Raw genomic sequence first — 72,089 nt, 5'->3', positions numbered from 1 at the left:
TAGTCAAAGGAAAAACATTTGAAATAGGGGGAGGAATTTCAAAACTTAAAAAATGAGAAAATGATTCTGGCAATCGTATTCCTACACCTTTGACTATTTGCAAAAGATTTTGAAACAATTTTTCCAAAAAGATTTGCAAAAACAAACAAGTGGTGCAAATGTGGTCCAAAATATTAAATAAAAGAAAAGCAATCCATTCATTCTTAGTCATATGTTTAAAGTCTTTCAATTGGTTTAATTCTAAGTAACCTATGCATGTCTATCTAAATTGCAAACTAGTTACATTTCTACACTTCATATTTGCTTTGGTTAGTGTTGGCATCAATCACCAAAAAGGGGGAGATTGAAAGGGAAATAGGGTTGACCTTTTCCTATAAATTGATTTTGGTGGTTGATGAACAACACAAACCATATGGACTAACTAGTTTGGCTAGATGCGATTTATCTCAGGTGCATAAGGTTGAACACAAACCAAGAAAGTATTCAGTTAGGGGACATAATTTATTTGGAGCAAAAAGGACTTGAGTGTGCTGATTTTTGGCGCACCGGACACTGTCTCGTGTGCCAGGCCCGCCAACCTCTGAACCAGCCACTCTCGGGAATTCCAGGGCAGCCTCCGCTATAATTCACTGGACTATCCGGTGTGCCACCGGACTGTCCGGTGGGCCAGTGGAGCAACGGCTAACTGGTACCGACGGTCGACTGTAAAAGCATTCTGCGGTGAACAATGCCTCAACAGAAGTCAGAGAGCAGAAGTCAGAGGGCACTGGACTGTCCGGTGCAGCTAGAAGACAAACGTCTCCAACGGTCAATTGCTCCGAACCCTAACGGTTGCGCTGACGTGGCGCGCACCGGACAGTGCATAGTGGCTGTCTGGTGGTGCACCGGACTGTCCGGTGCGCCCATCGCCAGCAGCCCTTGCCAATGGCTACAAAGTGGTTGGAGGCTATAAATACCCTCAAACACCACATTCATTGGCACCCAAGCATTCTAAACATCTATTGCAAGAACAAAAGACTTCACTCCTAGACACATTCAATAGATCAAATCCTCTCCAAGCCTCCAAATCAACTCAATTCCATTAGGGACTTGAGAGAGGGTGTTTTGTGTTCTTTTGTTGCTCTTGTCGCTTGGATTGCCTTCTTCCTTTCTCATTTATTTTCTCAAGTGATTTGTAAATCTAAGCAAGAGACACCAAGTGTGTGGTGGTCCTTGCGGGGTCTAAGTGACCCGTGTGATTAAGGGAAGGCTCACTCGGTCTAAGTGACCGTTTGAGAGAGAGGGAAAGGGTTGAAATAGACCTGGCCTTTGTGGCCTCCTCAACGGGGATTAGGTTCTTTGGAATCGAACCTCGGTAAAACAAATCATCGTGTCTACTTACTTTGATTCTCACTTGATTTGTTTGCATTCTTTCCTCTCTCTAACGTTTCCTTGCTAGTATTAATTTGAGTTGGCTCTCATATGTCATCTGCATCCTTTGAGCAACTCTTAGCAAGAGAAACAATCTTTCGAACTTGAATTTAATTCTAACGCTAACCCCGGCCTTAGTGTGTGCTTAAGTTTATAAATTTCAGGTTTCACCTATTCACCCCCCCTCTAGGTGACTTTCAATTGGTATCAGAGCCAGTGCTTCATTAAGAGTCTAACCAACTCGAAGTGATGTCTAGAGATCATGCCAAGAGGGAGATCATGAACGGCGAAAAGCCCATGGGCTCGGGGAGGACTCTCTCAAGGGAGTCCGACAACAAGTACAAGGAGGAATCCTCTTCCTCCATCAAATCACATAGGAGGGGTGACAAGAAGATGAAGAAGGTGGTCTACTACGAGACTGACTCTTCGTCACCCTCCACATCCAGCACCGAGTCGTCCACTACTTCTAAGCGCCATGAGCACAAGAAGTATAGTAAGATGCCCCTACGCTATCTCCGTATTTCCTAGCGCACTCCATTACTTTCCGTACCCCTAGGCAAACCACCATATTTTGATGGTGAAGATTATTGCATGTGGAGTGATAAAATGAGGCATCATCTAACCTCACTTCACGATAGTATTTGGGATATTGTTGAGTTTGGAGTGCAGGCACCAAAAGTGGGGGACGAGGACTACGACTCGGACGAGGCTGCCCAAATTAGGCACTTCAACTCACAAGCAATTTCTATACTCCTCGCCTCTTTATGTCGAGAGGAATATAATAAGGTGCAAGGGTTGAAGAACGCCAAAGAAATTTGGGACGTCCTCAAAACTGCGCACGAAGGGGACGAGGTGACCAAGATCACCTAGCGCGAAATGATCGAGGGAGAGCCCGGTCGATCCGTCCTCAACAAAGGGGAAGAGTCGCAAGCTATGTACAACCGACTCAAGACGATGGTCAACCAAGTGCGCAACCTCGGGAGCACAAAATGGGATGACCATGAAATGGTCAAGGTTATTCTTAGATCCCTCGTATTTCGTAATCCTACTCAAGTTCAATTAATACGTGGGGATCCTAGATATAAATAGATGTCTCCCAACGAGGTAATTGGCAAGTTTGTGAGCTTTGAACTTATGATTAAAGACTCCAAACACATTGTCAAATTGGAGCAAGGCGCCACCTCCACACCCGAGGTGCGACCCGTTGCATTCAAGGCAAAGGAAGAAAAGAAGGAGGAGTCTACACCAAGTAGGCTTCCAATCGACGCCTCCAAGCTCGACAACGAGGAGATGACGCTCATCATCAAGAGCTTCTGCCAAATCCTCAAGCAAAGGAGGGGGAAGGACTACAAGCCCCGCTCCAAAAGGGTGTGCTACCGATGTGGTAAGTCCGGTCATTTCATTGCTAAATGTCCATATACAAGTGAAAGTGACAAGGATGACGACAAGAAGGGGAAGAAGAAAATGGAGAAGAAATAGTACTACAAGAAGAAGGGAGGCGAGGCGCACATGGGATGGGACTGGGACTCCGACGAGAGCTCCACCAACTCCTCCTCCGACGAGGACGCCGCCATCATCGCCGTCAACAAAGGACTTCTCTTCCCCAACGTCGGCCACAAATGTCTCATGACAAAGGACGACAAGAAGAACAAGGTACATTCTAGAAGTACCCCCAAATATACTACATCTAGTGATGAGGGTAGTTCTAGCTATAATGAAGATGATTTAATTTCTCTCTTTGCTAACCTTAACATGGAACAAAAGAAAAAATTAAATGAATTAATTGAAACCATTAACGAGAAGGATGATCTCTTAGAATGCCAAGAGGACTTGCTCGTTAAGAAAAATAAAAAGTTTGTTAAGTTGAAAAATGCTTATGCTCTAGAAGTAGAAAAATGTGAAAATTTGTCTAAGGAGCTTAGCATGTGCCATGATTCAATCTCAAGTCTTAGAACTGAAAATGATAATTTAGTTTCTAAGATTGAAAAATTGAAGGATTGCAATGATTCAATTTCCTGTCTTAGAGATGAGAATATTAGATTAAATGCTAAGATAGAAGAATTGAATGTCTGCAAACCATCTACATCTACTATTGATCATGTTACTATTTGTACTAGATGTAGGGATGTTAATATTGAAGCTATGGATGATCACATTGCCATGATTAAACAACAAAATGATCACATAGCTAAATTAACTGCTAAAATAGCCGAGCATGAGCTAGAAAATGAAAATTTTAAATTTGCTAGAAGCATGCTCTACAATGGGAGATGCCCTGACATTAAGGATGGCATTAGGTTCCAACAAGGGAACCAAAGCAATGTCAAGCTTAATGCCCCTAAGAAATTGTCTAATTTTGTTAAGGGTAAGGCTCCCATGGTTCAGGATAGTGAAGGCTATATTGTATATCCTGCAAACTATCCTGAACATGAAATTGGGAGAATTCATGTTAGGCCTCATTATGTTTCTCATCATGCATTTATGTATAAAAATGAGGCTTCTAGTTCTAGGCATTCCACTCATGTTAAAATGCCTAAGAAGAAAACTCCTAATGCATCAAACGAGCATAACATTTCATTTAAGACTTTTGATGCTTACTATGTTCTAACTAACAAATCAGGCAAAGTAGTTGACAAATATGTTGGGGGCAAACACAAGAGTTCAAAGACTTGTGTTTGGGTACCCAAGGTACTTGTTTCTAATGTGAAAGGACCCAAGACCGTTTGGGTACCTAAGAACAAGGCCTAAACTTGTTTTGTAGGTTTATGCATCCAATGGTTCAAGTTGGATAATTGATAGCGGGTGCACAAACCACATGACAGGAGAGAAAAGGATGTTCTCCTCATATGAGAAAAATGAAGATCCCCAAAGAGCTATCACATTCGGGGATGGAAATCAAGATTTGGTCAAAGGTTTGGGTAAAATAGCTATATCTGCTGACCATTCTATTTCTAATGTTTTTCTTGTAGATTCCTTAGATTACAACTTGCTTTATGTTTCTCAATTATGCAAAATGGTCTACAATTGTCTTTTTACTGATATAGGTGTTACTATCTTTAGAAGAAGTGATAATTCAATAGCTTTTAAGGGAGTGCTAGATGGTCAGCTATACTTAGTTGATTTTAATGATAACCAAGCTGAACTAGACACTTGCTTAATTGCTAAGACTAACATGGGTTGGCTCTGGCATCGTCGACTTGCCCATGTTGGAATGAAGAATCTTCACAAGCTTCTAAAGGGAGAGCACATTTTAGGACTAAAAAATGTTCATTTTGAGAAAGACATGATTTGTAGTGCATGTCAAACAGGAAAGCAGGTTGGAATTCATCATCCACACAAGAACATCATGACGTCTTACAGGCCACTTGAGCTCCTCCATATGGATTTATTCGGCCCGATTGCTTACATAAGCATCGGCGGGAGTAAGTACTGTCTAGTTATTGTGGATGATTATTTTCACTTCACTTGGGTGTTCTTTTTGCAGGAAAAATCACAAACCCAAGAGACTTTAAAGAGATTCTTAAGACGAGCTCAAAATGAGTTCGGATTGAGAATCAAAAAGATTAGAAGCGACAATGGGACGGAGTTCAAGAATTCACAAATTGAAGGTTTTCTTGAGTAAGAGGGCATCAAGCATGAGTTTTCTTCTCCCTACACACCTCAACAAAATGGTGTAGTGGAAAGGAAGAATAGAACTCTACTGGACATGACAATAACCATGCTTGATGAGTATAAGACACCGGACCGGTTTTGGGCAGAGGCGATTAACACCGCTTGCTACTCCATCAACCGGTTATATCTCCACCGAATCCTCAAGAAGACATCATATGAACTCCTCACTGGTAAAAAGCCCAATGCTTCATATTTTAGAGTCTTTGGGAGCAAATGTTTTATTCTTATTAAAAGAGGTATAAGCTCTAAATTTGCTCCTAAAGCAGTAGAAGGTTTTTTACTAGGTTATGACTCAAACACAAGGGCATATAGAGTCTTCAACAAGCCCACTGGATTAGTTGAAGTTTCTTGTGACATTGTGTTTGATGAGACTAATGGCTCCCAAGTGGAGCAAGTTGATCTTGATGAATTAGATGATGAAGAGGCTCCATGCGTCGCACTAAGGAACATGTCCATTGGGGATGTGTGTCCTAAGGAATCCGAAGAGTTTCTACAAGCACAAGATCAAATGTCATCTTTCATGCAAGCATCTCCACCAACTCAAGATGAGGACCAGGCTCAAGATGATGAAGATGAAGATCAAGAGGATGAGTCACCTCAAGAGGAGGACATTGATCAAGGGGGAGATGAAGATAATGAGGATAAGAAAGATGATCAAGAAATTAGGGATCAAAGACCGCCACACCCAAGAGTCCATCAAGCAATTCAAAGAGATCACCCCGTCAACTCCATTCTTGGTGATATTCACAAGCGGGTAACCACTAGATCTCGAGTTGCACATTTTTGTGAACATTACTCTTTTGTGTCTTCTATTGAGCCATACAAGATAGAGGATGAATTAAGAGATCCGGACTGGGTGGTGGCAATGCAAGAGGAGCTCAACAACTTCACGAGGAATGAGGTATGTCATTTAGTACCACGTCCTAATCAAAATGTTGTAGGTACCAAGTGGGTATTCCGCAACAAGCAAGATGATCATGGTGTGGTGACAAGGAACAAATCCCGACTTGTGGCAAAGGGATATTCACAAGTCAAAGGTTTGGATTTCGATGAAACCTATGCACCCGTAGCTAGTCTTGAGTCAATTCGTATATTACTAGCCTATGCTACTTACCATGGCTTGAAGCTTTATCAAATGGACGTGAAGAGTGCCTTCCGCAATGGACCTATCAAGGAAGAGGTCTATGATGAGCAACCTTCTGGCTTTGAAGATAGTGAGTACCCTAACCATGTCTATAAGCTCTCAAAGGCTCTTTATAGGCTCAAGCAAGCCCCAAGAGCATGGTATTAATGCCTAAGAGACTTTATTATCACTAATGGCTTCAAAGTCGGAAAGGTCGATCCTACTCTCTTCACTAAAACCATTGCAAAAGACTTGTTTATATGCCAAATTTATGTTGATGATATTATATTTGGGTCTACTAACAAGTCCACTTGTGAAGAGTTTAGTAGGATCATGATACAGAAATTCGAGATGTCAATGATGGGGGAGTTGAAGTATTTCCTTGGATTTCAAATCAAGCAACTCCAAGAGGGCATATTCATCACACAAACTAAGTACATTCAAGGCATACTTAAGAAGTTTGGAATGAAGAATGGCAAACCCATCAAGACACCCATGGGAACCAATGGGCATCTCGACCTCGACACGGGAGGTAAGTCCATGGATCAAAAGGTATACCGGTCGATGATAGGATCTTTACTCTACTTATGTGTATCTCGACCGGGTATTATGCTTTCTATATGCATGTGTGCAAGGTTCTAGGCAAATCCTAAGGAAGTTCACCTTAGGGCCGTGAAGAGGATCATGAGGTATTTAGTTTACACTCCTAAGTTTGGGCTTTGGTACTCCAAGGGATCTACCTTTGATTTAATTGGGTATTCCGATGCCGATTATGCAAAATGTAAAATTGATAGAAAGAGCACATCAGGGACTTGTCAATTTCCACAGCCGAAGCCAAGTACATTGCCGCAGGCCATTGTTATGCGCAATTGCTTTGGATGAGGCAAACCCTTAGGGACTATGGCTACAAATTGAGGAAAGTCCCTATCCTATGTGATAATGAGAGTGCAATCCGCATGGCGGATAATCCCGTTGAACACAGCCACACTAAACACATAGACATCTGGTATCACTTTCTGAGAGATCACCAACAAAAGGGGATATCGAAATTGCTTATGTGAGCACCCACAACCAATTAGTCGATATCTTTACCAAGCCACTAGATGAGAAAACCTTTAGCAAACTTAGAAATGAGCTAAATATACTTGATTCTCGGAATTTTGATTGAAACATTGCACACATAGCTCATGTATATACCTTTGATCATGTCTCTTTCATCTGGTACAAATGCATATTTCTTATTCTTCTTGTGCTAAGGCTAAGACTAATGTGCTTTCAAGTGCATCTATACAATTAGTCTTAGATTTAAAGGGAAATGGAGTTTTTCGACAAAGACAAGGCTTCCACTCCAACTCTAACGGTATCATTTACCCTTTGTCGTTACTCCTACAACTCTCAATTGGTATATTCCTTCACTCATATTCATTTTACCATTTGGGAGAAAGTTTCAAAAGGGCTCTCAAGTTCTCCGTTTTTGGCGATTAATGCCAAAGGGGAGAAAGGATTAGCCCAAAGCAAAAGGACCGCACCACCATTTCAAAAAAGTTCACAAATGTTTATTTCAATTGGGATTTGAGTTAGCCTCGAAATGAATTTTTCATTGGTGAAATTTCAATTGGTATCATTGGTGAATTTTCAATTGGTATGTAAAAATAAGATATCAATTGGTATCTCATCTAGTATTTCAAAATTGTTTTCAAATTGGTATCTACTTCAAAACCCTCTTGAAAGATAAGGGGAGAATTCATTCAGGGGGAGCTTTTATTTAGTCAAAGGAAAAACATTTGAAATAGGGAAAGGAATTTCAAATCTTAAAAAAATGCTTCTGGTAATCGTATTCCTATACCTTTGACTATTTGCAAAAGATTTTGAAACGAGTTTTCCAAAAAGATTTGCAAAAACAAACAAGTGGTGCAAATGTGGTCCAAAATATTAAATAAAAGAAAAGCAATCCATTCATTCTTAGTCATATGTTTAAAGTCTTTCAATTGGTTTAATTCTAAGTAACCTATGCACGTCTATCTCAATTGCAAACTAGTTACATTTCTACACTTTATATTTGCTTTGGTTATTGTTGGCATCAATCACCAAAAAGGGGGGAGATTGAAAGGGAAATAGGGTTGACCTTTTCCTATAAATTTATTTTGGTGGTTGACGACCAACACAAACCATATGGACTAACTAGTTTGGCTAGATGTGATTTATCTCAGGTGCATAAGGTTGAACACAAACCAAGAAAGTATTCAGTTAGGGGACACAATTTATTTGGAGCAAAAAGGACTTGAGTGTGCTTATTTTTGGCGCACCAGACAGTGTCTGGTGCGCCAGGCTCGCCAACCTCTGAACCAGCCACTCTCGGGAATTCCAGGGCAGCCTCCGCTATAATTCACTGGATTGTCCGGTGGGCCAGCTGAGCAACGGCTATCTGGCACCAATGGTCGACTGCAAAAGTGTTGTGTGGTGAATAGTGCCTCAACAGAAGTCAGCGCAGAAGTCAGAGGGCACCGGACTGTCCGGTGTGGCACTGGACTGTCCGGTGCAACTAGAAGACAAACCCTAACGGTTGCGCTGACGTGGCGTGCACCGGACAGTGCACAATGGCTGTCCGGTGGCGCACCGGACTATCTGGTGCGCCCATCGCCAGCAGCCCTTGCCAATGGCTACAAAGTGGTTGGAGGCTATAAAGACCCCCCCCCCCATCACCACATTCATTGGCACCCAAGCATTCTGAACATCTCACTTATTGCAAGAGCAAAAGACTTCACTCCTAGACACATTTGTAGCACCCCAAAATCCATTTTTGGGAAAGTTAGTAAAATCCTCTACAAGCTTTGAATTGGAATACCTTTTAATCATAATTTACTTCTAAAGTTATATCTCCTAAAAGATCAAATGAGAAGTATCCCAATATGATTTTGGTTATTCCTTCATAAAAAACATATAAAATAAGTATTCTCTGAAAGGATTTTTATAAACTATTTCTTAATGTACTTTTTTCTGATCTTGTATGCATGAAGGCATATTTAAAAGACTTTGCGTAAATAGGATAATAGATAAAATAATTAATCAAATAATATTTGCATTTCATGCTGCCATTTTTTTAATGATGCATTTGAGTCAAAGTTGTAACCTCATTTTAAATTCGAATTCAAAATTTAAACATGAATTAAGTTTAGAATCTGAGAATAAGAGAAAATAAGAAAGAAAATAAAAACAGAATTAAACAAAAAGAAGACCTCTACCACTATTGGGCCCAAAATCCCTCGGCCCACTCAACCATGCTCCCCTGTGCAGCCTAGCTATCCGCTGTCGCGCCTGCACTCGGCCTCATGGTGTCTCACACGCGACACACTTACATGTGGGCCCCATCTGTCAGGACCATCTCCTCCGCGTGAACGCAACAGAACTGGGCGCAATCTCAGCGACTCCGCACCGGAATCTGCGGGGATGTTTCGGCCTCCATCGGAGATATAAAAGTCTGGGCCTCGCCCCTTGAATCCCATGGCACGACCATGGTCCCGTGCGGGTGGAGCGAACCAAGAGAAGGGAGAGAAGGCCGAGAGTGAGAGAGAGAGACAAACTCACCGCGTGCCTCACGTGCGTTGGGGGTCTGGCAGGTTGGCCATGTCGCATGGATTGTGCGCGTGGTTGGCAGTGGGGGGAAACTTGGGGGCACCGGTCGAATTTCTCGCCGCCGTCCTGGCGGACACCGTCGAGGCCGTGGTGCTCCGTGTTACAAATCCTAGTGAGAACCTCCTGGTGCCGTGGATCGGGTCTTCTCCGCCGTGGACGATTCGAGCCCAGGCCATCGGTCCGGCCTCTGGATGAGACCTGGGGAGGTTCGCTGGTGCCCGGTGAAGCTTTGCGTGGCATCAGTGAGTCGGATGTGTCCGGGGCACTGCTTCAAATTGCTCATCGGAGAAATTGAATTCTTTCCGGGATCCGCCTCACGCCGCGGGCTGGGCTTCGTCCCTAAATTCGGTAAGTAGCCCACTCGAATCGTCCGCCCTAACCTATGCATCACGTAACACCGCTTGAATTGAAGCTTTTTGCACGTAAACAACGAATGGCAAACACCGGCAATGGCACGCCGCCGCGGGAGCTCTGCTCCACGGCGCCTTCCGGCGTTCAAGTGGGAAGGAGACTAGAATCGCGCGCCAGCCGTTGATCTGGTCGCGGACCACTAGGATTAGACGACGGATACCGCTTCGGGCGATGGGACCTGTATCGTTGGATCGATTGCGGAGGGCACAGATTAGATCTAGGCGTGACGCTTCAGGCCGTCGATCGTTGATCCGATGGCTCGCATAACAAACTGGTTCGATCTAACTGGGAACCTAATCCTGACCGTAGATCATGATCTAACGGCTAAGATTGAAGCATATCCCTTCGGCCATGGATAATTGCTAAAGAGCCCGTGCAGTTTTTCTTATTCAACCCGCCATCCCGTGCAATTATAAGACCATTACCGTTTAGTCCGGGAATTTATGCAGAACCCCCTGGGCTTTGTTAAAATTGTGTCTGCAGTCCAGAAGTCTAAGGAAATTCAGAATTTATTTTAGAAAATGATTTTTAATACAAAAACAATACTAGAAACTTGTATAATTCATATATAATTCATTTTAACTCCAAATTAGATCATTCTAGTTGCAATAATTTTATTTTAATATTGTCTATGAACTAGTAACACTGTTTAGCCATGAAACTTGAAGTAAAATTGTTCATTTGAATTAATCTGTTTTGGGTGCTTAATAACTTCAGAAATTCATAACTCGGTAACCGTAGCTCCGAATTTAGTAATTCTTGTTCCTACTATCTCGTAGCAGCGCGTAGAATATTATTATGCAGTTTGTTCTTATGTTTGGTGTAATGTTAATTTTGCCTATATCATGTTTGTTTGTATTGCTACGACTAGCGTGAGGTCACGAATTACCTGAAGATCATCCTGGTACCTGGAATCTCAAGTCTCAGGCGAGTTGTGCCCTTGATCACTTCTTTTTACCCAGTCATGTTCTGATTAATCATAATGATCTGTATAGGTTAATTTTGATGGGACCCAATAGGTTACCCCAGTTTGACTATCTTTATACCTTGATTACCACTGGACTTTTTGGGTAGTACTTGCTATTGCTTTATGTGGTTTTGGGTATGGAGATACACTATTCATGATTACACTTTTTTATCTGTTTATTATTTACTGTTCATGATAAGATCATTATGTTAATTGGAACATGGAGAACCACCCGGGAAAACAGTGCTACCACAAGGGTTTATGGACGCCCTTGGCTGATTAACTAGGAAAGCTAGTGGATGATTACCTTACCCGAAAGGGGCAAGAGCAGTAGGGGAGTGGTCAGTGTAGGGAGGTCCTTGGTTGATTTTGCTGCGATGGCGGTCAGTCGAGGGACTCCTGCACTGGAGCTTCCTATAAACTGTAGCGGGTTTTCTGAAGCTAGTGGAAGTTTGTAAAGGCCTCGTAGTGTTACCCTGCCTCGCCTCCTCGGTAGAGGTGTATGGGATTGGCCGTCTCTTGGCAGATGGGTAACATGACTTGTGGGTAAAGATGTGCAACCTCTGCAGAGTGTAAAACTGGTATACTAGCCGTGCTCACGGTCATGAGCAGCTCGGACACTCACATGATTAAATTATGGAACTTAAACTCAATTTGTCATATGCATTGCATCGCAGGTGATGTTGTTACTTCTGTTCTACTACTTAATTGGGCTGGTATTTACTTATACTTAGTAAATGCTAATAAAATTTTGACCAACTTTAAAAGCAATGCTCAGCTCTAACCATCCTCTTTGGTAAGCCTTACACTTCACATGAGCTCCCATCTTTGGCGAGTTTATGCACAATATTCCCCATAACTTGTTGAGCGATGAACGTATGTGAGCTCACTCTTGCTGTCTCACACCCCCCACAAGTCAAGAACAGGTACCACAGGATGAGGCGCGTGGAGGATGCTACGACGAGTTCGTGAGAGGTCTAGGTCGTCGTCTCCCAGTCAACTTTGGGTTGCTGGACCGTTGTCTCCATATAATGTAATTATTTATTTATTTTGTACAAAACTCCTATTATGTAGTAAAGATGTGACATTCGATCCTGTGCCATGATTCATCATATGTGTGAGACTTGGTCCCAGCACACCTGGTGATTATGTTCGCGCCCGGGTCTTAGTGCCCCGAAACCCGGGTGTGACAGACACATTTAATAGATCAAATCCTCTCCAAGCCTCCAAATCAACTCAATTCCATTAGGGACTTGAGAGAGGGTGTTTTGTGTTATTTTGTTGCTCTTGTCGCTTGGATTGCCTTCTTCCTTTCTCATTTCTTTTCTCAAGTGATTTGTAAAGCTAAGCAAGAGACACCAAGTGTGTGGTGGTCCTTGCGGGGTCTAAGTGACCCATGTGATTAAGGGAAAGCTCACGCGGTCTAAGTGACCGTTTGAGAGAGAGGGAAAGGGTTGAAATAGACCCGGCCTTTGTGGCCTCCTCAACGGGGATTAGATTCTTTGGAATCGAACCTCGGTAAAACAAATCATCGTGTCTACTCGCTTTAATTCTCGCTTGATTTGTTTGCACTCTTTCCTCTCTCTAACGTTTCCTTGCTAGTATTAATTTGAGTTGGCTCCCATACGTCATCCGCATCCTTTGAGCAACTCTTAGCAAGAGAAACAATCTTTCGGACTTGAATTTAATTCTAACACTAACCCCGGCCCTAGTGTGTGCTTAAGTTTATAAATTTCAGGTTTTGCCTATTCACCCCCCTCTAGGCGACTTTCAGTTTTTGTTCTCCTTCACTTGTTCTCTCTTTGCTCTTGTGTGTCTATCATGAAAGGTTCTAGGAAAGAGGACATCATGCAAGACACTCTCCTTGCACTAAGGGCATCATACAACACTTCATGTGAAAAGTGAAATTGCATAAAGAGGGCATTGATGGAGATCTTTAGATGATGAATGAAAAGCTTGGGCAATTAGAGCAATCACAAATTTCCATGAATGCCAAGCTTGGGGCATTAGAGGAGCCCATTGGTCATCTCAGTGGCTTCCTCTAGGCAGTGTCTCCGACTGTTCTAGCTGAGAGACTTCCTTCATCCATGGCTTCCTCTAGGCAGGCCCTTCTTGTCATCCTACCGCCTAGTGCTAGATATGATGACTTTAGAGCATGCAATGCTAGTAGATGTGGTTTCTCAAGTGGTTCCAACTCCAGTAGTACTTTTAGAGAGCACCAGTCCTACTGCTGATCTAACTCTAGTTGCTCATGTTCAATCCCGAATAGATAGTGACACTGATACACACCCTACATCTTGGAGTTCAAGCTGAATTCACACACCACCGCTACCAACACATCCATGTCTTCCCCATGAACTGAGCCTTAGGTTTTCCGTTAGTTTTCAATACTTGATGCCAAAAGGGGAGATGCATTATGTGAGTTAGGGTGAGTAGGGGGGTTTAAGGGAGAGGGGAGTCTGTATGATACTTTTAGCTATTGTAGTTTGTTTGTATGGTATTTGGCTCTCATGACTTGACTTTCATATGCTTTTATACTCTTAAGTTATGTGATATCCATGCTTTGAGACATTTGGCTTTCTATGATCTTTCGATGCTCAAATTCATTTGTCTTTGTCTCTTTTAAATAATCTGTTCAGATAAAGTCTAACTGCAAGGGAAATAGGCTTACACCTTTTCCTATATGAATTTTGGTGGTTGAATTGCCCAACACAAATTAATTGGACTAACTAGTTTGCTCTAGATTATGAGTTCTACATGTGCCAAAGGTTCACAACAAACCAATAAAAAGACCAAGAAAGGGTTCAAATAAAAAGAGCAAAAGACTACCGAAGTGTGCCCTGGTCTGGCGCACCGGACTGTCCGGTGTGCCACCGGAAAGTGTCCGGTGCACCAGGGAACCCAACTCTGAACTTGACACCTTCGGGAATTCTGGGAGCCGCTCCTCTATAATTCACCGGACTGTCCGGTGTGCCAGTGGAGTAACGGCTACACAGCGCCAACGGTCTACTGCAACGGAACAGTAAAAGTGAACAGTGTGCGCCTGCTCGCGCAGAAGTCAGAGCAACGCCAGAAGGCGCACTGGACAGTGAATAGTGACTGTCCGGTGCCCACATGTCAGAAGCTCCAACGGTCAGAACCCAACGGCCTGGTGACGTGGCTGGGCGCACCGGACTGTCCGGTGCGCCATACGACAGCAGCCTCCACCAACGGTTCTTTTGGTGGTTGGGGCTATAAATACCCCCCCCAACCACCACACTTCAATGTATCCAAGTTTTCATCCATCAAACCTCGTACAAGAGCTATACACTTCATTCAAAGACACAACCAAAGAGATCAAATCCTCTCCCAAGTCCGGAATCACTCCAAAGTAATTAGTGACTAGAGAGAGAGACATTTGTGTTCATTTGAGCTCTTGCGCTTGGACTGCTTTTCTTCTTCCTTCTTTCTTGTGTTCAACTCACTTGTAATCAAAACAAGAGACACCAAGTTGTGGTGGTCCTTGTAGTGGACTTAGTGTCCCATTTGAATGAGGAGAAAGGCTCACTCGGTCTAAGTGACCGTATGAGAGAGGGAAAGGGTTGAAAGATACTCGGTCTTTGTGACCACCTCAATGGGGAGTAGGTTTGCAAGAATCAAACCTCGGTAAAACAAATCACTGTGTCATCCGCTCTTATTCGTTTGTGATTTGTTTTCGCCCTCTCTTTCAGACTCGCATTTAATTCTAACGCTAACCCGACTTGTAGTGTGTGCTTAAGTTTGTGAAATTCAGATTTGCCTATTCACCCCCCTCCCTCTAGGCGACTTTCAATTGGTATCGGAGCCCGGTACTTCATTAGAGCCTAACCGCTCGAAGTGATGTCGGGAGCATCCGCCATGAGGGAGATCGGGGCCAACGACAAGTCCGCAAGCTCGGGGAGAACACACTCACGAGAGCCCACCCACAAGCACAAGGAGGAATCCTCTTCCTCCATCAAGTCCCAACGGAAGGGTGACAAGAAGAAGAAGATGAAGAAGGTGGTCTACTACGAGACCGACTCTCCGTCAGCCTCCACCTCCGGCTCTGAATCGACATCCGCCACTTCTAAGCGCCATGAGCGCAAGAAGTATAGTAAGATGCCCCTTCGCTATCCTCGTATTTCAAAACGCACTCCATTACTTTCCGTCCCATTAGGCAAACCACCTATGTTTGATGGTGAAGATTATTCTATGTAGAGTGATAAAATGAGGCATCACCTAACCTCACTCCACAAAAGCATATGGGATATTGTTGAGTATGGAGCGCAGGTACCAAAGGAAGGGGACAAGGATTATGATTTGGAGGAGGTCGAACAAATCCAACACTTCAACTCCCAAGCCACTACTATACTCCTTGCCTCTCTAAGTCGAGAGGAGTATAATAAGGTGCAAGGGTTGAAGAGTGCAAAGGAGATTTGGGACGTGCTCAAGACCACGCACGAAGGAGACGAGGTGACAAAGATCACCAAGAGGGAGACGATCAAGGGGGAGCTCGGTCGATTCATGCTTCACCAAGGGGAGGAGCCACAAGCGATGTACAACCGGCTCAAGACCTTGGTGAACCAAGTACGCAACCTCGGGAGCACCAAATGGGATGACCATGAGATGGTCAAGGTTATTCTTAGATCACTCGTTTTTATTAACCCTACACAAGTTCAATTAATTCGTGGTGATCCAAGGTATAAACTAATGTCTCCCGAGGAAGTGATAGGAAAATTTGTGAGCTTTGAATTGATGATCAAAGGCTCCAAGAAAATCATCGAGCAAGGCCCCACCTCAACACCCGAGGTGCAACCCGTCGCATTCAAGGCAACGGAAGAAGAAAAGAAGGATTCTACACCAAGTAGGATCCCCATCGACGCCTCCAAGCTCGACAATGAGGAGATGGCGCTCATCATCAAGAGCTTTCGCCAAATCCTCAAGCAAAGGAGGGGGAAGGACTACAAGCCCCGCTCCAAGAAGGTTTGCTACAAATGTGGTAAGCCCGGTCACTTTATAGCAAAATGTCCTATTTCTAGTGACAGGGGCAATGACAAGAGGGGAAAGAAGAAGGAAAAGAAGAGATACTACAAGAAGAAGGGCGGCGATACCAAAGAGATCAAATCCTCTCCGACGAGAGCTCCACCGACTTCTCCTCTGACGAGGACACCGCAAACATCGCCGTCACCAAAGGCCTTCTCTTCCCTAACGTCGGTCACAAGTGCCTCATGGCAAAAGACGACAAGAAGAAGAAGGTAAAATCAAGATCCTCCACTAAATACGCAACTTCTAGTGATGAGGATAATTCTAGTGATGATGAGGACGACTTGCTTACTCTTTTTGCCAATCTTAACATGCAACAAAAAGAAAAATTAAATGAACTAATTAGTGCCATTCATGAGAAGGATGAAGTCTTGGATAGCCAAGAGGACTTCCTTATTAAGGAAAACAAAAAGCATGTTAAGGTTAAAAATGCTTATGCTCTAGAGGTAGAAAAATGTGAAAAATTAACTAGTGAGCTAAGCACTTGCCATGACACTATTTCTAGCCTTAGAAATGAAAATGCCAAATTGATTGCTAAGGTTGAGAAATCAAATGTTTGTGATGATTCAATTGTTGATCTTAGAAATGATAATGCTAATTTGATTGCTAAGATTGACGAATTGAATGCATCCCTCTCTAGCCTTAAAATTGAGAATGAAAAATTAATTGTTAAGGCTAAAGATTTAAATGTTTGCAATGCTTCTATTTCCAATCTTACAGATGAGAATGCTATTTTACATGCTAAGATTGTTGAATTAAATACTTGCAAACCCTCTACATCTACCGTTGAGCATGTTACTATTTGCACTAGATGTAGAGACATTAATGTTGATGCTATTCATGATCACCTAGCTTTAATTAAACAACAAAATGATCACATAGCTCAGCTTAGTACCAAAATTAATGAGCATGACTTAGAAAATGAAAATTTTAAATTTGCTAGAAGCATGCTCTATAGTGAGAGACGCCCTGGCATTAAGGATGGCATTGGCTTCCAACAAGGAGGCAATGTCAAACTCAATGCCCCTAAGAAATTGTCCAACTTTGTTAAGGGCAAGGCTCTCATGGTTCAGGATAACGAGGGTTACATTTTATACCCTGCTGGTTATCCCGAACACAAAATTAGGAGAATTCACTCTAGGAAGTCTCACTCTGGGCCTAATCATGCTTTTATGTATAAGAGTGAGACATCTAGTTCTAGGCAATCAACCCATGCTAAATTACCTAGGAAGAAAACTCCTATTGCATCAAGTGAACCCAACATTTCATTTAAGACTTTTGATGCATCATATGTTTTAACTAACAAATCAGGCAAAGTAGTTGCCAAATATGTTGGGGCTAAACACAAGGGATCAAAGACTTGTGTTTGGGTACCCAAGTTACTTGTTTCTAATGTGAAAGAACCCAAGACTGTTTGGGTACCTAAGAACAAGGCCTAAATTTGTTTTGTAGGTTTATGCATCTGGGGGCTTAAGTTGGATCATCGATAGCGGGTGCACAAACCACATGACAGGGGAGAAAAGGATGTTCTCCTCCTATGAGAAAAAACAAGATCCCCAACGAGCTATCATATTCGGGGATGGAAATCAAGGTTTGGTCAAAGGACTTGGTAAAATTGCTATATCACCAGACCACTCTATTTCCAATGTTTTTCTTGTAAATTCTTTAGATTACAACTTGCTTTCTGTTTCTCAATTATGTAAAATGGGTTACAACTGTATTTTTACGGATATATGTGTTACTGTCTTTAGAAGAAGTGATGATTCAGTAGCATTTAAGGGAGTGTTAGAGGGTCAGCTATACTTAGTTGATTTTAATAGAGCTGGACTCGACACTTGCTTAATTGCTAAGACTAACATGGGTTGGCTCTAGCATCGCCGACTAGCCCACGTTGGGATGAAGAATGTTCATAAGCTTCTTAAGGGAGAGCACATTTTGGGACTAACCAATGTTCATTTTGAGAAAGACAGGGTTTGTAGCGCATGTCAAGCAGGGAAGCAAGTTGGTGTTTATCATCAACACAAGAACATCATGACGACTGACAGGCTGCTTGAGCTACTCCACATGGACCTATTCGACCCGATCGCTTACATAAGCATCGGCGGGAGTAAGTACTGTCTAGTTATTGTGGATGATTATTCTCGCTTCACTTGGGTATTCTTTTTACAGGAAAAATCTCAAACCCAAGAGACCTTAAAGGGATTCTTGAGACGGGCTCAAAATGAGTTTGGCTTAAGGATCAAGAAAATTAGAAGCGACAACGGGACAGAGTTCAAGAACTCACAAATAGAAGGCTTTCTTGAGGAGGAGGGAATCAAGCATGAGTTCTCTTCTCCCTACACACCACAACAAAATGGTGTAGTGGAGAGGAAGAATAGAACTCTATTGGACATGGCGAGGACCATGCTTGATGAGTACAAGACTTCGGATCAGTTTTGGGCCGAGGCGGTCAACACCGCTTGCTACGCCATCAACCGGTTATATCTTCACTGAATCCTTAAGAAGACATCTTATGAACTCCTCACCGGTAAAAAGCCCAATGTTTCATATTTTAGAGTCTTCGGTAGCAAATGCTTTATTCTTGTTAAAAGAGGTAGAAAATCTAAATTTGCTCCTAAGGCTGTAGAAGGCTTTTTACTTGGTTATGATTCAAACACAAGGGCATATAGAGTCTTTAACAAGTCCACTGGACTAGTTGAAGTTTCTTGTGACATTGTGTTTGATGAGACTAACGGCTCTCAAGTAGAGCAAGTTGATCTTAATGAGCTAGATGATGAAGAGGCTCCGTGCATCGCGCTAAGGAACATGTCCATTGGGGATGTGTGTCCTAAGGAATCCGAAGAGCCTCCACAAGCACAAGATCAACCATCTTCCTCCATACAAGCATCTCCACCAACCCAAGATGATGATCAAGCTCAAGAGGATGAAAATGAAGATCAAGAAGATGAGCCACCTCAAGAGGAGGACAATGATCAAAGGGGAGATGCCAATACTCAAGACAAGGAAGATGATGAGCGTCCAAGACCGCCACACCCAAGAGTCCATCAAGCGATTCAAAGAGATCACCCCGTGAACACCATCCTCGGCGATATTCATAAGGGGGTAACCACTCGATCTCGAGTCGCTCACTTTTGTGAACATTACTCTTTTGTTTCCTCTATTGAGCCACACAGGGTAGAGGAAGCACTTCAAGATTCGGATTGGGTGTTGGCAATGCAAGAGGAGCTCAACAACTTCACGAGGAATGAGGTATGGCATTTAGTTCCACGTCCTAACCAAAATGTTGTAGGAACCAAGTGGGTCTTCCGCAACAAGCAAGATGAGCATGGTGTGGTGACAAGGAACAAAGCCCGACTTGTGGCCAAGGGATATTCACAAGTCGAAGGTTTGGATTTCGGTGAAACCTATGCACCCGTAGCTAGGCTTGAGTCAATTCGCATTTTACTTGCCTATGCTACTTACCATGGCTTCAAACTTTATCAAATTGACGTGAAGAGTGCCTTCCTCAATGGACCAATCAAGGAGGAGGTCTATGTTGAGCAACCTCCCGGCTTTGAAGATAGTGAGTACCCTAACCATGTGTATAAACTCTTTATGGCGCTTTATGGGCCCAAGCAAGCTCCAAGAGCATGATATGAATGCCTAAGAGATTTTCTTATCTCTAATGGCTTCAAAGTCGGAAAAGCCGATCCTACTCTATTCACTAAAATTATTGCAAGTTTGTATGCCAAATTTATGTTGATGATATCATATTTGGGTCTACTAACAAATCCACTTGTGAAGAATTTAGTAGGATCATGATTCAAAAATTCGAGATGTCTATGATGGGGAGTTGAAGTATTTCTTAGGATTTCAAGTGAAGCAACTCCAAGAGGGCACCTTCATCAGCCAAATGAAGTACATTCAAGACATACTCACCAAGTTTGGGATGAAGGATGCCAAGCCCATCAAGACACCCATGGGAACTAATGGGCATCTCGACCTCGACACGGGAGGTAAATTCGTAGATCAAAAGGTATACCGGTCGATGATAGGTTCTTTACTCTACTTATGTGCTTCACGACCGTATATTATGCTCTCCGTATGCATGTGTGCAAGATTCCAAGCCGATCCTAAGGAAGTTCACCTTAGGGCCGTGAAACGAATCTTGAGATATTTAGTTTATACTCCTAAGTTTGGCCTTTGGTACCCCAAGGGATTCACTTTTGATTTAATTGGTTATTCCGATGTTGATTGGGCAGGGTGTAAGATTGATAGAAAGGGCACATCAGGGACTTGCCAGTTCTTGGGAAGATCCCTGGTGTCTTGGGCTTCTAAGAAACAAAATTATGTGGCTCTTTCTATCGCCGAAGCCGAGTATATTGCCGCAGGCCATTGTTGCGTGCAATTGCTTTGGATGAGGCAAACCCTTAGGGACTATGGTTACAAATTGACCAAAGTCCCCCTTCTATGTGATAATGAGAGTGCAATCCGCATGGCGGATAATCCCATTGAGCACAGCCGCACTAAACACATAGTCATTCGATATCACTTTTTGAGGGATCACCAACAACGGGGAGATATCGAGATTGCTTATATTAACACCAAAGAACAATTAGCCGATATCTTTACCAAGCCATTAGATGAGAAAACATTTACCAAACTCAGGCATGAGCTAAATATTCTTGATTCTAGGAATTTTGATTGATGTTTTGCACACATAGCTCACTTATATACATTTGATCATCTATCTTTCATGTGCTATGACTAATGTGTTTTCAAGTGCATTTCATGCTAAGTCATAGATTGAAAGGGAAATGGAGTCTTCGGCGAAGACAAAGGCTTCCACTCCACTCCATCGAAATATTCATCCTTCGCCGTCACTCCGCACCACTCTCCAATTTGGTATAATCTTCACTCATACATTATTTACCAAAGGGGGAGAAAGTGTACTAGGGCTTATATTTCACTCACAAGTATCTGTTTTTGGTGATTCATGCCAAAGGGGGAGAAAGTATTAGCCCAAAGCAAAAGGACCGCACCACCACCAATTTCAAAAATGTAGTCTTTCAAATTTGGGTTAAGAAAAGATTTTTCAATTGGTATCTTATTTTTTATATAATTTCAAATTGGTATACCCTCTTCAAAATTAATATCTAAAACCCTCTTGAACACTAAGAGGAGGATTTCATTAAGGGGGAGTTTTGTTTAGTCAAAGGAAAAGCATTTGAAACAGGGGGAGAAAATTTCAAATCTTGAAAATGCTTCCCAAAATCTTCTTCATATACCTTTGACTATTTGCAAAAGAATTTGAAAAAGAATTTCCAAAACATTGCAAAACAAAACAAGTGGTGCAAGCGTGGTCCAAAATTTTAAATAAGAAGAAAGCCATCCATGCATATGTAGTAAAAATAATTATTGGTTTCATTCCAAGCAACCTTTGCACTTACCTTATGCAAACTAGTTCAATTTTGTACTTTTATATTTGCTTTGGTTTGTGTTGGCATCAATCACCAAAAAGGGGGAGATTGAAAGGGAAATAGGCTTACACCTTTTCCTATATAAATTTTAGTGGTTAAATTGCCCAACACAAATTAATTGGACTAACTAGTTTGCTCTAGATTATGAGTTCTACAGGTGCCAAAGGTTCACAACAAACCAATAAAAAGACCAAGAAAGGGTTCAAATAAAAAAGAGCAAAAGACTACCGAAGTGTGCCCTAGTCTGGCGCACCGGACTGTCCGGTGTGCCACCGGACAGTGTCCGGTGCACCAGGGAACCTAACTCCAAACTTGCCACCTTCGGGAATTCTGGGAGCCGCTCCACTATAATTCACCGGACTGTCTGGTGTAGCACCAGACTGTCCGGTGTGCCAGCGGAGTAACGGCTACACAGCGCCAACGGTCGACTGCAACGGAACAGTAAAAGTGAACAGTGTGCGCATGCGCGCGCAGAAGTCAGAGCAGCGCCAGAAGGCGCACCAGACAGTGAATAGTGACTATCCGGTGCACCACCGGACTGTCCGGTGCCCACATGTTAGAAGCTCCAACGGTCAGAACCCAACGGCCTGGTGACGTGGCTGGCGCACCGGACAGTGTTCGGTGGCGCACCGGACTGTCCGGTGCGCCATACGACAGCAGCCTCCACCGACGGTTCTTTTGGTGGTTGGGGCTATAAATACCCCCCAACCACCACACTTCAATGCATCCAAGTTTTCAGCCATCAAACCTCATACAAGAGCTATAGACTTCATTCAAAGACACAACCAAAGAGATCAAATCTTCTCCCAAGTCCGGAATCACTCCAAAGAATTTAGTGACTAGAGAGAGAGACATTTGTGTTCATTTGAGCTCTTGCGCTTGGATTGCTTTTCTTCTTCCTTCTTTCTTGTGTTCAACTCACTTGTAATCAAAACAAGAGACACCAAGTTGTGGTGGTCCTTGTAGTGGACTTAGTGTCCCATTTGATTGAGGAGAAAGGCTCACTCGGTCTAAGTGACCGTTTGAGAGAGGGAAAGAGTTGAAAGAGACCCGGTCTTTGTGACCACCTCAACGGGAGTAGGTTTGCAAAAACCGAACCTCGGTAAAACAAATCACCGTGTCATCCGCTCTTATTCGTTTGTGATTTGTTTTCGCCCTCTCTTTCGGACTCGCATTTAATTCTAACGCTAACCCGGCTTGTAGTGTGTGCTTAAGTTTGTAAAAATCAGATTTGCCTATTCACCCCCCCCCCCCCTCTAGGGGAATTTCACTAACACATTTTTCATTTCATACTTTTATAACACAAACTTGAAGTGTCTTAATACACTTATCATTTATGCTTTGTTACACTAAAGGTCAATGCTTTGATATACTTGATGCATAAACACTCTAACATATATGTTAATTGTTAAATGTGTATTTTGCATTTTAAACACTTGTGCTTGCTACTAAATATTAGGCCTGGGCACTTTTAAGCCGAAACCGAATTACCGAACCGAAAATTTGAAAACCGCACCGAAGTTTCGGTTTTTCGGGGTTCGGTGTCGGGTTCGGTTTTAATTCCTGAGAACTTCGGTTCTCGGTGTCGGCCTCGGTTTTAGGCTTACACCGAACCAAAAACACCGAACCGAAACATCAGCGTCATGCGTCCCACTCCCACCATTCTACCGTAATCGGCCCATATGCCATAGCCCATAGCCCACTTCTCCGTGCGACTGAGAACTTCTCTGCGCCAACTCGGTAGTCGCCTAGTCGGCAAGACGCCAAGACCAGACGCTCAACGACGCGACCCTCCTTCAGTTCCAACTTCCAACCCTAATCCATTCGACTTCGACAGACCGGCGGCGGCAATGATGGGTAGATATGGATTAGGATCAACAATAGCTGTGTACAACACCCTTTTCTCTATCAGGAACCAGGTCATTGATACATCGTCGAAATCGAATGGATTAGGGTTGGAAGTCTACCCAACAACTCAATTTCCCTCAGCTCCAGGTCATTGATACATCGTCGAAATCTACCCATCATTGCTCTGTCGAGATGCTCATTATTTTTGTCATCGTCCTGATAAATGAGATTGAAATCTCCCCAACAGGCCAAGACCCAAAGCAGACACTTCGGATGCTACGAAACTCTTGCAGAAACAAACATTTTTTAGCATCAGATTAGGGGCCATAGACGCCAGTAAGCCACCAAGGAGAGATGATAGCGCTATCAAACTGAACTGACACAGAAAATTTGTCAATTCTAGAGCTAAGCATCCTATAAAGGTTACCTCTCCAGGCCAAAAGAATTCTGCCACGAGTTCTATCGGCCGGAAGCACAATAGTCAATAAAATCAGTGAATTCACAACCCAACATTGATAACACCATTCTGTGAGAGATCGCTTCTTTTTTTAGTTTCTTGAAGACAAAACTAAAGCCACATGATGTTCAATCTTAATGTTTGTATGCTAGTTTATGACCACGGTAGCTTTCCATTATAGTATTGATATGGGCCAGATACATACATGAGTTTAAACAGCTTGTCTGCACATCTTCTCTAAACTTTATTAGCTTACGAATGAATACCTCTGGTTCCTGATAGAGAAAAGGGTGTTGTACACAGCTATTGTTGATCCTAGCAGATAGAGATGTAAATGGTATAGATATTATTTATCCATATTCGAATTCAATTCGTTTAAAAGGATTGAGATTTGATCCATATTTAGTTTATATATTGTAGTCATATGCTAAAAGTTGGATATTTAAGATGTTGATATTCATTTAAATCTTATCTGACACAAGTCAATAATATCTGTGTCTAATCCAAATCCGGAGAGAAAATATAAAAACAAATATGGTACTAGCAATATCCGTGTGTAATTGATACACCCATACTTGTAGGAATAACTGCTTTCATAAACTATCACGTTATCATTCACTTTGGGCATTCTCTAGAACTGAATTTAACCATTAGTTTCTATTGCACCCACTAGAGCACCATGCCCTTTTGATAGGGGATACCTAGGGCTAGGGGACGAACGCGGACCCAATCACCAAGGCACACGATGCAAATTCAAAATACTTGGCATGGTATGTTACATGAAGAATCTGACGTAGCATCCTAGCATCTTGAAGTTTTTTTAGAGGGTTGGCATCTTGAAGGCTGGAGCCAACAGCTAAGTGCTAAAATCTTACAACACAGCACAAGTTATGCCTATTCGGCATGCAGACCTATTGGGTATGTTCGGTGCCACAACATGTCCTGTAGTCTAGACGTAGTACTCCCTCCGTTCACAATATATCATTTCACAGTATATGACGATGTTGACTTTTTTCAAAGCTTTGTCCACTCGTTTTACTCAAAATATTCATTTGAAAATATAAATTTTTAAGTTGTGTTTAAACAATCTTAAATGATAAAACAAATCAAAACAAAATAAATAATAACCTATGATATTTTTTGAATGAGACGAGTGATCAAAGTCTTGAAAAAAACAACGGCGCCATATATTAAGTATTATATGCAAAAACAAAAAAATATCTATTTAATCGATGTCTCACACTCAAGCCCCCTCCCTTTAATTAGATTTTAAACCTTGTGGGTATTTCAATGAATGCCCAATCTTACATATTAATATAAATTATATCTTTAAAGTGGATGAAAATGACATAACCATGACTGTCAACTTTTATAAAAAAACAACAACTAAAAAGACTAGTAGTATAAAAAGATCAACATATAGCATAGTAAATCTCTTTTTACTTACAATTTAAATTATTAATTTTGCAATTAAACTATTTATATTGTAGTTTCAGTTTATTATTGGAATTTAGAACTTGTTATGTTAATTAGAGTCTTCGTACCAAATTTTAATTATAAAATTTACAATTATTTTTCAAATAAACAAACAATTTTGTTAACTTGTACTCATTTAACTAACCTGGTGTTTAGTTCCCGTGACTAAAGTTTAGATCGTGTAACATCAAAGATTTGAATTTGTATTACGAGTATTAAATACAGCATGGTTACACAGTTAAAGACTAAACGACGAGACAAATTTTAAGCCTGTTAATCCATAATTTACAAATATTTATTGTAGCATTATATCATTGAATCATGGACTAATTAGACTAGTTCTTATATATATATATAATTAGCTTGGCAATTAGACTATACTCTATCCGTTCCAATTTATAATTCGTCCGTCTTCAATTTATAATTCGTCCATCTTTTTTAATCTAAGTTTGACAGACCTTTCTTATTAAAAAATCACAATTATTATAAACTTTTAATGTAGTATTATTTAGCGTATAATATTCTTTAGTTTTGGCTTTAAATTTTTTAGTTTTTCGCAAAAAAATTGAATAAAACGAGCAAATCAAACTTAGTCCAAAAAAGTCAAACAAATTATAGATTAGAACGAAGAGAGTATTTAATATCTTTAAGTAGTATTTAAACATCTAATGTGACGAGACTAAAATTTAGACTCAGCCAACCAAACACATGATGAACCATAGATCCGTCACTGTACTGTACCCATGCCTAACCAGTCAGCCACGACGATAACTAGAGAAGTCTAGAACAGTAACGTGTGGTTAGCAACACAAATTTTTAACCCTACACATCTCAACGAAACCCCAAAAGCACATTGTCAGTCTGAAAACTGAATGCATGCTATGTGAGATGCTGGTCCTTATAAGCAACTAGAATTTAAGTGACGTACGAAGTGGCAACTTACAACGACGGATTATATAGAACTTAACCAACAATACTCACTACGAAGAAAAATAATAAAATGGCAAATCTCAAAGCATGAAAAACCAACACTACGACGTACTAAATAGAGTATTTTTTCCTAAACCAGTTAACCAGAGCATGAAAAACAATATAGGAGGGTCCAACACAGGTTCTCAGAATCTCAGATCACTAAAATTGTAACCACATCATAAGCTACTCCCAGTCCGGGTGTGGTGTAAATGTTGAGATCCAATCAATAATAACTAAGATCAGCTCACGAACACCATCACAGCAGGTTGATAACAGATTGAGAAAGCTAAAAAATATCAAATGAGTCGTAGCCAGGTAAATCAAGATGAGAGCAAAACAAAACTCGTTGCATTATCTGGTAAGTGAAACAACAATACAACCTTCGCTGTTCAAGAGTTTCAATGAAAATGCCACCACTTGGCATATCAGTTTTAAGCAGTAGAATAGCAATAACCTAAGGATGGTACATCAGGCATAGCAGTTGCAACAGATACAAGGCAAGCAAGAAAGGCATCTCAAACTTCCCCAGCATCTGAAAGGCATCTCAAACTTCCCAGCATCTCTAAACAAGGGTAGCTAGCCAACATAAACTACACCTATTGTGCCTCCTCTGTATCTCGGCTCTTCTTCTTCTTCTCTTTTTTCTTCTCACTCTTCTCGGTGCCTGTGCCATCTCCAATCTGAGCACTCTCTGGTTTTGCAGCATCACTTGCTTCCTTGCTCTTCTTTTTCTTCTTTTTCTTCTCACTCCCCTTCTCGTCACCTGTAGCAACCTCCTCCTTGCCCTCAACGACCTCAGCTGGCTCTGACTCGCCCTTGTCTTTCTTTTTCTTCTTCTTCTTCTCACTCTTCTCCCCTTCCACTGCTTCAGTGGCTTCCTCAACTTTGATCTTCTTCGCAGGAACAGAAGCATCAGTATCCTCAGCATCATCCTTCTGCCTCTTTTTTTTCTTCTCCTTGACCTCTTCAGTCACAGCTGTGTCCGGCTCCACCTTCACCTTCTCTGGCTCAGGAGCAGCTGCAATGCTGGCAATTGAAACATCACCACCAGTGGGAAGCACCACATTCCGAAGCCACTCAGTTGGTGTCTTCTCATTTGGCTTCCCATGCTTGTCAAGTAGACCCTCAGCAACCAGTTTTTTCTTCTTGAGTGCCACCGGGCCAAGTCCCCATTTCCTTGGGTATGTATCTCTGTCCATCACTACCCTCTTGATCTTTGAAACTGCACCATGGTCACAGGTCGCCATCACAGCAGTAGTCATTTCAGCTATACCAATCGCGATAGCCTCCCCTTTCGTCGTCATGAGAACCACTTCCTCCCCGGTCTCAATATCATTCTCAAATCGGAGTAACCCAGGAATCATAAGCTTAGCACCATAGCAGATAGCATTTACAGCGGAGTCCTTCACAACAAGCCTCTTGTAGCTAGTAAGCAGTACCTCTAGTGGCATCACGACACGCCTCAAGTATGACTCATCCTTGTAGTTGTCGAGAGACCACATCGCGTCCATCACATCGTGCATGGTGACCATGTTGTCCTGCTCCCCTAGGATCCCCGACCTGACACGGCGCAGTTCCTGCATATGCGCACCAACACCAAGGAGCAGCCCAAGGTGCACACACAGAGTCCGGACATAGGTACCTGCCTCGCATGAGATCCAGAACACGGCAAGGTGGCGCTCGGGATCGTGCTCCAGCAGCTTGCTCTCGTAGATTGTCCGCACCCTGAGCTGGCGCTTGACTGCGGAGATAAGCGGCGGGCGCTGGAACACCGCGCCAGTGAGCGCCTCAAGCGCGCGGGCCACTCGCGCGGTGTCCGGCACGGCGGCGTGGAAGCGGGCGACGCAGACGTACTCCTTGCCAGCGCCCTGCTGCGACTTGACAAGGCGCGTTGCGCGGTCGATGCAGACGATGAGGTTGCCGGTCACCTTGGGGTCGAGCGTGCCGCTGTGACCGGTCTTCTCGACGCGGAGGATGCGCTTGATCCAGGCGACCACCTCGTGGGAGGACGGGTTCGACGGCTTGTCGAGGTTGATGATGCCGTAACGGAGATGCTCGGCGAGGGGACGCTTGAGCGGCGAGTGGCCGGAGGGTAGCGGGGTGTAGTGGCCGGTGCGGACGTTAAGGCGGTCGTAGTTTTTGAGGAGGAGCGGCCAGGTGGAGGTGTCGAGGGACGGAACAAGGGACTGCGGCTTGATGAGGTAGCCATCAGTCTTCTCCTCGGCCTCAGCGAGCGACGGTGGGTCGGCGGCAGCAGCGGAGGGGTCGTCCTTCGATCTGTGCTTCTTTTTCTTCGATTTGGCTTGCTCAGAGGCGGGGGACGCGATGGCCGGCGTTGTGGATGACATGGCGGCGGGTGGTCGGGGTGGGTAGTTTCTAGGGTTTTCGCGGCGAAGGGAAATGGGGCAGCGGCGGCGTGGCGGCAACGGAGAAAAGGGTTTTAACGGGAAGGGTTTAGGGTTTAGTGGTGGGAGAATGGGCCATTGTGGCTTAGGCTATGGGCTTTTTTTGAAAGATTGGGCTATGGGCTTTGGCGGGACCGGGCCGGTTTCGATGATATAAGTGGGTCAAGAAGCAGATTTCGCATAATATTGGGTCACTTTCCAACCATGCAAGCGGCAGTAGTGGGCCAAAGAAGACTCAGGTAGGAAAAGTGTATTGATATACATCTTTAATCTTTTCTCTTCTCTACTAGCCCAGCTAGGGATGCCTTCATTTCAAGAATTGCACCTTTAATTTTTCAGCTTCGTTGTAAAACAACTTCAACAGATTGGTAAGACAGAATTAAAAAGTGTTTGACTTGCATATAGACTCCACCTCCTATAATACAATTAATTTGTGTGAGTTTCCTTAATTACCCTTGATGGTTAGCGAACGGAGAAAGAGACATGAATCAGTAGGTCATGTAACCAATGTCATGGTGGGTAATTTTTGTGCAACTTTACTAGGAGGTATGAAAAAAAAATTGAAGCACCCTTTGAGGAGCTTCAAAATTTTCATGAAACTAGCCTTTAGTTTCAGTTTTTTTAAGCTAGAGATCATGGAGCTGTTTGGATAGAAGAAGCTAAAATAAACTTGAAATTCTTGAAGTGAAGCTCTCCTAAACAGGACCTATATAAAGCACTAGTTTTAACGGTCATTCCATATCACACTTCCCACTTAATACAAAAAATAAAGTAGAATTATGCATAAATGGGAGTTTAAACCAAGGTGTTGGCAATGTTTTTGTGTCTTATTATGCACAAAAATAAAGTAAAATTATCCACCTATCCACTTGAACACACATATTTTTGTGTCTTATTAAAAAAAGTCTACTCTTATGATATATAGAAGCTATGACAATACACAGGCAATTGACTAGTTAGTATGTAACCAATACATAGAGAAAGATGTGGAAGCATTTTAAAAAATTATATTGTTTTTTAAAACAACAGTTCCACTCCACCTCTCCCTGAATGTTTTTAAAAAGATCCTCCCACCTCCATTCATACATCTTAGTTGTACAGGTTGCACAAATAGGTATTGTTGGGGCCTATATCGCTGAAGGTACTTTGATTAGTTATGTCACATGATTGCCTTAAGGGTACAAGAAAAAGCTTTGACAAAGATCATTTGTATGCCGAAGATCACTTGTCTAACATCTGACCTCGTCGGTTAACAAATGTATTTAAGGAATGTTCTCACTGACGGATGAAGCTAAACTTCGACAGAAAGCAGCATACAAAAGCACTTAGTCTATACACAAGCAATAAAGACAATGATCGAAGGTGATGACTTCGGCCTCATGACGAAAGGAGGAAGTGGCTCATTGACGAAGACTGGAACTTGTGGAGCCAAAGCTGAAGAAATGTACATTACTGCCCTAGTATCATTTGTAAGTGGACTAATGCAAAAATGGGTGGACATTATTGTAAATCCGTACAAAGTCGATTCGTCTCCCCTATAAATAGATGAACAGTATCCTGCATAAAGTACCTTTTGCTAGATGTTATAGCTTTATATCGCTTAGCCTTCGAAACTCCGTGCTATTTTGTGTCTAGAAGCTGAAGGTATGACTGTGAACTTATATCATATGAAGAGAAAAGAAATAAAATGCTAAGGCATATAAGATGAATTTTCATATCTTATTTTATTGTATGATGTGTATTGCATTTTATTACACTTCACTTTCGTCCTTGAATAGTTACTCCGAAGGGGTAACAATTCAAAGACAAAGGTTTCTGCTTTTTAACTTTGTGTTGCCTTGTTTTTTATTTCATATAACAATTGAAAACAAGTGATCAACAGGTATGGTTACACATGATACATTTCCATACATGAAACTCTAACTTTCTATCTATAAATAGAAGAGCCTTCTATCATGTGTTGTAGTAAAAAATAGTAAAGACTAGAACTAAAGAATAACTCATTCTTCTCATCTCTATCTCGCTATACTTTATTTACTTTAGTTAAAGACTCTTTGGACTACACTCGGTAACAAATGGTTATTAATATATTGTCAGCATGAAGCTACACTCAAGGAGATCTAGTATAAAAAGATTACTCTAAGAACTTCTATATTTTATGAATTATAATTTTCTTAAATATATTGTTTACATTTCCTTAAAAAATGAAAGGGAATTAGGCTTACACCTAGTTCCTAAATAATTTTGGTGGTTGAATTGCCCAACACAAATAACTGGAGTAACTAGTTTGCTCTAGTGTATAAGTTATACAGGTACCAAAGGTTCACACTCAGCCAATAAAAAGACCAAGTATTGGGTTCGACAAAAGAGCAAAGGGACAACCGAAGGCACCTCTGGTCTGGCGCACCGGACATGTCCGGTGCACCAGAGGACTCCAAACTTAAACTCGTCACCTTCGGGAAATTCCAGAGGCAACTCCGCTATAATTCACTGGACATGTCCGGTGTACACCGGACTGTCCGGTGTAACAGCGGGGCAACGGCTACTTCAGGCGCCAACGGCTACCTGCGACGCAATAAATGCGCGCCAGCGCGCGCAGTGGTCAGGCACGCCCATGCTGGCGCACCGGACAGTCTACAGTACGTGTCCGGTGCGCCACCGGACATCCAGGCGGGCCCAGAAGTCAGCGCTCCAACGGTCGGAACCCAACGGCTTTGGTGACGTGGCTGGCGCACCGGACTGTCTGGTGCACACCGGACTGTCCGGTGCACCATACGACAGCCAGCCTGCACCAAACGGCTAGTTTGGTGGTTGGGGCTATAAATACCCCCAACCACCCCACATTCAAGTCATCCAAGTTTTCCACCTTCCAACCACTATACAAGAGCTAGCATTCATTGCAAAGCACGCCAAAAGAGATCAAATCCTCTCCCAACTCCACACAAACCCTTAGTGACTAGAGAGAGTGATTTGTAGTGTTCATTTGAGCTCTTGCGCTTGGATCGCTTCTTTTCTTTGGCATTCTTTCTTGTGATCAAACACTCACTTGTAATTGAGGCAAGAGACACCAATTATGTGGTGGTCCTTGCGGGAAGTTTGATTCCCAAGTGATTTGAGAAGAGAAGCTCACTCGGTCCGAGGGACCGTTTGAGAGAGGGAAGGGTTGAAAAAGATCCGGCCTTTGTGGCCTCCTCAACGGGGAGTAGGTTTGCGAGAACCGAACCTCGGTAAAACAAATCCTTGTGTCACACTCCTTATTTGCTTGAGATTTATTTTGCACCCTCTCTCGCGGACTTGGTTTTATTTCTAACGCTAACCCGGCTTGTAGTTGTGTTTATATTTGTAAATTTCAGTTTCGCCCTATTCACCCCCCCTCTAGGCGACTATCAATTGGTATCAGAGCCCGGTGCTTCATTAGAGCCTAACCGCTCGAAGTGATGTCGGGAGATCACACCAAGAGGGAGATGGAGACCGGCGACAAGCCCACTACGAGCCAAGGGAGCACTTCATCGGAAGAGTCCCGCACCAAGAGGAAGGAGAAGAAGAAGGACTCCTCCAAACGGAAGGAGAAAAGATCTTCTTCTTCACACCACAAGGAGAAGAAGGAGAAATCTTCTTCTCACAAGTCACATCGGAAAGGCGACAAGCACAAGAGGATGAGGAAGGTGGTCTACTACGAGACCGACACTTCATCAACATCGACCTCCGACTCCGATGCACCGTCCGTAACTTCTAAGCGCCAAGAGCGCAAGAAGTTTAGTAAGATCCCCTTACACTATCCTTGTACATCTAGACATACTCCATTGCTTTCCGTTCCATTAGGCAAACCGCCAACCTTTGATGGCGAAGATTATGCTAGGTGGAGTGATTTAATGAAATTTCATCTAACCTCACTCCACAAAAGTATATGGAATGTTGTTGAGTTTGGAGCACAGGTACCATCCATAGGGGATGAAAACTATGATACGGACGAAGTGGCCCAAATCGAGCACTTCAACTCCCAAGCCACAACCATACTCCTCGCCTCTCTAAGTAGAGAGGAATATAACAAGGTGCAAGGGTTGAAGAGTGCAAAGGGAATTTGGGACCTTCTCAAGACCGCGCACGAGGGTGATGAACTCACCAAGATCATCAAGCGGGAAACGATCGAGGGGGAGCTCGGTCGCTTCCGTCTTCGCCAAGGGGAGGAGCCACAAGATATGTACAACCGGCTCAAAACCTTGGTGAACCAAGTGCGCAACCTCGGGAGCAAGAAATGGGATGACCACGAGGTGGTTAAGGTTATTTTGAGATCACTTATTTTCCTTAACCCCACTCAAGTTCAATTAATTTGTGGTAATCCTAGATACACGCTAATGACTCCCGAGGAAGTAATCGGGAATTTTGTGAGCTTTGAATGTATGATTAAAGGATCAAAGAAGATCAACGAGCTTGATGAGCCCTCCACGTCTGAAGCACAACCAGTGGCATTTAAGGCGACAGAGGAGAAGAAGGAGGAGTCTACACCAAGTAGACAGCCAATTGACGCCTCCAAGCTCGACAATGAGGAGATGGCTTTAATCATCAAAAGCTTTCGCCAAATCCTCAAGCAACGGAAGGGGAAGGACTACAAATCCCGTTCCAAGAAGGTTTGCTACAAGTGCGGTAAGCCCGGTCACTTTATTGCTAAATGTCCATTATCAAGTGACAGTGACAGGGATAACGACAAGAAGGGTAAGAGGAGAGAAAAGAAGAGGTACCACAAGAAGAGGGGCGGCGATGCCCACGTGTGCCGCGAGTGGAACTCCGACGAGAGCTCCACCGACTCCTCCGACGACGACGAGGACGCCGCCAACATCACCGTCACCAAGGGACTCCTCTTCCCCAACGTCGGCCACAAGTGCCTCATGGCAAAGGACGGCAAAAGGAAGAAGGTTAAATCTAAATCCTCCACTAAATATGAGTCCTCTAGTGATGACAATGCTAGTGATGAGGAAAATAATTTGCGTACCCTTTTTGCCAACCTTAACATGGAACAAAAGGAAAAATTGAATGAATTAATTAGTGCTATTCATGAAAAGGATGACCTTTTGGATTCTCAAGAGGACTTCCTAATTAAGGAAAACAAGAAGCATGTTAAGGTTAAGAATGCTTATGCTCTTGAGGTAGAAAAATGTGAGAAATTATCTAGTGAGCTAAGCACATGCCATGACACTATTGCCAACCTTAAAAATGAAAATGCTAAATTAATTGCTAAGGTTGATTCTCATGTTTGTGATGTTTCAATTCCAAATCTTAGAAATGATAATGATGATTTGCTTGCTAAGATTAAGGAATTGAATGATTCTCTTGCTAGCCTTAGAGTAGAAAATGAAAACTTGATTGCTAAGGCTAAAGATTTTGATGTTTGCAACACTACTATTTCTGACCTTAGAACTAAGAATGATATGTTGCATGCTAAGGTTGTAGAATTAAAATCTTGCAAACCATCTACATCTACCGTTGAGCACACTTCTATTTGTACAAGATGTAGAGATGTTGATATCAATGCTATTCATGATCACATGGCTTTAATTAAACAACAAAATGATCATATAGCAATATTAGATGCTAAAATTGCCGAGCATAACTTAGAAAATGAAAAATTTAAATTTGCTAGAAGTATGCTCTATAATGGGAGACGCCCTGGCATCAAGGATGGCATTGGCTTCCAAAGGGGAGACAATGTCAAACTTAATGCCCCTCCTAAAAATTTGTCTAACTTTGTTAAGGGCAAGGCTCCCATGCCTCAGGATAACGAGGGCTACATTTTGTACCCTGCCGGTTATCCCGAGAGCAAAATTAGGAGAACTCATTCTAGGAAGTCTCACTTTGGCCCTAACTATGCTTTTATGTATAAGGGTGAGACATCTAGCTCTAGGCAACCAACCCGTGCTAAGTTGCCTAGAAAGAAAACTCCTAGTGCATCAAATGATCATGACATTTCATTTAAAACTTTTGATGCATCTTATGTGCTTACTAACAAATCTGGCAAGGTAGTTGCCAAGTTTGTTGGGGGCAAACACAAGGGCTCTAAGACTTGTGTTTGGGTACCCAAAGTTCTTGTTTCTAATGCCAAAGGACCCAAAACCGTTTGGGTACCTAAAGTCAAGAACTAAAATTGTTTTGTAGGTTTATGCATCCGGAGGCTCAAGTTGGATACTCGATAGCGGGTGCACAAACCACATGACAAGGGAGAAGAAGATGTTCTCCTCATATGAGAAAAACCAAGATCCCCAACGAGCCATCACATTCGGGGATGGAAATCAAGGTTTGGTCAAAGGTTTGGGTAAAATTGCTATATCACCTGACCATACTATTTCCAATGTTTTTCTTGTCGATTCTTTAGATTACAATTTGCTTTCCGTTTCGCAACTATGTCAAATGGGCTACAACTGTCTATTTACTGATATAGGTGTCACTGTCTTTAGAAGAAGTGATGATTCAATAGCATTTAAGGGGGTGTTAGAGGGTCAGCTATACTTGGTAGATTTTGATAGAGCTGAACTCAACACTTGCTTAATTGCTAAGACTAACTTGGGTTGGCTCTGGCACCGCCGATTAGCCCATGTTGGAATGAAGAATCTTCATAAGCTTCTAAAGGGAGAACACATTTTAGGACTAACAAATGTTCATTTTGAGAAAGACAGGACTTGTAGCGCATGTCAAGCCGGGAAGCAAGTTGGCACTCATCATTCACACAAGAACATTATGACTAGTGACAGGCCACTAGAGCTCCTACACATGGACCTATTCGGCCCGATCGCTTACATAAGCATCGGCGGGAGTAAGTACTGTCTAGTTATTGTGGATGATTATTCTCGCTTCACTTGGGTGTTCTTTTTGCAGGAAAAATCTCATACCCAAGAGACCTTAAAGGGATTCTTGAGACGGGCTCAAAATGAGTTCGACTTAAGGATCAAGAAAATTAGAAGCGACAATGGGACAGAGTTCAAGAACTCTCAAATTGAAGGCTTTCTTGAGGAGGAGGGCATCAAGCATGAGTTCTCTTCTCCCTACACCCCACAGCAAAATGGTGTAGTGGAGAGGAAGAATAGAACTCTATTGGACATGACAAGAACCATGCTTGATGAGTACAAGACTTCGGATCGGTTCTGGGCCGAGGCGGTCAACACCGCCTGCTACGCCATCAACCGGTTATATCTACACCGAATCCTCAAGAAGACATCTTATGAACTCCTAATCGGTAAAAAGCCCAACATTTCATATTTTAGAGTCTTTGGTAGCAAATGCTTTATTCTTATTAAAAGAGGTAGAAAATCTAAATTTGCTCCTAAGACTGTAGAAGGCTTTTTACTAGGATATGATTCAAACACAAGGGCATATAGAGTCTTTAACAAGTCCTCCGGACAAGTTGAAGTTTCTTGTGACGTTGTGTTTGATGAGACTAACGGCTCTCAAATAGAGCAAGTTGATCTTGATGAGATAGGTGAAGAACATGCTCCGTGCATCGCGCTAAGGAACATGTCCATTGGGGATGTGTGTCCTAAGGAATCCTAAGAGCCTCTACATGCACAAGATCAACCATCTTCCTCCATACAAGCATCTCCACCAACTCAAAAGGAGGATGAAGCTCAAGTTGATGAAATAGAAGATCAAGCAAATGAGCCACTTCAAAATGACGGCAATGATCAAGGGGGAGATGCAAATGATCAAGACAAGGAGGATGAAGAACAAAGGCCGCCACACCCAAGAGTCCACCAAGCAATCCAACGAGATCACCCTGTCGACACCATCCTCGGCGACATTCATAAGGGGGTAACCACTCGATCTCGTATTGCACATTTTTGTGAGCATTACTCTTTTGTTTCCTCTATTGAGCCACACATGGTAGAGGAAGCACTTCAGGATTCGGATTGGGTGATGGCGATGCAAGAGGAGCTCAACAACTTCATGAGGAACGAGGTATGTCATTTAGTTCCACGTCCTAATCAAAATGTTGTAGGAACCAAGTGGGTCTTCCGCAACAAACAAGATGAGCATGGTGTGGTGACAAGGAACAAAGCTCGACTCGTGGCCAAGGGGTATTCACAAGTCGAAGGTTTGGATTTTGGTGAAACCTATGCACCCGTAGCTAGGCTTGAGTCAATTCGTATATTATTGGCCTATGCTACTTACCATGGCTTCAAGCTTTACCAAATGGACGTGAAGAGTGCCTTCCTCAACGGACCAATCAAGGAGGAGGTCTATGTTGAGCAACCTCCCGGCTTTGAAGATAGAGAGTACCCTAACCATGTCTATAGGCTCTCTAAGGCGCTTTATGGGCTCAACCAAGCCCCAAGAGCATGGTATGAATGCCTTAGAGATTTCCTTATTGCAAATGGCTTCAAAGTCGGCAAGGCCGATCCTACTTTATTCACTAAAACTCTTGCCAATGATTTGTTTGTATGCCAAATTTATGTTGATGATATCATATTTGGGTCTACTAACGAATCTACTTGTGAAGAATTTAGTAGGATCATGACACAAAAATTCGAGATGTCTATGATGGGGGAGTTGAAGTATTTCTTAGGATTTCAAGTCAAGCAACTCCAAGAAGACACCTTCATTTGCTAAACGAAGTACACTCAAGACATTCTAACCAAGTTTGGAATGAAGGATGCCAAGCCCATCAAGACACCCATGGGAACCAATGGGCATCTCGACCTCGACACGGGAGGTAAATCCGTCGATCAAAAGGTATACCGGTCGATGATTGGTTCATTGCTTTATTTATGTGCATCCCGACCGGACATTATGCTTTCCGTTTGCATGTGTGCAAGATTCCAATCCGACCCTAAGGAATCCCACCTTACGGCCGTAAAACGAATCTTGAGATATTTGGCTTATACTCCTAAGTTTGGGCTTTGGTACCCTCGGGGATCCACATTTGATTTGATTGGTTATTCGGATGCCGATTGGGCGGGGTGCAAGATTAATAGAAAGAGCACATCGGAGACTTGCTAGTTCTTGGGAAGATCCTTGGTGTCTTGGGCTTCAAAGAAGCAAAATTCCGTCGCTCTTTCTACCGCTGAAGCCGAGTACATTGCCGCAGGCCATTGTTGCGCGCAATTGCTTTGGATGAGGCAAACCCTGCGGGACTATGGTTACAAATTAACCAAAGTTCCTCTTCTATGTGATAATGAGAGTGCAATCCGCATGGCGGATAATCCCGTTGAGCATAGCCGCACTAAACACATAGCCATTCGGTATCATTTTCTTAGGGATCACCAACAAAAGGGGGATATCGAGATTTCATACATCAATACTAAAGATCAATTAGCCAATATTTTTACCAAGCCACTTGATGAACAATCTTTTACCAAACTTAGGCATGAGCTCAATATTCTTGATTCTAGGAATTTCTTTTGCTAAACTTGCACACATAGCTCATAAGTATACCTTTGATCATATCTCTTTTATATATGCTATGACTAATGTGTTTTCAAGTGTATTTCAAACCAAGTCATAGGAATATTGAAAGGGAATTGAAGTCTTCGGCGAAGACAAAGGCTTCCACTCCACTCTACTACTCATCCTTCGTCGTCGCTTCGCTTCACTCTCCATCTTTGGTATACTCTTCACTTATATGTTTTATTTGCCAAAGGGGAGAAAGTAGTTAGAAGATGGGCTCTAATGATTCCGTTTTTGGCGATTCATGCCAAAGGGGGAGAAAATATGAGCCCAAAGCAAAAGGACCGCACCACCATCCTAATTTTTAAACTTAATGATTTTCAATTGGTAAATTTCAAATTGGTATCTCTTTGTGTTCAAAAGGGGGGAGCAAGTAGTATTTTCAAAACTTGATATCTTAAAACCCTCTTGAACACTAAGAGGAGAATTGATTAAGGGGGAGTTTTGTTTTAGTCAAGGAAAAGCATTTTAAGACAAAGGGAGAAAATTTCAAACTTGAAAATGCTTCGCAAAAATCTTACTCATTTACCTTTGACTATCTTGCAAAATGACTTTGAAAAGAATTTACAAAAGAATTTGCAAAAACAAAACTTGTGGTGCAAGCGTGGTCCAAAATGTTAAAAATAAAGAAACAATCCATGCATATCTAGTAAGTGATATTTATTGGCTAAATTCCAAGCAACCTTTGCACTTACATTATGCAAACTAGTTCAATTATGCACTTCTATATTTGCTTTGGTTTGTGTTGGCATCAATCACCAAAAAGGGGGAGATTGAAAGGGAATTAGGCTTACACCTAGTTCCTAAATAATTTTGGTGGTTGAATTGCCCAACACAAATAACTGGACTAACTAGTTTGCTCTAGTGTATAAGTTATACAGGTACCAAAGGTTCACACTCAGCCAATAAAAAGACCAAGTATTGGGTTCGACAAAAGAGCAAAGGAACAACCGAAGGCACCTCTGGTCTGGCGCACCGGACATGTTCGGTGCACCAGAGGACTCCAAACTTAAACTCGTCACCTTCGGGAAATTCCAGAGGCAACTCCGCTATAATTCACCGGACATGTCCGGTGTACACCGGACTGTCCGGTGTACACCGGACTGTCCGGTGTAACAGCGGGGCAACGACTACTTCAGGCGCCAACGGCTACCTGCGACGCAATAAATGCACGCCAGCGCGCGCAGTGGTCAGGCACGCCCATGCTGGCGCACCGGACAGTCTACAGTACGTGTCTAGTGCGCCACCGGACATCCAGGCGGGCCCAGAAGTCAGCGCTACAACGGTCGGAACCCAACGGCTTTGGTGACATGGCTGGCGCACCGGACTGTCCGGTGCACACCGGACTGTCCGGTGCACCATACGACAGCCAGCCTGCACCAAACGGCTAGTTTGGTGGTTGGGGCTATAAATACCCCCAACCACCCCACATTCAAGTCATCCAAGTTTTCCACCTTCCAACCACTATACAAGAGCTAGCATTCATTGCAAAGCACACCAAAAGAGATCAAATCCTCTCCCAACTCCACACAAACCCTTAGTGACTAGAGAGAGTGATTTGTAGTGTTCATTTGAGCTCTTGCGCTTGGATCGCTTCTTTTCTTTGGCATTCTTTCTTGTGATCAAACACTCACTTGTAATTGAGGCAAGAGACACCAATTGTGTGGTGGTCCTTGCGGGAAGTTTGATTCCCAAGTGATTTGAGAAGAGAAGCTCACTCGGTCCGAGGGACCGTTTGAGAGAGGGAAGGGTTGAAAGAGACCCGGCCTTTGTGGCCTCCTCAACGGGGAGTAGGTTTGCGAGAACCGAACCTCGGTAAAACAAATCCTTGTGTCACACTCCTTATTTGCTTGAGATTTATTTTGCACCCTCTCTCGCGGACTTGGTTTTATTTCTAACGCTAACCCGGCTTGTAGTTGTGTTTATATTTGTAAATTTCAGTTTCGCCCTATTCACCCCCTCTAGGCGACTATCAAAAAACACACACACAAAGAAAGAAAAATATCCCTAAAGAAATTTTATCGCTCGACACGAAGCCAATAGGGATGCAGATGTAATTGTTGTAGACTTGAAGTTGCCTATTCCACTCAAATTGATCAATCATGTGTAAGGAAAATACACACAAAAAGATGAAAAATATAATTGTCAATGTCGTCATAGTGCTAGTCCCATTACTATCGCATGACCTAGGTGTGGCCACAGCCAGCCGCTATCGACCATCTCACCCAACCCCTGACCTCGAATCACCAAAGGTCTGGAGGGACGACTGTACTTTGGAGTTCCTCCTCGCCCGACCTCCAACCCTCGACCACTATGGGTCTAAGAGCCAAGCAGCCTCGCCCCAAAAGTTCCGCCCCGTCTGACCTCCGAGGACAAAAGCGTTGAATACTTCGTTTGACCATGCGGGTCTGAGATTCTTTTAATCATACCACCTCTGAGAATGGGAAATAGAGAAGGCATCTGTCATTTGAGTTGTAAAAAAATCCTTGAACCCTTGCTAAATTCCAACTCCGTCCTAGCATTTCTACTCTTCCCATCCCTCTTGGTACTCTCCTAACATATATTTTACTATCTCTCCTTAAAAGATGTTCCTCCTAAATAACAGACGTCTCCAACCATTCCACCTATACAACTCCTCCTATACACTATCTTATTTAGCATTTATTTATTATTTTTTTAGAATTTAAAAACATATATTATCATAATATGGAGCTTAAACAAGCTTATTATCATAAAGAAACGACGTAATTAAAGTATAGGGAGATTTCTTCCCCATGTATATACAAAGAGTATATAGGGGGAGCTATTGGAGAATTGTACAACCCCTATATATGGTTAGGGGAGTTTTACGGAGATCAGTTGAACACAACCTTATAATTGAGGCAACTAAGTGAGGAACCCAGCGTGACATCGTTTCGGATGGTTCCAACCTCCAAATTTGAGGACAACATCCACACTACGTGGAGTGGTGGTCTCGCGGTGCAGAGCCAACAGTCATTTATATTCCTTATTTATAATCTACTCTAAAAGATTTTTCTCCTCTATATCTTATTCCTCTCCAGCAACATCCATCTCGTCCTCTATGCATAAATACGATATATTTTGTTCTAGTAATTTAATATGTATGTATTTATCATACATATAAATATTTAATAGATATTTTAGTTTTACTTAATATATTTTTATAATATTAAATGGATAGAGGAGAAAAGAGGGAATCTTTATATAGAGATGACAAAGGAATGTCTTCTATATTTAAAAAGTGTTGCGGGGTGGGATAGGAAAGACTAAAGAAAATCTCTTCTATATTTAGAGAAGAGGAGCGTCTATATGTTATTGATGATGGACTGAACCTCAGTCTCACGTTGGAGAGGATGGGTGGTGTCCTTGGTACACCAAACTCGATTGCACATCATCTGGAAATCTTGCGGGTCTAATAAAAAGTTGCAACAAAGTTGAATGTCGCTTATGTATTGTAATTTTTTATGAAACTAATTTTATTAGTACCACTTTGGACTCAGTTTGGTTTCACTTATAATCCATTTATGGCTGAAAATAAACGAGAATCCTGCTAAATTAGAGATGACAATAGGTACCCGAAACCCGATAGGTAAAACTCCCATTATGGTACAGGTATGACGAATCTTGATGCTCACAAACCATCGGGTATGGTGGGCATGGATACGTTCTCTCTTGTCTCATACCCGTTATCCAATGATAAACCTGCTAACTTATGAATTATTAGAGGTGTTCCATATAAAATAAAATCAAAACCCTAGCCTTAAATCCATGTGCAAAATTGTGTAAAAACCCGCTACCCTATGGCATGTTGGATTCGATGAATTTATCATGTTGAATATAAACATAATATGTTATTTTAGTATATTCTATTACATAGTGTTTGGTTGAAGAGCCAAGTAGAACGGAGCTGTTCTGTCTCAGTTTTGTTGCTGTTTGGTTACAAAGTAACTAGAACGAAATGACTCCAATTAGGGAATATTCTCCTCAGATCCGGAACCATTCCGCTCCAAAAAATCAACCAAACGGAGCCGCTCCGTTCCCATCCCGCTCTCACAGTCACGCTCCGTTCCGTTCACTATGCAACCAAACAAAAAACAGAGCCGCTCCGTTCCAGATTACCAAACACAGAACAGAGCGGCTCTATTCCTAGAATCAGGGATGGAACAGCTCCATTCTACTTGGTTCCTCAACCAAACACTACCTTATTGATGAGGTATGGAACTTCAATATTTTGTATTTGGTACTTATTGTGATTAAATGATCATATCGACTAGAATGTTAGTAGGTATATGTATCTGATGAATACGTGCTACCTATGGTGGCTATGGGTATGTAGTAATTTTATATCCACGATGGATAGTGAGTACAGGTAATAGGGTATTTTCTCTTTAGGACTTGTTTAGTTACGTCTGGATCGAAATGAATTTAAGGGAATGAAATCCCTCTCTAATCAAAATTAAATAGAAGAGGATTTCATCTCACTCAATCTCATTCAATCCAGACACAACCAAATAAGGTCTTGTGGGTATAGGCATTCTTATGTGCCCACCGACTATCTTACCCGCTACATCTCTATGCTAAACGTCTAAATTATTTTCGTTTCTTAAAATCGACTAATCAGTTGAACTAATAAGTGAGAATTGAATAATCACGGTGTGGTAGGGAGGATCAAAACCAAACAGAACCAGTGCTCTGAGAATTGAGATATTCAACTAGCTAGATGCTTCATTTTTTTTTTACTTTTTAGCAGCCAAGAAAGCACTGTATCACTCCAAGATTCCCCGTTAGGGCTGGTTTACGAACAAGGATACCAGATGTGATTAGAGAGGCTAAAATACTTTTGCTATTTAAAATTAAATAGCAAGAAAAATAGTCCCCTACAATTCCCTCCCGTATACTGCTCCCAAACAAGCACTTAAGGGCCTATTTGGTTGGAAAGTGATAGAAGAGAATTAAATTTCTTTCTAGTTAAAATTGAGTAGAAAGGATTTAATTCCCCTGAAACCCTTCAGATTCCTATGCAAAGGCCTGAAATATTTCACAACACGAACACTAATTTTCTCCAGAGTCCATAGATTGTTATAGGCGGCCTGCACACTATAAATGATATTTCAGAATGCTTTCGTCTGCACACAATAGATGACATCGTGAAGGTACAATTTCGCAGTCAACAAAAGCACTAAAACGTACGTTAACTTAGCAGGTCAAGCATATTTACGCCCACCCACAAATGATATTTGCAAGCAGCGGCCTAATAAGCTGTCCATGAGACGACCGACAGTTGACACCTGAATGGAGTTATGCAATATTCCTCAGCGTCTTACTAAGAACGAGTAAGCAAGCTCACAACTCACAGACAGAAAGGGCTTCAGTGCCAATACCACGAACAAGGTTCACTGCTACGAAATCCAGATGACACTAGCTATTCACGTGGATAACCTGGCCTAACTAATCCCTGCGTAAAGCCTCCCGAAGTTCCGCCGGATAATCCCCAAACTGAGTAGAGGAGGGAGGGTGCAGGTTGAAGACGTAGGTCACCGGTGCTGCCACTTGCATCCTTCTTGTGTGCGTGGAGGTATCTGAGAACCATCCTAGATTTGCTTCATCAGACAGAAACGATTCGCTGAGGAAAAAGAAGCACTCCCGCGCCAATCTTTCCACCTGAACGCAAAAAGTTATATCTCACAGTTGAGCACAATGTCGAGTGTCGGACATTGAATTTGAAATGGGCCTTGAGGGTATGGGGCTTACCTGCAACTGAATGTATCTCGTGTTTTTCATGATCAGGATGACCTGCAGGCCGGACAGCTGTTCCGACAAAATCTTGATGGCAATACTCGCGAAGAACTTCTGCAAGAGAGCCTGCTCGGTGGCTGACTCATCGTTACCAAAGCCATCGAACCAGAAAACTCGCTTAAGTTTTGCCCAAGGAACTGGCAATTCATGCTCAAGCCCAGTGATTAGACTAGATGGATCGGCCAAATTCTCGAGTATCTTGAGGCCCTTTGGAACTGAATAAGACTCAGCAGACTGAAGACCAGGTGTAGAAGCAACAATCTTACCGGCATCGTAAAACTGGCTAAGCTTACTAGAGAACTGCAGGGTTTTGTCATTCACGACAAGAATATGCCCATCTCCATCAGCAGGAAGCAACCTTGTATCGCACAATGAGGTGCCTCTGCTTTCCTGAGAGCATATTCCAGATGTGACAGGTGCAGAGACCAATGAGCCAGAATCATGAGAGTATGGACAAGATCTGCCATTTCGACAACCCTGGTTCAAGAGAACATAACATCATAGACCAAAACAGAGATATCTGTGGGGGTAATTCAGTACCCATGCATTTCAGAACATACAAAATCTATGCAAGACGAAACAGCATCACTTGTAATTTATTGAGTTTGTTGCATTGAGTTTGGCCATACAGGAATACTATGAATAAAAACTCTTGCTACTAGAAGCACAGGGAAACAGCCTAAATCAACAGCTAGGGCTGCAAACTTGAATGAAGAAGACATGAGTCAACAAAATGCGAAAGATCAACCGATAACATAAAATATGCAAAAATCATACCTGTAGTGTGAGATAGAACTTGCATACTGGTTTAGGAGCAAGGGATGAATGAGAAAAGCGGCACACATCCCCAAGATTGCATGATCCATTAGCAAAAAACACGCACGCCTGAGTTCCCAAGGTTGGCTTCACATTAGAACCAAGTCGCCCCTTATAAGAAATTTTATTCTCAGCATGTTGTGTTTTCATCTGTGGACCAAATAAGAATCAGTATGGGTAGCACAGAGATTTAATCAGACTGCATTTAACATACTGATCCTCATTAGGTTCATCGACTAGAGCACACCTTGACAAGTGTCTTTAGCATTTCAACAATGGTGCTGGTCTCAAAATCAGTTGGTGAAACATATGGAGTTGCAGCACATCGCTTCTGTGAATCGCTGTGAGCATTCTCAGTCTCTAATGAGAGTGAATCCACGTCCTCCTCTAGATCCAGTATTTCACGATGGAGACATGTGTGGTTGAATTCAGAAGGCTGAAGAAACTTTGGAGGATTGATTTTGACAAGAAAACTTGGCCTGAACCGGTGCAGTTGCATCACAACAACATCATCTAGTCAAAAAGGCGAGTTAGCTGCTGACAAGTGTTACTCAAATTGTATGAAAATATTGTTAGAATACCCGTCTAGGGTTTGGGGTCTTCCCATGTAATTACCATCTCACCCCTTTGTAATGGGTCAGGCCCAATTACCCAAGTCTATTAATACCACACCCAACCCTGATTAGGGTTAGGGTTTCACATTCCAATATAGTATCAGAGGTCTAGGTTTAGTTCTCTCTCCTCCCCAAGCCGCCGCTCCCTGGCTTCCCAGCCCCGCGCCTCCAGCCGCCAGGGCCGCGCACTGGCGAACCCGACACCCATGCAGCCGCGACACCGCCGCGCCAGGAAGCCGCCCAAGGCCGACCGCGCCCATTGAAGCCGAACCGCGCCGATCCCGCACGCCCGGCCGCCTCACGCCCCGACACGACTCCGCCAGTTCGACGCCGCCCGCGACACCGCGCCTTCTACCTCCCAGCCGCCGGCCCATCTCCCTCCCAGTCGCCGGCTCCGCCGCCGGCCCCCTGCCCAGGCGCCCAGGCCGACTTCGGCCGCGCCCGCGCCCTCCAGCCGTCGCCCCGATGGACGCGTCCACCGCCGCCACCACTGCGGCCATGCTGGCCACCATGGACACCACCACTGCCACCACCGGCCCTGGAATGCACCTCCCCATCGCCCCTGCTGCGATCAGCAGCGAGCTCGCCCATGGAGGGCCCCCCTACATCGCCGGCCTCGGGCCGCTCCCCCGCTGACCCTGCGTCGCGGCTCCCCGCCGGGCTTTCCCGCCCCCGCTTCACCCACCCGGAGCCACACCGTCGTGCCCTCCGCACTCCCCACCACCGACTCCCCGCTCGTCGGCACCCTCGCTACGATCCAGGCCGCAGTGACAGCCTCGCGGGAGCGCACCGCCTCCCTCGCCCTGGAGCGAGAGCGTGCCCTGGGCGCCGCTCTGACCACCCAGATGGCCACCACGCAGCGCCTCCTCGGCCGCCCATGCGGAGCCCCCAGTGACCCCAGAGGACCCCCTCGCCTCTGACCTCGACACCGACCTCATCGCTGCTCTCCACGCTCAAGCCGCAGGATTGCACAACATCCGAGCCCTCGTGTCTGTGGTGTTGGATCCGGCATCTTCTCACTACCCCTGTTGGCGAGGACAGGTCCTTCTCACGCTGCGGTGGTTCGTCCTCGACGATCACATCCTCGTCGACCACGACGCTCCGTCGCCTCGCTCCTGGTGCCTCATGGACAGTGTTGTCCTCTCGTGGCTCCACGGCACCATCACCGTTGAGCTACAGGACATCATCCGCGACCAGACGGACACTGCGCGCCAGGCGTGGCTCGCTCTCGAGGACCAGTTCCTCGGGAATCGGGATGCGCGGGCGCTCCACCTCGACGCCCAGTTCCACCTGTTCTCTCAGGGGACCTCTCCGTGGGAGAGTACTGCCGGACACTGCGCGCCAGGCGTGGCTCGCTCTCGAGGACCAGTTCCTCGGGAATCGGGATGCGCGGGCGCTCCACCTCGACGCCCAGTTCCACCTGTTCTCTCAGGGGGACCTCTCCGTGGGAGAGTACTGCCGCCAGATGAAGGGCCTGGCAGACTCTCTCCGCGACCTCGGCGAGCCAGTCGCCGATCGTACCTTGGTGATGAACCTCCTGCGTGGCCTCAGCCCCCGCTACGACCACCTGAAGGCTCTCATCAAGAGGAGCGTGCCCTTCCCCACCTTCCACGACGTGCGGAACGAGCTTCTCCTCGAGGAGCTCACCATGGCGAATGAGGCGCCCACTCCAGCCTCGGCTCCCTACAGCGCTCCTACCAGCTGTCAGCCGCCTTCGGGGGCCAGGCCACCCGTCCTCCGTCGACCGAGGCTCCTACCCGCCGTCCCGGCGGCTCCTCATCCGGCTTCCACGACCGACGGAGGTCGTCGCTCCCGCAAGGGCGGCCGTGGGGGTGGCGGCCCCTCTCGTGGTGGTCCCTCCAGCCGGGGTGGCGGCCACGCGTGGCCGTCCTTCTACAACCCCTGGACCGGGACCATCGCCATGTGGCCGAGCCAGGCACCGAGTGCCTCCCATCCCCCGGCGTCGGCCCTCCTGACTGCACCTCACTACGGCATGCCCCCGACGCCTCCCTACGGTGTGCCCGTCGTGCCCCAGGCTCCGCCCGCGCTCCTGCCCCCGGGACCCCCACCTCGACGACTTGGTCCCCTTCGGCTGGCGGTTGGGACAACACCTCCCTCGCTGCTGCCTTCAGCACCATGGCGATGACCCCTCCCTCCTCCGACTGGGTGATCGACTCTGGTGCCTCATACCACACCACTCCCACTGCAGGCACGCTCTCTCGCTCTCAACCCCCCCCCCTTTCCTCTCACCCATCCTCGATCGTCATTGGAAACGGTTCCACTCTGCCAGTCACCTCAGTAGGTGCCTCGGTTCTCCCTGGGCCGTTTTACCTCAACGATGTGGTCTACCTCTCCACCAACCCCGTGCAGCATCAGAGCACGAAGCACGTGGAGATCGACCTGCACTTCGTCCGCGAGAGTGTCGCTGCCGGTGACGTTCGGGTTCTCAGCGTCCCCACCACGCTGCAGTTCGCCGACATCTTCACCAAGGGGTTACCGTCGAGTGTATTTTTAGACTTTCGATCCAGTCTCAACATCTGTACTGGATAAAGTTGTGACTGCGGGGGGTGTTAGAATACCCGTCTAGGGTTTGGGGTCTTCCCCATGTAATTACCATCTCACCCCTTTGTAATGGGCCAGGCCCAATTACCCAAGTCTATCAATACCACACCCAACCCTGATTAGGGTTAGGGTTTCACATTCCAATAAATATCTTGCACTTCTACGAGTACATCCTAACACCAAGTAAGCCTTGTGTGATGTACGGAAATACGTACACACGTCGGCACAGGGCACGCGACGTGCGGCGCGCGGCTGAGCGCGCAGGACGCCTGATCCAGCAGGCAGCCAGGCCTAGCGGCTAGATCTGGAAAGAATAAAAGTGATTGATGGCCTTCCTATTAGTCCGTGCTAGATTTAGAAGGAATAGGAGTGATCTGTGATTGATGGCTTTCCTTTATTAGTCCGGGCTAGATTTAGAAGGGAATAAGAGTGATTAGTGATTGATGGCTTTCCTTTAATAATCTGGGATAGATTTAGAAGGGAATAAGAGTGATTAGTGGCTTCCTTTAGTAGCCCTGGCCTATGGCCTTATATACCCCCTGTAAGCACCCATGATGAGGACAAGAAAGTTTTATCTCAGTCTCCTACCTCTCTCTACTCGGCAACAGGGGGCATAACCCGTTGACGAAGACCGCCGTTCCTGGGGGCATAACCCGGTCGGCAACACGGACGGCGGCTACGACCTTCGGAGCCGCGGTCCTCCTACCCTCGGGCCCGACGCCCTTGACAACCTGGTATCAGGAAGTCGGCGATCCCCAACCGCCACCCCCAGCCCTTCAGCCGCACCACCACCACCAGCCCCCACCTCCCCGTCCACCGCTACGTCCAGGTTCATCACCATGGGTGACGGCGCTCAACCCTCCATGGCCGACGTCATGCAGATGCTCCAGACCCTGTCCACCAACATGTCCAAGATGCAGTCCGACATGGTGATCATGCAGGAGAAGGTCGCCTCCGCGACCGACTACGGCGGCCACCAAGATGGGCAGCCCCGCACGGATCATCCGCCTAAGTTCCAGAGGATGGAGTTCCCGCGCTATGACGGCAAGTCCGACCCGCTGATCTTCATCAACAAGTGCGAGTCGTACTTTCGACATCAACGCACCATGCCGGAGGAAAAGGTATGGATGGCATCTTACAACATGGACGACGTGGCCCAGCTGTGGTTCCTCCAACTCCAGGAGGATGAGGGCACGCCGCCCTGGGGTCGCTTCAAGGAACTCCTCAACCTCCGGTTCGGACCAGCGCTGAGATCAGCGCCGCTGTTCGAGCTGACGGAGTGTCGACGCACGGGATCGGTGGAAGAATATTCCAACCGCTTCCAGGCCCTTCTTTCGCGTGCTGGCCGGCTGCAGGAAAGCCAGCGCGTACAACTGTACACAGGGGGGCTGCTGCCGCCGCTGAGCCATCAGGTCCGCGTTCACGCGCTGGAGTCCCTGGCCGCAGCCATGAGCCTGGCCAGGATGCTGGAACTGGTGGAGCTAGATCGGCTCAACCCCCTACTCGGTCGGGCGGCCCCGCGCGCGGCCCTGCCCGCTCTACCTACGCGGCCAGCGCTGCCAGCGGCCGGCGCGCCTCCGGTGCTTCCCGTACCGGTTCCCCCAGCACAGCAGCTGGCCCTCCCGGCGCCTCCTCCACGCGGCGCGGCTGGGGCTGCCAAGCGCCTGACGACGGAGGAGCAGGCGGAACGTCGTCGTCTTGGCTTGTGTTACAACTGTAATGAGCCGTACTCCCGCGGGCACAATCGGGTGTGTCGCCGCGTCTTCTACATTGACGGCTTCGAGCTGGAGGACGCTGCCCAGGAGGCTGACGCCGTCAACACCTCCGCACCATTGTTCTCCCTTCGCGCTGTGGCTGGTATGCCCATTTGTGACTCCATGCAGGTGCGCGTGCAAGTGGGCGCCGTGACGCTGACCGCCCTGCTGGACACTGGCTCCACGCATAACTTCATCGCCGAGGCCGCAGCGTCACGCACGGGGCTTGCTGTCCAGACCAGCCCACGCCTCACGGCCACCGTGGCGAATGGCGAGCGCATCGCCTGCCCGGGTGTTTTCCGTCAGGCCCCGATCACCATCGCAGGCGAGGACTTTTGCGTCGACCTCTATGTGATGCCACTGGCCGGCTACGACGTCGTCCTCGGCACCCAGTGGATGGTCACGCTAGGCAAGATGGTGTGGGACTTCACCACGCGCACCGTGGCCTTCACACGCCATGGCCGCCCCGTCTGCTGGGAGGACGTGGCCGCCCGGCGCACACCGCGCCTCGACAGCATCACGGCGCCCGAAGCCTTGCTGGAGGAGCTGCTGACCACGTTCGATGGCCTCTTCGCCGAGCCCGCGGGCCTGCCACCGCCGCGGGCGCGTGACCACAGCATCGTACTCAAGTCGGGCACACTGCCGGTAGCGGTCCGGCCGTACCGTTACCCGGCGGCCCACAAAGATGAGTTGGAGCGACAATGTGCAGCAATGATCGCACAAGGCATCGTGCGTCGTAGCGACTCCGCGTTCTCGTCCCCGGTCCTCCTCGTCAAGAAGCCGGACGGATCGTGGCGTTTCTGCGTCGACTACCGGGCGCTTAACGCGCTCACGATCAAGGACGCATTCCCTATCCCAGTCGTCGACGAGCTGCTGGACGAGCTCCACGGGGCATGCTTCTTCACCAAGCTCGACTTGCGCTCCGGGTACCACCAGGTCCGCATGCGGCCGACTGACGTGCACAAGACGGTGTTCCGCACACATGACGGCCTCTACGAGTTCCTGGTCATGGCGTTCGGGCTGTGCAACGCTCCCGCCACATTCCAGGCCATGATGAACGACGTCCTGCGCCCCTTCCTCCGCCGCTTCGTGCTGGTATTTTTTGACGACATTTTGATTTACAGCCGCACATGGGCGGACCACCTTCGTCACCTGCGTGCTGTCTTCGGCGCGCTTCAGCAGCACCAGCTCTTCGTCAAGCGCTCTAAGTGCGCTTTCGCGGCCTCCTCCGTCGCGTACCTGGGACATGTCGTCTCGGCGGCCGGAGTCGCCATGGACCCCGCCAAGGTGCAGGCGGTGCGCGACTGGCAGCAGCCGCGGTCGGCCCGCGCGGTTCGCGGTTTCCTCGGTCTTGCCGGGTACTACCGGAAATTCGTGCACAACTATGGCACAATCGCCGCGCCGCTGACCGCCCTGCTCAAGAAGGACGGGTTCCTGTGGTCGGACGAGATGGCGGCAGCCTTCGCCGCTCTGAAGGAGGCGGTCACGTCGGCCCCGGTACTCGCCATGCCGGACTTCTCCAAGACGTTCGTCGTCGAATGCGACGCTTCGTCCCACGGCTTCGGGGCGGTGCTGGTCCAGGACAGCCACCCCGTGGCCTTCTTCAGTCGGCCCGTGGCGCCTCGTCACCGCGCCCTAGCCGCCTATGAGCGGGAGCTGATCGGCCTCGTCCAGGCAATCCGCCATTGGAGGCCCTACCTTTGGGGGCGCCGATTCGAAGTCAAGACCGATCACTACAGCCTCAAGTACTTGCTGGATCAGAGGCTATCCACCATACCACAACACCACTGGGTGGGCAAACTTCTCGGCTTCGACTTCTCCGTCGAGTACAAGCCGGGACATACCAATGCCGTCGCGGACGCGCTCTCACGCCGCGACACACCGGAGGGCTTGGTGCTGGCCTTGTCCGGACCACGCTTCGACTTCATAGATCGGCTCCGTCAGGCACACACCGTCGACCCCACGCTCGCGGCCCTCCAGCACGACATCAGCAGCGGCGCCAGGTCACGGCCCTGGGCGCTAACCGACGGCCTCGTCCACTATGCGGGCCGGCTGTACATTCCGCCCGCCTCCCCGCTGCTCCAGGAGATCTTGGTGGCGGTCCACGAGGAAGGCCATGAGGGCGTACAGCGCACCCTGCACCGACTCCGGCGCGACTTCCATTTTTCTCACATGAAACGTGTGGTGCAGGATCTGATTCGTGGCTGTGCAGTCTGCCAACGCAACAAGCCCGACCATCAGCACCCGGTCGGCTTGCTGTTGCCCCTGCCGGTGCCGCAAGGGGTATGGACGGACATCGCCATGGATTTCGTCGAAGCGCTGCCTCGCGTCCGCGGCAAGACCGTCATCTTCACGGTGATAGACCGCTTCAGCAAGTATGCACATTTCGTTCCCCTGGCGCACCCGTACACGGCCGAGTCTGTGGCGCAGGCATTCTTCACCGACATCGTCCGTCTCCACGGCATTCCCCAGTCGATCGTCTCTGACCGGGACTCGGTGTTCACCTCCAACTTCTGGACCGAGCTGATGCGCTTGAGCGGTACCAAGCTACAGATGACCACGGCATTTCATCCCCAGTCAGACGGCCAGTCCGAATCGGCGAACAAGGTCATCATCATGTATCTCAGGTGCTTGACGGGAGATCGACCCCGCGACTGGTTGCGCTGGCTCCCATGGGCGGAATACATCTTCAACACCGCTTTCCAGTCGTCCCTGCGCGACACGCCGTTCCGCGTCGTCTATGGCCGCGACCCTCCCTCACTTCGCTCCTACGAGCCGGGGGCAACGCGGGTGCCTGCGGTGGCCAGGACTTTGGAGGAGCGCGTGGAGTTCCTGGCAGATATCCGTCACCGGCTGGAGCAGGCCCAGGCTGTCCAGAAACATCATTATGATCGTCTACATCGTGACATCGACATACAGGTCGGCGAGTGGGTGTTGCTTCGTCTACGCCAGCGCCCGACGGCCTCCATGCCCGACTCGTCGGCTGGCAAGCTGAAGCCGCGGTTCTACGGCCCTTACCGCGTCGTCGAGCGCATCAACGCCGTGGCTGTCCGCCTGGCCCTGCCTCCTCAAGCTCGCCTCCACGACGTCTTCCACGTGGGGCTTATCAAGAAGTTCCACGGCACGCCTCCGCAAGAGCCTCCAGCTCTACCTCCGGTTCGCCACGGCGCAGTTATTCCAGAGCCAGAGCAAGCAGTCAAGATGCGGCTGCTCAGGGGAGTTCGGCAGGTACTCATTCGCTGGCGGGGAGCCTCTCCGGCATCGGCTACCTGGGAGGATGTGGACACATTTCGCGCTTCATACCCACTATTTCAGCTCGAGGACGAGCTGCCTCTCGAGGAGGGGAGAGATGTGATGTACGGAAATACGTACACACGTCGGCACAGGGCACGCGACGTGCGGCGCGCGGCTGAGCGCGCAGGACGCCTGATCCAGCAGGCAGCGCCTGATCCAGCAGGCAGCCAGGCCTAGCGGCTAGATCTGGAAAGAATAAAAGTGATTGATGGCCTTCCTATTAGTCCGGGCTAGATTTAGAAGGAATAGGAGTGATCTGTGATTGATGGCTTTCCTTTATTAGTCCGGGCTAGATTTAGAAGGGAATAAGAGTGATTAGTGATTGATGGCTTTCCTTTAATAATCTGGGATAGATTTAGAAGGGAATAAGAGTGATTAGTGGCTTCCTTTAGTAGCCCTGGCCTATGGCCTTATATACCCCCTGTAAGCACCCATGATGAGGACAAGAAAGTTTTATCTCAGTCTCCTACCTCTCTCTACTCGGCAACAGGGGGCATAACCCGTTGACGAAGACCGCCGTTCCTGGGGGCATAACCCGGTCGGCAACACGGACGGCGGCTACGACCTTCGGAGCCGCGGTCCTCCTACCCTCGGGCCCGACGCCCTTGACACCTTGTTTCAACCAAAGTTACTTCTACACAGAACAGAAGGCTACCTTTTTCAAATATCTACTGTACAGTTTTCCAATATATATTGAAAAAATGCATGACAAAAACAATGGTACTAAGCCACTACTCTAAGGCAATGTACTAGGAGTACCTACTTTCATAAATCGCAAGAGTACAGGCAGAGGACATACAAATTTCAGATATGTTCTTAAACGCTGCAGGGAGGAGGTTGTGAACTGCACACCATTCCTCTTCAGGTTTAGTAAGGAAGGTATGTGATTCTTCTGGTTCTTGAGTCTTCGCCACATATTTTAGATATTCCAGACGGTGTTTGTCCTGAAATACAAGGCGAATTTAATCCTAAATTGCAGACAATAAAAACTTCAAGGGCATTTTAAAACTGAAGCGAAAAAATTGTTCTAATACATGTTGGCATTTCATGGTTTAAGACTTCAACTTATCAATGTTGCAAAACAAAACTATCAAATGTCCAATGTATGCACAGGGATTATTACACATAGGATATACCTTAAAAACGCGCTCCCAAAATTGAAATGCACAAAGATTTCCAATGGTGGTAGCTTCCTTTTTGCCGATTTGTACACTGCCATTTCCCTTGAAATAATTGTCTATGTACTTCTGGCACTGTAAAACAGATAACAGGGAATAACTACCACAACACTTGGAATTGGAGATGAAGGATGGTCCATAACCCAACTAAAGCATACCACATACCAGTTCTCGATAGCCAAAAGTGTGCAAGATAGGAAGCGGCTGGATGTCCAGCATGATGCTTATTAGAATTCCTTCATGGATAGCACCAAGCTCACAAAATTTAAGGGCAAGAACAGAAGAATCAAATGACAATGGCAAACTATTGAGCAAACAGCCATAAAAAGTGGGTTCGTAGCGTCCAGAAGCTGTCTTCTCCAATGCATGAATTTGAACTAGTGATTCTAGCGCTTCTTCAATAGCATCTGGATCTGGTGGATTAAGAACTCTTTGCAGAAGTGCTGAAGAAAAAACATAGTAAGAGTTTATCTTAACCTAACTAGGTAGCCAAAAAATTGACCACAAATATATACACAAGTTTCTGAATTAATCACACGAATATACTATTGATGTATCCTTCATAAAAGAAGTACATCCAGTGTGTGGTATCTTTTGAGACAAATATAGTACTGATGTATTCTTCATAAAAAAAGCACCTCCATTGTGTTAAATCTATGTGTAATTTGATACAAATATAGAATTATGAAATTCAAGTGTCAAGGTCACACTTTGAAGGTGTGAAAAAAAGGGACAGCGTCAAACTCACCAGGGACAATCATAGATTGCTTCAAATTTAAAACAATGAACGAGCATAACATAAATAAATCACGAGAACAGGCATGAATTAAGGATTTAAGGCTGGTTGAGCTGCAGAGAAAAAGAATTACAACTAGGGTCGCTTATCGATCTGGGCTCTGCACAACAAACCATGAGCACTTGCTCCCTTAAGGAGCATCTCAAAATGGCAGGATATTCATGATCATTTAAACTGCTATAAAATGTTCCAGTCACCAAACGATAAATTTGACCATCACAGGTTCGACCTGTCCTGCCTTTACGCTGCTCTGCCTAGCAAAATATTAAAAAATCGTTACAAAAAAATTGAGATAAAATGCAAACTTAAACAAGAAAAACATTAGGACATCTGTGATTTAGCTACCTGAGACTTGGAAATCCAAACAAGCCCAGCTGCATCTGCTTTCCTGATTGGGTCCCAATATACTTGCAATGATCTACAAGAATCGATAACGTATGCAACTCCTGGTATAGTAACTGATGATTCAGCAATATTTGTAGCCAGTATCACCTGAAGGGAAAAATAAACTTCCATTGTGCATTGTTGGGTGTTGGCAATAGATCATTTCAACTATCAAAAAATAAAACACGCACAAACAAAGTTCATCTGTATTGTTATTTGTTACAACTAATTATGTTACATCCCTTCAAGTGTTACGGGGTATCCTTGTAGTCCAGTCACAAAGCTTATTCCTTTTTAAAAGGCAGGCCCTTCACATCTCAAATATAACTCCATTTGGACTCATGCACATGATTAAGGTGCATGGTACAATGGCTATGATACCTCTCAATAGTTGTAATAACTAAGGTAATTGGGGGTGCTTACTTTATTGAATAGTCAATTCAAATGGCATAAAAGATGCCTTGATGAATATAGTGTGCATGTTCCCTACTGTATTTTCCTAAAAAAAGAAGCCTTGAAATTGTAGATGGTCTTATATTTGGTGAAGCGTAGTTTCCCCATAACTCATACAGGGACAAGAAACACATATCATGCTGATGCATAAATTAACATATACGAGAAACCTCTACAGCTAATCAGGAATGACATGTAACTGAGGCATAAATCTCTACTATATTTAAGTGGGAGTTTCTCCCTTCGTGCGTCATCTCCTCCAGCAAGCGCAGCGAGCGAAATAAAATTCAAAAAATTAGCGTGGTGCTGGGATTCGAACCGTCGTCCTCTCCCCTCCCACATCCAAGTTCTAACCACTGGAGCTTACAACCATTTGTGTTCAACAAAGAATAGATATTGTAAATATTCTGAATATATAAACCGTAATAACACACGTGCAACTGACTAGTGAGATCAGGAAAGGGAGGTATTTCTGCTTGAGATTTCAGCAACCAGCCAACCATGCTATTGCAATTAGAAAATAATAATGATACAAACACACACTTCATCCATTTCAAAATGCAAAATGCATTGCGTGATTTGACCCAGGGTTGTCTCCAACAATACGCTTTCACCATTAATATTTCTATATGACCCAATGACCATAAAATCAACATCATATTTAGTAATGAAGATATAAATACAGTTTCTAAATTTACATCTCACTATCTGCAGAGTGCAGACTATTGGGCAACTTTTTAGTCAAAGTTCATTAATTTTGAATATTGATATATGTGTGTGCCTTATAAAAAGAGGAGGGAGCATAAACAGACCCCATAAAATAATCCACCATATACTGTTATTAGTATTTCTCGCTACTGTCACCACCGCTTAGAAAATAGAAGCAAGTGTTGGTAAGAAAAAAGACCATATATGGCGTAATAGAAATATAGGGTGTATACCTTTCGGCAAGACTTTGAGATCTCCATAGTCTGAAGTGCTTCATCAGTGCCAATACTCCGGTGAAGAATATGTACCTTAAAGGTTGAACTAAAAGGCAGTAGACGGATCCATTGCTGCTCCAATGCGTAGTATGTAGGGAGGAAAACCAAAATGCTCTTGCTAATGTCTGGTTCATTTTGGTGTATATGCAACAATAACTTGTGGATAAGTTCATAAACATCATAATTTATTTCAGCATCAGCAGAAGCATCCGGACCAGAGCAATATTTTGATGAAAGCAATTGGGAATTTATCTTGAGAATATCAGCAATCTGAAAAATATTATTGCGATATGTAATGATTAACCATGATGGAGAAAGCTTGAGGAGATGAATATATAGCACAGTTTAAAATCACAAACAGGGAGATAGAACAGAAACCAATGTCCCGTGCCAACATTAATGAAGTTGTCAAAGTAATAAAACTGACATTAATGATATAAACATGAAATAAAACATGTTTAATTAGTGGGTCAATATAATTTGTGGAAAACGGTTACTTTGACATTGGATCAGCAATATGATTAATTGTAAATACACAAACAAACAACATCATGTGGTGCAACCAGACATAAAAGATATGAAGACACATCATGCAAATCGGTTCATTGTAATAAGTTCAATAATATATGATGGACAAATATAGTAAGCAGTTACAAAATATTCACCTGCTCTAGGTATAGGACTTTGCGCTGAAAAATGCTTGTATGTGGACTGCAGGGAATGGCAATCACTTCAACCCTTTCGCCTCTCCCTAGGTCTCTAAAATATTCTTTATATCTAGTAATGTCAGCAGTGGCAGACATCAAAACTAACCTGCCAAGGGTAACACGGTGACATACCAACAGCAGATAGTAGACAACTATTTATTTATACACAAAGGGAACAATTACTGCTAAAAGACAAACACGGTGTACCATCCACTAGTGGAAATTACTCTATTGCTTACCTTAAGTCACTCTTTTTCATCAAAAACTGCTTGATACTAGCAAGGACAAGATCAGATTCCACGGATCTTTCATGTACCTCATCAAGAATAATGACCTTATACTTTAATGCAGCAATTCCCCTATCACACATTTGCTCCAATACTACACCAGCTGTTTTGAACACAATTTTTGACCTGGTTCACATGTCAAATAAGTTTAGAAAGTAAATTACATAGCATAACAGGGCAGACAAAATCAAAGGTAGGTAAAAATGGACCATAAGCTTTAGGCAAATTGAATACTCAACAGAATAATAAGGAGAATAACAAGAAATTCAGAGTAACAAAGCTACTCAGGAATGGTGGTGTTCAATGTTGTGTAAAACTAGTGAATGTGCACGTGGAATCCACATTGACATAAAAAAAGTATGTCAAGAATAATCATAGATGATAGACACTGAAATTGCAAATTGCAAAATTAACACCCATTGTTTCAACACATGTGTGACCAAGAACCTGTCTTTGGCATAGTTTGATGGTATTTTGGAAACATAGGATTCCATTTGTGGTATTGGAAAAATCCTATTAGAAGCTGCAAAAAGACTAATCAAAGGAATCAAGAAGAGGTATGCAGATAGGGATCAACTTTGAGAGTCTTGGGCATAGAATTGGTGAGTCCAAAATGTAAGGTTCTTAGGATCAGGGTTCTAGCAAGGAACAATTTTAAACTTGACAATGATAGGAGGGTAAAATGGAATGATTGTAGTCATAACCAAAAAAACTTCAATCAAATTAGCATTCATGAAAGACACTTGAAGGATGATCGGTATGGGATGATGCACAACCAAAGCACCCGATACTAAAGCACACACTATGACGAAGCTAATGCATGCATGATAAGAAAGCATTTTTCAAGCATGATAATAACTAGAGAAGCAAAATGCACCCAGGAAAGCCATTTTTGCCCCTGCCACATCTGCAGAATAAGGTACTCCAAGTAATTATCCGAGTCAGAACGATCACAAAAAGGCATAAATCCACTCCATGAGCTGCATATGATAGCTAAGTATTGTGTGATAACTGAGAGCAGTCGAGTTTCTCTTAAAACGATGGCATTAGATAAAACAGAGTTAAGTACCTTTTAGAGTTGAGATCCGACATATTTGAGTGACCTATATGATATCCAACCTCCTCGCCTAGCTGCCAATTGCGAGAGTTAGCTATCGCTCGAGCAATGGCTACCACTGCAAACCTTCTAGGCTGTGTGCACAGGATAGGCTCCATATTTTCTTCTAAGAGGAACTGGGGAACCAGAGAACTCTTCCCTGCAAGGAAAGAGGACTGGCAATTAAACATATGAAACCAATGAATTTCAAGAAAATTGCATCTTGCTCCACTGCGCATCCAGTAAGGCAACGACAAATTGGGGAACCTGAAATGCGAATCCATAGGGTGTATTTCCGCACTAAAAGTGCATAAGGCAAGCTGCTGTAAGTTTGGGGGGTTTGGGCGTAGGACAATTGTGCCACCAAAATTAGTGTGTCCTTTCCTAGTGTGGTGGTTTTTTTTGTAATCTAGCCCTTTCGTGCGCTCATCTACTTATTTAAGTATAACAGGCAATTCTCTTGCCGGTCTAAAAAAACAAGTACATAAGGCAAACACATATTCGGGAATCCAAAATGCGAATTCCAAATGGTGATTTCCCATTCCCACACTAAAATGTAGAAGGTGGAACCTCCCCTGAAACCCTTGCAATAAGGAGAGACAGCTGAATGAATGCTCGTCCTGCTAAAACCCTTCGTGTTCCTTCCCAATACAACATAAATCGCATCCAAAACCCCAGCGCTACCCCTAATCAGACCTAAAATAACAGAGAGCGGAATAAAATCACACAAAATTAAAGCGTAAAATCCATCAAGTAAAATCTTAAGAAAAATATATATTTTGTCTCCTGGCCTCAACAAAACCCCCAAAGCATAAAACGGCTTCATCACAGCAAACCATCAGGTGCACACACACAGTAGAACCGATCGAGAAGGTAATGTGAGAAGGAAACCGCCGGAAATTACCGCATCCAGTGTCCCCCACGATCAGCGTGACGCGGTTCGCCTTCACCTTCTCGACGATTTTGTCGCGAAGCGCCTCCACGGCGAGCGGCGGCGGCGCCTCCTGCTGCTGCCTCCCCTCCTCCACCACTAACACCCCCAGCGCCATGGCCGCCGGCTAAAGATCCTTCCGGCGCACAATGGAATGCCGCGCCTTCGCCTGCAAGCTTTCCAGACCCTTAAGCTTCGCCTCCAATGGCTCGCGCCTTCCGTGCCAGTGCTTTTGCTGCCCTTTTTGAACGGGGTCGTGGGCTCGTGGCGAACTAGCGATGCACTCGGGGGCAGCGGACTTTTAGTGCGTGCACCGGCCCCACGAGATGAGGCACGGGAGGGAACGGGGTACGAGCCATTGGTGCACTGAGACCGGGTTCAGGTGGATACGACGATGAGGCCCAAAACTTCCTCGGCGCAGGCGGGGTTTCAACGCACTTTCTACCGAGAGCGTGCCGATGTTTGTGTTATACGGGCCCACCTGTCAGCCTGATGCGTGTAAATAGAAATGGCAAAGGCACAAAATATCTGTGTACCCGTGGATAGATAGCAAATCCCATAGAGAGACCCCAAACAAGATTGTATTTATAACTAGTGGGTGCCCGTGCATTGCAACGGATACATATAATACCATGATAACTTATATATAAATAGGTATGTGTCCGTGCGTTGCCACGAGGTGGGGAGCATGGAGAGCGACGTCTAGGCTACCAATATTATATGTACCATGTTGTTAGGTTTGTTCTTCAATCCTCTCTTAGGATTCCAGTAAACGGGACATTAGCAGGCAACAACCGGTCAGAAGTCAAATCCACTAATCTTAAAATCTCAATCACATATAGGGTGGTAACGAGCTATAAATTTTACACTATAAAATTAAGGATCAGATCGGATCAGAATCATGTTTTATTTTTATTCCCGGTGGTTGCGGCGGGTGCATGTCCTGCGTGGAAGACAGGATACTGGCGGCCACAAAAGGGTCCCCTCTGGCCTCGCGGTAGGCGGAGTCGATCTGGTCGAAGGTGGCGCTGGCGAATGCGTCGAGCAGCCAGGCGAGCGCTGATGGCGGACCCTAAGCATGGAGCCATGGAGCGCGGATGGTGGGCGAGCGCTGAGAGCGGGATCTGCGCGGGCGAGCGCTGATGGCGGTGGAGGGGATTATCCTGCTCGGTGTGGGCGGCCTGTGAGGTTGGTGGAACCAGGACGGTAGAGATTGGGAGGCGGGGGCATGGACGCGCCAGGCGCCCACTCTCCATGCTTAATTAGTAGTAGGGATAAGTAGTATAGATAATCAATTTGTGATTCTGACCATACATAAATTTTGTTATTTATAATCTATCTGTTTCACCACTACATTGCAACCATCAGTATCATGCAGACTTCGATATATGTGACGATTTGCATGGTCTCATTATTGGAGAGCATGTTTCACACATACCGGAAGAAATTTCCTCGTACATCGTTAGTCATCGGACACGTACCACCATACGCTTTTGCTTAAACAAAAAGGTAAGTGTGTGTGTTTGCAAGACTAATGGTCAAATATCGTATAACCATAAAGTTAGAATACTATATTAATATATTAAATAAATTAATCCAATAGACATAGATTAACCCAATTAACATAGGATAAATAAATATCTAATTATAAAAGTATGAAACATGGTATAATCAATGTTGTTACTGCATAGTAAATATTCATACGAGACTAACACAACTGGAACAAATCAATTTGGAATTAAAATGGGGAAGTTACGAATTTCCAAAGTTTCTATGTATTTGATATAGGATTAATTAGGAAATCAATTTTATTGTTGTTTTCATGACAAAACAGAGGTATTATGTGATAAAAATAATATTATAGAATTATAGAAATTGGAATGAACTCATTTGGATTTAATATGAAATTTCCATGAATTAAATGGGTTTCTGCAATTATTTTCAAACTAAAAATCAATTTCTAAACTCTTTTCCCTATTTTCTTTATTTCCTGGACTGCGTCCCAAATTCCAGAAAGATCAGGGGCCAAGCTATAAACATTTTTCTAGACTAAGTGAACATACAGAGTGGACGGCGGGTTAAGCACAAAAGACGTTTTAGTTGAAATTGTACATAATTCAACATGAGTCACGTTGGCTAGAGGGTGGAAGGCTAGGCATTCTGCTCAATAGATCCAAGGTTTGATCCCTGAGTAGCCACGGTTTGATTTTTTTTCTGCGCGCGAAACGGGGAGGGCGGAACGGCAGAACGGCCGACTACTCTTACCTTCTTAATAAGTAGTATATAGATATAGGGCTCGGAACTATAAAATGTCCTCCACCAATATCATTGTTTTACAAAAAATCATAATTATAGGGCTTGATATCTCAAGTTTTAAATATAGTACCACATATATTGGAGTCCTATCATCGTTTATTCTTAATCTACAACTTTTTATTTTCTATAACATGATTTATTTTCTAAATAGTACTACCTCCGTTCTGAAACATTTGTCGTTCGCTAGTTTATTTTTAAACTAAAACATGATAAATAAAAAAAACAAAGTGAGTATTATTTAATACCTGACCGTTGGAGTTAAATTTTCTTTTAAGACCCTAAACATTTTAAGTGTTGTCCTATTTATAATTTTTAGGGCTCGAGTTCCTTGTTGGAGATGCTCAACAACAAGCTCTAAAATAGGGCTTAAAAATTTAAATATGATCGTTTTTTATGTTTAGAGCCCCAAAAGAATTTTTTTACTCCACAAGTCAAGTCTTAAATAATACTATTTAAGAAATAAATCATGTTATTAGGAAATAAAAATGTTGTAGATTAAGAGAAAATGAGAATAGGACTCCAATATATATGGGTACTATATCTCTACTAATCTCTATGTTGCTACCGAGGGCGTCCACTAGCTTCACGGTGCCCCCGCTCTCCGCCATCAGTGTCCCCGGTCCCCGCGCGCACCTGCTCTCTGCCATCAGCCGTGTGAAGCTCCCCGAAAACCTCCTCCACATCAGCGCGGGGGCACGCCGCCATCAGCGCCCTCCACCTTCCATCGTTGTGCCCACCTTCCATCCACGGCGCGGGGCATCCTCGGTGTAATAAACTACCGCCGCGCCCACACGACCACACCTCAGCGCAATAGCCGCCGTCCCGAAGTCGTCGCCCAAATCCCCCCTCCCCTGCCCATCGTGGATTCGCGTCTTCTTCCTCCTCCTCGTCATGGCACGCCACTGAGCGCCCTACCCTCCCGCGGCCTGCTACCGCGACGACGGTGTGGCTCCCCCAGCCCCTATTGCGGGGAGGTGGTACTCCGCGGCGCAGGGGCTCCAGGATGGCAAGCATGAGGTCTGCAGTGGCCCCAACCAGACTCCAATCAGTGGGCAGAGAGGTGGGTCGTAGATCTGTGAACTCTGTCGTCTGTGTTTGTTTCGGCGAACGGTGACCAAGCTCCCACCATGTCCCATGTTCCTTCTCCTGCTCGAGAGACCTGTGAAGAAACCTGTGAAGGACTACATGTTTGCTCGAGGGAATAACCGCCATGTCATGTTATTTTTACATGAGAGTGAGAAATCTGTGAAGAGCACTACAGTGGTTGAGCAGGTGGATGAGTATGTTGATACTGGGGATGAGATGCCAGCAGCCACTTACCAATCCATGGAGATCGAGAAGGACGCTGAAGGTACAATAGGCTCTAGTGGTTCTAGCAGTGGCTCTTCATCATTCAGTGGTACGATCAAGCTGGCATTGTGTAGTCCTTCAATAGTTCCAAAATTTCTTCAGGGGGCAGACTTTTGCATTTACTACTGCCTTATTTTACAGATTTGAGTCGAGGAGCTCAGGGGACGGTGCCTTAGGAGCTGGCAATGCTCATTCTTTGACTTAGGGGAGGTTGGTGATTATGTGGTGGGGACCATTGCCGATTCATTCTTTGACTACGAGCTGATTCATGTGGTGGGGACCGCAAAGGAACTCCTTGAGTTTGCTGGCAAGGTATGAGTGTGTTACTTTATTTAGTAGTTTTGGACTTCTGATGTTGGTTTCTATAGGGATTATGAAATAGGGTTGTTTGCTCTATTCTAAGAATTGTAATCTGCATGACCCAACAATCATCCTAGAAATTAGTGATTCAGGATAGTTGAGGTTCTCGATATTTGGCCTACTTGCCAATTAATTTATGTTTCTTCTAGTCCTTACAGGGGTTTGTGCTAGAGGATGCTACAGGTCTATCACTGAATGGGGACCTCAATTTGCATCCAGTGATTGCAGGGTCTTTGCCCCTACACACCCAATCTTTGTGGTAAGGTCGTGAAATGGATTTGCCCACTTTAAGATTAAGCATACTGAGGTGTATGTTGTATTTCTATTTGTGTTTACCTCCTAATTTTTGTCCTATATATTTTTCTTTTTTTTTGCATGATAACTAGGAATTGTAGGCTGTGTCACGACCATCCAACAATTTATGAACTGTACTCATTAAGTAGGTCGCCGTCACAGTCGCCAAAAGGCTCAAGAAGCATCGCGTCGTGGTGTGGGCCTTGGAGCTCGTTGTCGCAGCCGACTTAGCCAAGACGACGACCACCGTCAACACCACCACGACTGCTGCACTGGAGGACTCTAACACCCTCGCACACCTGCTGCTGCTGCCCGGGATAGGACGTGGAGGCCATCGCGCTTGGGCTCGGCCTCTCCGACTTTCCCTCCACAGGGAAGGTGGTGCTAGACGACAAGGACTCATTCGTGTGGCCCGCGCGACGGACCTATCATGCCCTTCGTTCTTTCTCCTAGAGGCTAGAGCAGGAGGAGGAGGGTGGAGGACCAATGACCTCTTTCTCCACTGTTTGTGCCCAAATCCACGACAAAATTTGAGGAATCCTTCTACTTGGCAGCTAACACACTAACACAGTTTATTTCTTCTTTGTTGTTTGCCTGACACAAGGGGGATTCTGGGTCACCAACAAAATCATTCGTAACTCCATCATAGTGAGATTAAGTGATTATGCAGTCAATATATGGTATGATGAAATAAACTAAATTTTGAATGGCTATAATTGATGTTTGAATCAGTTTACTTGTTTCAAATATGTTGCAGTATTTAGTCTCTAATCACTATTCCTTATATATGTAAATAAAATCACCAGCAACTGATACAATGTTTCAGAAATTTCCTTGGTTTGTATTCATCTTTTTCTTGTGGTTTTGGTCGTTGTTTTTCTTTGCAAAAGCAGCAATCAACTAATCCTATTCAAGAAGGTATACATTGCACATTGGTTTTTTATGTTTTTGTGGTTCTTAATAATTGCACCCATTTTCCCCCTTTTTAGAGGTTGCAGCTGTAAAAACAAATTTACCTGACATCACACCAAAGAAATATGAACCAGCAAAATATTAAGTTACTAAAGTTAGTTGACCTCAAGGGAAGTTGGTTTGGACATAATTTTTGCCTCCATCCGGATTAGTTGATTGCTGAAATAACACTAAGAAGAAATCTGCAACATCTACGATGATTAGGAATTTAGGATATTCTTCCTCCAAAGAAATAGGCTAGGTGCATATACAATTTTGCCTCCATCTACTGTATAACTTATACAAACCAATATTAGAACTTGATCTATTAAATTTTCAGCGGTGCACTCCAATTTACTAATTTTGCTTTAAAATGTGAGTTGATCTTACTCTTTGTATTTTATAGTAATAATGTCTTCCATGTTATCACATATTTTTATTTGTCCTTTTTAGTATCCAGTACCTTCTGCAAGTAACAGGACTGACACTGAAGCTTTAGTGCTAAATGATCTCTGAGTATTAGTGACCTCAATAATAAGTGAACGAGCCAGGGGCGTTAGGGTGCTTTGGTTCTCCGACTTTCACGGCTGCTTTGTGTTTTGGTTCTCCGACTTTTCACGGCAAGTGTTAGTTCTAATTGTTTTCTAAAAGCGACGTGGTCTTTTTCCTGTATCTATAATGGTACTAACATAAAAACTACTCTTTGTTGAGGTAGAATGATTTATGGGAGACTGAGTTCTGGGACAAAGCTGAAGGTGGTCTCATAATTCATGAACGAGCCAGGGGCGTTAGGGTAATCGGTAGCTTTTGATGACTGGATTAAGAGATTTTTTATCCTTCTTGGCCGATAGTTAGTCTTAATTGTTTGGTGGATCATTAACGACGATCAAATTTCCATGCTTAAATTCAACCCAGACCTGCTAGCCTGCTCTGTTGGCTAGATTCTCATCATCATTTCCTTGTATATTTTTGCATATTGCAGTTTTGCAGGCTAGCAGCTGCGACTATCTTCTCCTATTACTATCTGAATCTCTGAACTTGGAAGATAACTCTATCATCCTTAGCGGTTTTGTGTTGACTGGTAACCACCGTGCCTAGGATTCTGATCTATGGATGATGTTCTTGTACTTTCTTGATTGATGGCGAACGCAGAAGGTTTTTGCCTCATGAGATGTCCAAACTGTCTCAACATTCTCCCAGAACCACACAACGTTACAGTCTACAAGTCCAGTGAATTATAGCGGAGCGGATTCCCGAAGCTGGCGAGTTCAGAGTTGCTCTCCCTTGGGGCACCGGACAGCCCGGTGAATTATAGCGGAGCTCCTCTGAAAATTCCCGAAGGTGAAGAGTTGGGCGTCGAGTTCCCTGGTGCACCGGACACTGTCTGGTGGTGCACCGGACACTGTCCGGTGCGCCAGACCAGGGTGCCTTCCGGGTTGTCTTTTGCTCTCTTGTTTGAACCCTTTTCTTGGTCTTTTTATTGGTTTGTTGTGAACCTTTGGCACCTGAAGAACTTATAGACTAGAGCAAACTAGTTAGTCCAATTATTTGTGTTGGGCAATTCAACCACCAAAATCAATTAGGAAATAGGTGTAAGCCTAATTCCCTTTCAATCTCCCCCTTTTTGGTGATTGATGCCAACACAAACCAAAGCAAGTATAGAAGTGCATAATTGAACTAGTTTGCATAAATGTAAGTGCAAAGGTTACTTAGAATTGAGCCAATAGAAATTCATAAGATATGCATGGATTGTTCCTTTCATTTTCAACATTTTGGACCACGTTTGCACCACATGTTTTGTTTTTGCAAATTCTTTTGTAAATTATTTTCAAAGACCTTTTGCAATTAGTCAAAGATAAATGAATAGGATTTTGAGAAGCATTTTTAAGATTTGAAAATTTCTCCCCCTGTTTCAAATGCTTTTCCTTTGGCTAAACAAAACTCCCCTTCAATAAAATTCTCCTCTTAGTGTTCAAGAGGGTTTTAAGATACCAATTTTTGAAGGTGCTACTTTCTCCCCCTTTTTGGATATAATGAGATATCAATTTGAAAAACTCTTTTTAAAATAAGGTGGTGGTGCGGTCCTTTTGCTTTAGGCTAATACTTTCTCCCCCTTTGGCATGAATCGCCAAAAACGGATACTTGAGTGAAATATAAGCCCTTGTAGCTACTTTCTCCCCCTTTGGTCAAAATGATAGGAGTGAAGATTACACCAAAGTGGAGAGTGATGCGGAGCGACGGCGAAGGATGAGTAATGGAGTGGAGTGGAAGCCTTTGTCTTCGCCGAAGACTCCAATTCCCTTTCAATACACCTATGACTTGGTTTTGAAATTCACTTGAAAACACATTAGTCATAGCATATGAAAGAGACATGATCAAAGGTATATATAAATGAGCTATGTATGCAAGACATCAAAAGAAATTCCTAGAATCAAGAATATTTAGCTCATGTCTAAGTTTGGTAAAGGTTTGTTTATCCAATGGCTTGGTAAAGATATCGGCTAATTGATCTTTAGTGTTAATATATGCAATCTCGATATCTCCCTTTTGTTGGTGATCCCTTAGAAAATGATACCGAATGGCTATGTGTTTAGTGCGGCTATGCTCAACGGGATTATCCGCCATGCGGATTGCACTCTCATTATCACACAGAAGAGGAACTTTGGTTAATTTGTAACCGTAGTCCCTAAGGGTTTGCCTCATCCAAAGTAATTGCGCGCAACGATGGCCTGCGGCAATATACTCAGCTTCGGCAGTAGAAAGAGCGACAGAATTTTGCTTCTTTGAAGCCCAAGACACCAAGGATCTTCCCAAGAACTGGCAAGTCCCCGATGTGCTCTTTCTATTAATCTTACACCCCGCCCAATCGGCATCCGAATAACCAATTAAATCAAATGTGGATCCCCGAGGGTACTAAAGCCCAAACTTAGGAGTATAAGCCAAATATCTCAAGATTCGTTTTACGGCTGTAAGGTGAGCTTCCTTAGGGTCGGCTTGGAATCTTGCACACATGCATACGGAAAGCATTATATCTGGTCGTGAAGCACATAAATAGAGTAAAGATCCTATCATCGACCGGTATACCTTTTGATCTACGGAGTTACCTTCCATGTCGAGGTCGAGATGCCCATTGGTTCCCATGGGAGTCTTGATGGGCTTGGCATCCTTCATTCCAAACTTGTTTAGAATGTCTTGAGTATACTTCGTTTGGCTAATGAAGGTGCCCTCTTGGAGTTGCTTTACTTGAAATCCTAAGAAGTACTTCAACTCCCCCATCATTGACATCTCGAATTTTTGTGTTACGATCCTACTAAATTCTTCACATGTAGATTCATTAGTAGACCCAAATATAATATCATCAACATAAATTTGGCATACAAACAAATCATTGTCAAGAGTTTTAGTGAATAAAGTAGGATCGGCTTTTTTGACTTTGAAGCTATTTGCAATAAGAAAATCTCTTAGGCATTCATACCATGCTCTTGGGGCTTGCTTGAGCCCATAAAGCGCCTTAGAGAGTCTATAGACATGGTTAGGATACTCACTATCTTCAAAGCCGGGAGGTTGCTCAACATAGACCTCTTCCTTGATTGGTCCGTTGAGGAAGGCACTTTTCACGTCCATTTGATAAAGCTTAAAGCCATGGTAAGTAGCATAGGCAAGTAATATGCGAATTGACTCAAGCCTAGCTACGGGTGCATAGGTTTCACCGAAATCCAAACCTTCGACTTGTGAATACCCCTTGGCCACGAGTCGGGCTTTGTTCCTTGTCACCACACCATGCTCATCTTGCTTGTTGCGGAAGACCCATTTGGTTCCTACAACATTTTGATTAGGACGTGGAACTAAATGCCATACCTCGTTCCTAGTGAAATTATTGAGCTCCTCTTGCATCGCCACCACCCAATCCGAATCTTGGAGTGCTTCCTCTACTCTGTGTGGCTCAATAGAGGAAACAAAAGAGTAATGCTCACAAAAATGTGCAACACGAGATCTAGTGGTTACCCCCTTATGAATGTCGCCGAGGATGGTGTCGATGGGGTGATCTCGTTGGATTGCTTGGTGGACTCTTGGGTGTGGCGGCTTTGGAACTTCATCCTCCTTGTCTTGATAATTTGCATCTCCCCCTTGATCATTGCCGTTATCTTGAGGTGGCTCATTTTCTTGATCTTTTCCTTCATCATCTTGAGCCTCATCCTCATTTTGAGTTGGTGGAGATGCTTGCGTGGAGGTGGATGGTTGATCTTGTTCATTTGGAGGCTCTTCGGATTCCTTAGGACACACATCCCCAATGGACATGTTCCTTAGCGCGATGCACAGAGCCTCTTCATCACCTATCTCATCAAGATCAACTTGCTCTACTTGAGAGCCGTTAGTCTCATCAAGCACAACGTCACAAGAAACTTCAACTAGTCCTGAGGACTTGTTAAAGACTCTATATGCCCTTGTGTTTGAATCATGTCCTAGTAAAAAGCCTTCTACAGTTTTAGGAGCAAATTTAGATTTTCTACCTCTTTTAACAAGAATAAAGCATTTGCTACCAAAGACTCTAAAATAGGAAATATTGGGCTTTTTACCGGTTAGGAGTTCGTATGATGTCTTCTTGAGGATTCGGTATAGATACAACCGGTTGATGGCGTAGCAGGCGGTGTTAACCGCCTCGGCCCAAAACCGATTCGAAGTCTTGTATTCATCAAGCATGGTCCTTGCTATGTCCAATAGAGTTCGATTCTTCCTCTCCACTACACCATTTTGTTGTGGGGTGTAGGGAGAAGAGAACTCATGCTTGATGCCCTCCTCCTCAAGGAAGCCTTCAATTCGAGAGTTCTTGAACTCTGTTCCGTTGTCGCTTCTTATTTTCTTGATCCTTAAGCCAAACTCATTTTGAGCCCGTCTCAAGAATCCCTTTAAGGTCTCTTGGGTTTGAGATTTTTCCTGCAAAAAGAATACCCAAGTGAAGCGAGAATAATCATCCACAATAACTAGACAGTACTTACTCCCGCTGATGCTTATGTAAGCAATCGGGCCGAATAGATCCATGTGTAGGAGCTCCAGTGGCCTATCAGTCGTCATGATGTTCTTATGCGGATGATGAACACCAACTTGCTTCCATGCTTGGCATGCGCTACAAATCATGTCTTTCTCAAAATGAACATTTGTTAATCCTAAAATGTGCTCTCCCTTTAGAAGCTTATGAAGATTCTTCATTCCAACATGGGCTAGTCGGCGGTGCCAGAGCCAACCCATGTTAGTCTTACCAATTAAGCAAGTGTCGAGTTCAGCTCTATCAAAATCTACCAAGTATAGCTGACCCTCTAACACTCCCTTAAATGCTATTGAATCATCACTCCTTCTAAAGACAGTGACACCTACATCAGTAAATAGACAGTTGTAGCCCATTTGACATAATTGGGAAACGGAAAGCAAGTTATAATCTAAAGAATCTACAAGAAAAACATTGGAAATGGAATGGTCAGGTGAAATAGCAATTTTACCCAAACCTTTGACCAAACCTTGATTTCCATCCCCGAATGTGATAGGTCGTTGGGGATCTTGATTTTTCTCATAGGAGGAGAACATCTTCTTCTCCCCTGTCATGTGGTTTGTGCACCCACTATCGATGATCCAACTTGAGCCCCCGGATGCATAAACCTACAAAACAAGTTTAGTTCTTGATTTTAGGTACCCAAACAGTTTTGGGTCCTTTAGCATTAGAGACAAGAACTTTGGGTACCCAAACACATGTTTTGGAGCTTCTTGTGTTTGCCCCCAATATACTTGGCAACTACCTTGCCTGATTTGTTGGTTAGCACATAAGAAGCATCAAAAGTTTTAAATGAAATGCTATGATCATTTGATGCAGTAGGGGTTTTCTTCTTAGGCAACTTAGCACGGGTTGGTTGCCTAGAACTAGATGTCTCACCCTTATACATGAAAGCATGATTAGGGCCAGAGTGAGACTTCCTAGAATGAATTCTCCTAATTTTATGCTCGGGATAACCGACAGGGTACAAAATGTAACCCTCGTTATCCTGAGGCATGGGAGCCTTGCCCTTAACAAAGTTGGATAATTTCTTAGGAGGGGCATTAAGTTTGACATTGTCTCCCTTTTGGAAGCCAATGCCATCCTTGACGCATGAGCGTCTCCCACTATAGATCATGCTTCTAGCAAATTTAAACTTTTCATTTTCTAAGTCATGCTCATTTATTTTAGCATTAAGTTGAGCTATGTGATCATTTTGTTTCTTAATTAAAGCTAGATGGTCATGGATAGCATCAACATTAATGTCTCTACATCTAGTGCAAATGGAAGTATGCTCAATGGTAGATGTAGAGGGTTTGCAAGATTTTAATTCTACAACCTTAGCATGTAATATATCATTTTCACTTCTAAGGTTAGAAATAGTAACATTGCAATCATCAAAATCTTTAGCCTTAGCAGTCAATTTTTCATTTTCATTTCTAAGGCTAGCAAGAGAATCATTCAATTCTTCAATCTTAGCAAGTAAATCAACATTATCATCTCTAAGATTGGGAATTGAAACATTACAAACATTAGAATCAACCTTAGCAATAAGTTTAGCATTTTCATTTCTAAGGTTGGCAATAGTATCATGGCAAGTGCTTAGCTCACTAGACAATCTTTCACATTTTTCAACTTCTAGAGCGTAAGCATTTTTAACCTTAACATGCCTTTTGTTTTCCTTGATTAGGAAGTCCTCTTGGTGTCCAAGAGTTCATCCTTTTCATGGATGGCACTAATTAATTCATTTAATTTTTCTTTTTGTTGCATGTTTAGGTTGGCAAAAAGGGTACGTAAATTATCCTCCTCATCACTGGC

General features: G+C 44.5%; 2 protein-coding genes across 3 annotated transcripts; both read right to left on the bottom strand.

The window, feature by feature from the left end:
* Positions 1 to 26,796: 26,796 nt before the first annotated feature.
* LOC100502498 (H/ACA ribonucleoprotein complex subunit 4) lies at positions 26,797 to 28,871 on the bottom strand. Its single transcript, NM_001196976.1, has one exon. The coding sequence runs from the start codon at positions 28,814 to 28,816 to the stop codon at positions 27,065 to 27,067; it is 1,752 nt and encodes a 583-aa protein (NP_001183905.1). The 5' UTR covers positions 28,817 to 28,871; the 3' UTR covers positions 26,797 to 27,064.
* A 14,569-nt stretch (positions 28,872 to 43,440) lies between these two features.
* LOC103634689 (zinc finger CCCH domain-containing protein 4) lies at positions 43,441 to 60,389 on the bottom strand. Of its 2 annotated transcripts, none has more exons than XM_008657281.4 (14): positions 59,951 to 60,389; positions 59,020 to 59,206; positions 57,903 to 58,076; positions 57,622 to 57,769; positions 56,915 to 57,226; positions 55,482 to 55,628; positions 55,210 to 55,390; positions 54,506 to 54,783; positions 54,299 to 54,415; positions 53,926 to 54,106; positions 45,186 to 45,451; positions 44,900 to 45,088; positions 44,078 to 44,599; positions 43,441 to 43,987 (listed from the first exon to the last, which is right to left on the bottom strand). In XM_008657281.4, the coding sequence occupies exons 1-14, from the start codon at positions 60,093 to 60,095 to the stop codon at positions 43,775 to 43,777; spliced, it is 3,060 nt and encodes a 1,019-aa protein (XP_008655503.1). In that variant the 5' UTR covers positions 60,096 to 60,389; the 3' UTR covers positions 43,441 to 43,774. The 2 variants fall into 2 exon arrangements, with proteins under 2 accessions (XP_008655503.1, XP_008655504.1); XM_008657282.2 differs by having other exon boundaries at positions 53,962 to 54,106; positions 59,951 to 60,380.
* Between the last annotated feature and the right edge of the window lie 11,700 nt (positions 60,390 to 72,089).

This window comes from Zea mays, chromosome 8 (genome assembly GCF_902167145.1).
Source record: "Zea mays cultivar B73 chromosome 8, Zm-B73-REFERENCE-NAM-5.0, whole genome shotgun sequence".
Lineage (NCBI taxonomy): Eukaryota > Viridiplantae > Streptophyta > Magnoliopsida > Poales > Poaceae > Zea > Zea mays.
Note: the sequence above shows the minus strand (reverse complement) of the source record. Positions and strands in the feature narration are given on the sequence as shown.

Bases quoted from the DNA above. Each gene is read 5' to 3' on its own strand.
- LOC100502498 (NM_001196976.1), bottom strand. From the start codon at position 28,816: ATGTCATCCACAACGCCGGCCATCGCGTCCCCCGCCTCTGAGCAAGCC.
- LOC103634689 (XM_008657281.4), bottom strand. From the start codon at position 60,095: ATGGCGCTGGGGGTGTTAGTGGTGGAGGAGGGGAGGCAGCAGCAGGAG. The intron at 58,077-59,019 runs GTACTTAACTCT...CATGTGAACCAG, and splicing joins TCGGATCTCAACTCTAAAAG to GTCAAAAATTGTGTTCAAAA. The intron at 44,600-44,899 runs GTATGATTTTTG...CTCTTGAACCAG, and splicing joins AGTTCTATCTCACACTACAG to GGTTGTCGAAATGGCAGATC.